This window comes from Marmota marmota, unplaced genomic scaffold (genome assembly GCF_001458135.2).
Source record: "Marmota marmota marmota unplaced genomic scaffold, marMar, whole genome shotgun sequence".
Lineage (NCBI taxonomy): Eukaryota > Metazoa > Chordata > Mammalia > Rodentia > Sciuridae > Marmota > Marmota marmota.
This window is the reverse complement of record NW_025999982.1, coordinates 11748252-11815537: the sequence shown is the minus strand read 5'-3', so window position 1 is coordinate 11815537 and position 67286 is coordinate 11748252. Positions and strand designations below refer to the sequence as shown.

At 41.8% G+C, this 67286-nt stretch overlaps 2 protein-coding genes across 2 annotated transcripts in view; one reads left to right on the top strand and one right to left on the bottom strand.

Annotated features, from left to right (window-relative positions):
* Window positions 1-7271: 7271 nt before the first annotated feature.
* Window positions 7272-31849, bottom strand: Spats1 (spermatogenesis associated serine rich 1). Its single transcript, XM_048805742.1, has 7 exons — window positions 30892-31849; window positions 25996-26128; window positions 17701-17825; window positions 15542-15703; window positions 10308-10428; window positions 9583-9645; window positions 7272-7372 (listed from the first exon to the last, which is right to left on the bottom strand). Exons 1-7 carry the CDS (start codon window positions 30950-30952, stop codon window positions 7345-7347), a joined length of 693 nt encoding a protein of 230 aa, XP_048661699.1. The 5' UTR covers window positions 30953-31849; the 3' UTR covers window positions 7272-7344.
* A 28879-nt stretch (window positions 31850-60728) lies between these two features.
* Window positions 60729-67286, top strand: part of Aars2 (alanyl-tRNA synthetase 2, mitochondrial) — an 11658-nt gene continuing 5100 nt past the window's right edge. The window contains exons 1-9 of the mRNA XM_015487813.2: window positions 60729-60988; window positions 61976-62167; window positions 62749-62894; window positions 63091-63258; window positions 63928-64072; window positions 65952-66097; window positions 66268-66376; window positions 66724-66762; window positions 66863-66974. Coding sequence (XP_015343299.2) covers window positions 60746-60988; window positions 61976-62167; window positions 62749-62894; window positions 63091-63258; window positions 63928-64072; window positions 65952-66097; window positions 66268-66376; window positions 66724-66762; window positions 66863-66974 — 1300 coding nt within the window. The 5' untranslated portion in view covers window positions 60729-60745. The remainder of the gene's footprint in view (window positions 60989-61975; window positions 62168-62748; window positions 62895-63090; window positions 63259-63927; window positions 64073-65951; window positions 66098-66267; window positions 66377-66723; window positions 66763-66862; window positions 66975-67286) is intronic.

Here is a 67286-nt window from a genome sequence, read left to right as displayed (position 1 = left end):
CTAGACAAGGTTTTAGGAAAGGAAAAAGATTAGGAGAACAAGAACAAGGTATAGCAGCACCAATACAAATAGATCAAGGAACAGACAGACATGGATTGGGTTTTCAGGAGGGGTCACTGAGACAATAAAAATTACTTGGAAATCAGAAAGGCCAAATTTGGGGGCCAACAGAGGTGAGGCAAAGAACCTCACCCCCCAACTGGTGCAAAGGCCTATCCACAAGTATGGCTGTATGCTGGACTGGTAGTCAATGACAGGTAAGATCCAATTGCAATGGTACCAACCTAAGACAGGAGGCTGACGCCTTGAGGTCAGCTCATCTGATGACAGGTAAGGACCATATGTAGTATTGGACAACCTAAGACAGGCACAGTCCCTAAGCCATATGCTTGGTATTTAATTAAACAGAAGGGGGGAGATGCTGAGAGCCAGAGCCGAGTTGGAATGGCCCCTGGCATTTTGCCAGAAGTAATGCTTGAGAGGCGAGCCATTAAGATGATGATAATTAAGTTAAGCTGTCTATAATTGCTGTGACTGGATGATGCTGGATTGAAACAGGCTGTGTAGTCAATTGTATATAGACCCCTGCTGTCCGCCTCAGGTGCCCACTACTTTGGAGTTCTCGCAGGGATTCCTGGGGAGTTCGCGTTGGTTGGTGAAGTTCTGGTGGAGGGAGTTCCAGTTGGTGTGTGGTGTCCCTGGTAGGGTCGCATGGATGGCGTTTGGGGGAGTTAAGAAATAAAGTTTGTTCCTGCTTGAGTGGCTCGTGATTTGTGCCCAGCCAGACTGCGGCATGCCAGCTATTGGGGTGCCATGGAATAAGGCCTGGCAACTGAGATGTGCCCCAGAGACAACATCAAACCCAATGGAAATGGTCAATTTCTAGGGGTGACTTTTAGTCCTGAGCTCTAGGCCTCCAGTCATTTAATAGTTTGAGGTGTGTGTGTGTGTGTGTGTCTGTTGTTAGGGTCTGTAAACAAGTCAAGATGGCGCCTGGCATTTTGCCAGAGGGAGTGGTTTGTGAAGTAACGCCAGAGAGCCATTAAGTGTGGAGATTCCCTATTGGTTGACTGCTGTATCTAGTTTATGTTAATTAAGATAAGCTGTGTGTAATGTATATATACCCCTCCTGTCCTACAATAAATGGCTCCCACTCCTGCTGTATCAATGTACACAAGTTACTCGTCACCTCCCGGTTATTTTGCTGCAGCCGGACTGCAGCAGTCTGTGTGTGTTATCATAGTTTCTCAAGTTTAGAATAATACCTACGAACTTAGAGACCTCTGAAAACTAGAGCCTACTACAAACCTTCTGAAACTGAGAAACTGTTGTGACTCCATTTTTGAGAAACCTGCCTACCTTAGAGCAAAGCCTGTCCAAGGAAGGGGGCGTGACCCTTGTCCTTGGAAAAACCCACAGAGCACTCCTAAACACTACCCACCCTGCTGAGTTGTTTGTCTGCAAAGAACAGGAGAAATCTCAGGCGCCAGGCATCCCTGACTCAGTTAGGCTAGGTGAGGACCCATAGCAACCCCCAGCAACCACCAATCAGAATGAGACAGGGAAAATACCTGGATGCCAGATGACCCCCCAGTAGTTTATGGTGGTAGATAACATGTTGGGAAACCATGTTGTTTAGCACGTACACTCCTCACGGATTAAAACACTCCTGGCGGATTAAACCAATCCGTTCAAACGAATTTCCCTCTTGTACTAACCAATCACCCCATCCAACTTGTTCCCGCTAGTGAATGTGCTAATAATCAATGTTAAGAGTTGTTGTTTGACTTTCCCGAAGTGTGAAATGATTTGCTGTGTAATGTTGTGATGCATAGAGTATCCCAAAAAAACCTATAAATCCTCACTGAACAAAGGACCAGGACTTACTCCTTGGGACCACTGCATCGGAAATGGTTGTGAGTCCAGGCTCAAGCTTGCAATAACAACTCTTGTGTGATTGCACCGGATTTGGCTCCTGGAGGTCTATTTGGGTCCCACAAATCTGGCATTACAAAACTATATTGCGGTCATATTCCTTAACACCTTTACTCTGTAGGACTCCTTCCTTCCAAAAGAGCAGAGTACTATCTGAGAGCAACTTCCGTGCCACCTAGAAAATCCCATCAGGATGTTCCTGCAGAATCTTTTGTGTTGCTCCATACTGTGTCCTCTGTTATCTGCCCACACCGGATGTTAAAGTTGACTTTTTTATATATTCTTTTTTATGTTCTAGTTAACATGTTGGCAACCCCCTTTTTTGTTTCCTAAGTTATGGTTATATTTTCTTTTCTGGACTTTGTTGTGGGGAGAGACCCAGGGGCCAGAGAATTAGCGCAGATGTGTGCTAATCTCATCCCAAGGAGCAGTCAGCACAGTCACAGGCGGTAGGCCCCGTATTCTTTGCTAACTAGTCTAATGGTACCTGTGAAGGTAGCATGAATGTGCTGGGTTCTGAACCTGTTTCCATCACTCTTTGTACTTAGCCCAGCTTCAGCATTCTGTATTCTAGAGACAATAAATAGTGAACACTTTGACACACTAAGGGGATAATGAGACCAGATCTGTAGTGCTCACTGACAAACCAATGGGGTCTTCCTAGTGGAAAAGGAGATTGGCCATGAGCATGCCAAGAAGCAGTAGTGTGGCTTTGTCATAGTGTGACTGTTCATGGTAGACTTTTGTTCCCACTGTGGTAGCTTCTCGTACAATTGATGGGAGGTCCTAAGACCCATAACAGTGGTCACAGAGCTCTCACCCTGCTTGGCTGTGTAGGCAGACAATACTAGAACAGGAATGGAGCTCCAGGGCAATATTATTAATGACCTGGTGTACATCCAGCCTTGACATTTCTTGGGCATATACCAAGTGAATATTTGGAAAAATACCAAAGTATTAATAAAATGAGAATAAGTTTTGGCAAAAAAAAAAAAGAGTGAGAGAAAAATAAATAAATAAAATGAGAATAGTTTTACCAAAAAATAATGCTGTGGTCTGAATGTTTATGTTTCCCCTGAAACTTATATGTTGAAATCTAACCCCCAACATGATGCTATAAGGAAGTGAGGCCATTGGGAAGGAATGCAATCAATGCCTTTATAAATGAGACCCCAGAGGCTGGGTATGGTGGTGCAGACCTATAATCCCAAGGACTTGAGAGCCTGAGGCAGAAGGATCCTACATTTGAGGCCAGCCTTAAAAACGTATTGAGACCCTAAAACAAAAATAGAGACTGGGACTGATGTAATTCTGCAATCTGTATATGGGGTAAAAATGGGAGTTCATAACCCACTTGAATCAAAGTGTGAAATATGATATATCAAGAAATTTGTAATGTTTTGAACAACCAACAATAAAAAATTAAAAAAAAAAATAGGGACTGGGGTTGTGACTCAGTGGTAGAGCACTTGCCTAGCATGTGTGAGGCACTGGGTTTGATTCTTAGCACCACATATAAACAAATAAAAAATAAAGGTCCATCAGCAACTAAAAAAAAATATTAAAAAAATTATAAAGGGTGGGGAAGCTGGAGATGTAGCTCAGCGATTAAGCACCCAGTATCAAAAGAAAAAAAGAAAGAAAAAACCCAGAAAGCTAACTTGCCCCTTCCAGCATATGGACACAGCAAGTAGATACTGTCTATAAACCAGAAGGCAGGCCCTCACCAGACACCAAATTGCAGTGCCTTGAGCCTGGACTTCCCAGCTTCCATAACCAATCAAAATCCTGTTGTTTATAAGCCACCCAGTTTATTATTATTCTATTATAAAAGTCTGAAGAGACTAAAACACTCAAAAATATCTGCATTTTACCACTGATTTGAGGGCATCCTTAGAAAAACTTAATATAACTAAGTGGAGCCTAAATATTAGTAGTATTGTATCTGTGTTTAATTCCTTGAATCTGATATCTGTATATAGTTATTAGAGAACAACCTTGATCTTAAGAAAAACATGTTGAAGTATGCAGGTCTATAAGTGTAAAAGGTTATGATAACTGTCACTCACTCTTTTTTAAAATTTTTTAGTTATGGATGGACATATACCTTTATTTATTTTTTATGCAGTACTGAGGATCAAACCCAGTACCTTACATGTGCAGGGCACACACTCTATCACTGATCCACAATCCCACCCCCTATCACTTTTAAATATAAGTTCAGCAAAATAATAAGAGTAATGAGCGAGAAAGAGAAAAAATTTGGACAAATGCTAATAATTGTAGGATCCAGGTAAAGGATATGTAGTGTTCATTATATGATTCTTGCAACTTTTCTATAAGTTTGAAAGTTTTTAAAATACAAACAAAACACATCAGAGTCAATAGAGTCAAACATTTGATTGATTTAGAACATTGTCAAAAACAGCAATGAAGAAACTCGCCAGACTATAGTCAGTACATGTTTTGTGGGCCTGTTTCTGCTCAGGATTGTCTTGGTAAGTCCAAAGTACCTGTGGATAGAAGCACAAAGTTAAATGTTGTGTTCCCTTATAAAACTAACAGGGCCCAGGGTAGTGGTGCACNCACCACATAAAAAATAAATAACTAAAATCTATATATAAAAAATGGGCTAACTGAACAGACACTTCTCAGAAGACATACATTCAATCAATAAATGCATGAAAAAATGTTCAAGATCTCTAGTAATTAGAGAAATGAAAATCAAAACTGCTCTTAAGATTTCATCTCAAACCAGTCAGAATGGAAGTTATCAAGAATATAGACAACAGTAAATGTTGGCAAGGATGTAGGGGAAAAGGCACACTCATATATTGCTGGTGGGACTACAAAATGGTACAACCTATCTGGAAAGCAGTATGGAGATTCCTTAGAAAACCTGGAATGGAACCACCATTTGACCCAGCTATCCAACTCCTTGGTCTATACTCAAAGGAATTAAAAACAGCATACTACAGTGACACAGCCACATCAACGTTCATAGCAGCACAATTCACAATAGCTAAACTTTGGAACCAACCTGAATGCCCTTTAATAGATGAATGGATAAAGAAACTGTGATATATATACACAATGAAATATTACTCAGCATTAAAAGAGAATAAAATCATTGCATTTTCAGATAAACAGATGGAGTTGGAGAATATCATGCTAAGTGAAGTAAGCCAATCTCAAAACCCTAAAGGCTAAATATTTTCTCTGATAAGTGGATGCTGATCCATAACAGGGCAGGAGGCGGGCATGGGAGGAATGGAGGAACTCTGTATAGGACAAAGGGGAGGGAGGAGTAGGAAGGAGGCATGGAGTTAGGAAAGATGGTGGAATGAGACAGACATCATCACCCTAGGTACATGTTTGTTGACAAAAATGGTGTGACTCTACTTTGTGTACAACCAGAGAAATGAAAAAAGTGTGATCCATTTGTGTACTATAAATTGAAATGTATTCTGCTGTCATGTATAACTAATTAGAACAAATAAATTAAATAATATTTTTAAAAAGTTGCCCAGGTTGGCCTTGAACTTATTGATCCTCCTGCCTCAGTCTCCCATGTAGCTAGGATTATAGACTTTGCCTGACAGGAGTTTAGTTATAATATCTGACTATATCTGGTTATAGCTTAAAGTATACTTAAGGCAGAAAGCATTAAATAAAAAATACAGATTTTTTATGATGTTAAAAAACACAATTTCTGGGGATATAGCTCAGTTCGTAGAGTACTTGCCTTGCATGCACAAGGACCTGGGTTCAATCCCCAGTACCACAAAAAAAAAAAAAATTAACACCAAGCTAGAAACACATGAATATACAAACATTTTACCACACCAACTCTCATTCTAAGCTAGGTCAAGTGGAACAAAATGAAATAAGGAAGTATAGGGACTAAACAACACAACCAATAAGACTAAACAACACAACACGTGTATCTAACTTTGCATCTGATTAAATAAAATATAGATTTTTTTCAAGCATAGTTCATGTGGAAACTGTCACATTTACTAATGATACCTGCCCTACGTTGATTGTAAGGTGCATCCTGATTTCAAAGTTGTTAAAGTGTCCAAATATAACACACATCATAATATTTTTTCCTTGGGTCTACAGTAACGGGACCGGCCTTCCTTCTATTCTTTGCTGATAAACTTCACTTACCATCTAGGACCCAGATTAAATATTGCCTCCTCTACAACATATACCCAATTTTCCCCCATACATATGCCCTCTACTCTACACATTGTACCATATGAACTGTTTTATGATTACTTATTTACAGGTCTCTTCCCCCATTGGACAATTATACATGAAACATGCATTATATCTTACTCCTCACTCTGACCTCTCCCTCCATCACCTCACCACTTTTCCATTCCTCTTGTAACCCAAGGGCACAAATGGCACTCTATTGATATCTGTTGAGCTGATTAAATAATTCCCATAGACATATTGCAAATTAAAGTACTATTCAATAACTAATCTCACCTCCCTAATTTGTATTCTAATTCTGGATTTGTCTCTAACTAGCTAGAGACAAAGCAAGGAAGACTGGGGAAAGTCATAGAAGATATTCAGTTATCAGGATTTGTCCTCATCTTGAAGTTAGATTGTTGCATTTACAGATTTAACATTTTTAATTTCTAAGCACAGTGAGGGATTGTTTGTTTGTTTGTGGGGGTTTTGTTTGTTTATTTTTTGGCCCTGGGTATTGAACCTAGGGGCGCTCTACCACTGAACTACATCCCCAGCCCTTCTTAGGTTGTCCTTTCAGACAGGTTCTCACTAAGTTGCCCAGGCTGACCTCAAACTTGGAGTCTTTCTGTCTCAGCATGTGCCACCATACTAGACTCTAGCCAGCATGATATTTAAAGATGTGAATAACTTCTTTCCCTTATGATGGGGTTTGAACCCAAGGGTATCCTACCACTGAACTACACCTCTAGCACTTTTTTTTAAGACAAAGTCTCACTATTTTGCTCAGACTGGCCTTGAACTCCTGAGATCAAGCAATCCTCCTGCTTCAGCCTCCTGAATAGCTGAGGTTATAGGCACCCACCACAAAGCCCAGCTGATGTGAATAATTTTAATGAGAGCAATGCAATTGCACAAAACTGATTTACCAAATAATTTGGGAAAGGGAAAAAACACCTATAAATTTTATTCATAGGTAATAAGGTGGCTTTAACTAGAAAACTGAACAAAATGTGTGAAACAATTGCCATCAGACATGAAACAACACAAGATTGTGGTCTTAGAGAAAAGGAAAACAAATGAGAGTCCTATGATCACCCAGCTTTTTCAAGGAGACATGCATTCCATACCACAGAGCAGAGATGGGCAATCCCAAGCACACCATGATATTCTGTCTAAGTTCAAAGGACCAGAGATCAGAGATCAGAGTTGGAAGCTACAGAGCAGAGTCCTGGAAAAGAAGACACTGTATAGAAAATGAGCTTTGGAAATTTACATGTCAGTCCCTCTGAGTCTTTGCTGAATATTAATGTTTAGGATAGAACTTCACAAAACATAGAGTGATTGTGAACTGAATTATTCTCATGGCTCACAAAGGGGTCAAAGTCATGGAAGTTCCTACCACAAAAGTGAAGACTCGCTAATCAGTGAAGGCATTCAGCAAAGACCCTAATAGGGCTATACCTCAGTAGCGGTGTTACAGTATCTTTAGACTAAATTCTACTTTAGACATACCCTAACAAATTTAAAAATAAAACTAAGGCCGGAGCTGGAGCTCTCATTGTAGTGTTTGCATAGAACATACAAGGATCTAGGTTTAATTCCTGCCCTCCCACAAAAAAAAAAAAAACAAAACAGGAAGAACAAAAAGGAAAAACCCATGGATCATACAATACAAATAATAATAAAAAATAAAAGTAAAAAGATCATAAAACTGCAAGCGATTTAATTTCCTGCTAGATTAAATCCAGTCATTCAACAATGTGAAATTACGATGTCCAGTATCCCAACAAAAATCACTAGACATGCCAAGAAGAAAGAAAACATAATCATAACTAGGGGAAAAATCATTCAGTAGAAACAGACTGAGAAATGACAAGCAATCATTGAGTTCAGACAAAAATGTTACAATAGCTATTAAAACTATATTCAATTTTTTAGGGAAAATATGAAAATAGTGAGGAAGGAAATAAAAGATATTTAAAAATCAAATGAAATTTCTAGAGATTAAAAATGCAATAGTCATTAAATGGGAATAGCAGGAAATTAGAGTGCCAAAGAAAATAATGAACTGAGAAAACAACAAATGGTAAATCCATCAACAGAATTTGAAACCAAAGGCTTTCCTATCTCCTGCCATGACTAACAGATTGGCAGATATTTCATTCAGGGTAACTGTCCAGGGAAAGGGCCCAAGTTTCCCAATTCTCTTACTGACCACAGCTCAAAAGAATATGTTGGTCTACAGTGTTTTGTCCTTCTCAAAAATAAAAAATACTTACCTTTGTTTTAAGAAAACCAAGCACATTGCTATTCTATTTATCCATGCAATATGAATTATGCATGGATATGAAAATACGAAAAGCAACATACAAAAATTAAAACAGGGACTGGGGTTGTGGCTCAGCGGTAGAGTGCTTGCTTATTAGCACATGCGAGGCCTGGGTTCAATCCTCAGCACCACATGTTAATAAATAAAATAAATAAAGGTATTGTGTCCAACTACAACTAAAAAAAAATAAATATTAAAAAAAGCTAAAATAGTTGGGTAGGATGATGAGATTTAGGCAATTATTATTTTGAATATTCTAGAATAGTATTTTTTAAAATGTAGAGTACGAGCATAAACCCTAAGTATGTGCTGTAAGTAATAATGCAACATAAGGAAGGTATTAAGGCTCCCAAGTTTGTGGGCTGGGGTTGTGGCTCAATGGTAGAGTGCTCACCTAGCACATGTGTGGCCCTGGGTTCGATCCTCAGCACTACATAAAAATAAATAAAATAAAGGTATTGTGTCCATCTAAAACTAAAAAAATATTTTTTAAAAAAAAGCTCCCAAGTTTGAAATAAAGGGCATATATTCTCCCACTGAGCTCCGGGTTTGTTTCAACCACCCTGAACTCTGGTAGGTCAGACTCTTGGATATTTGCTTACTTTATCCATACTTATATGTTTGTGTTAGCAAAAGAATGAAAAAAAGATAGATCTTTCTCTCTTTTTCAATACTCCTCCTCAGTCAGAAACCTACTTAGGTAAATAAATGAGGTTCAGAGGGGAGCTGAATAAATGTATAAAGGCAGAGGAATGATGGTCCCCTCAGATACAGGAGTGCTCTGCTACTTTCTCTCTGTTCTGGAAGCAAAGAGCCTGTCTATTTGCTCCATGTAAACTCTCCTATCATGCACACCTAACACAGCAAACGGATGTGATCATTTGCTAATCACATCTCTTGAATATATGCCCATCCCAGTGGCCAGATGCCACAAACACTTGACCTCTATGTGTCCCTTCAAATGCCCTCCTCACAAATTACCCCACCCTACTGCCGAATTCAAAAGGTCCCTAGGTGTTGATTGTTACAGACTCCTCAATAGGAGGAAATAATAAATAACTAATGTTTTCATAAAGATGAGATAACATAAAATTTGGTGAGAAACTCACTTGGGAACTTGTGGAAGAGGCTCAAGTGGAATAAATGTATCAAATTTCTTTTCATAAGGCACTCTGAAAAACAGAAAAAGCAACCATAAAATTGATATGGCTTTCAACAGCATAGAGATTAATAAATTATTATGTTCAAAAATGTCTTGTTTTCCTGTTTTAATTTTCAAATACAACCTTCAAAAACTCTAAAGGTTATAACTTTTATATTTTTATTATCTCTAATCAAAATTATTATATCTCACATGGTTAATTTTTAACTTTTATTTTAAATGCGATGCTGCAACTGTTTTAATGTAGTGATTCTCTTGTTCTTCTAAATCACTAGGGCCTAAGTTTACTTCCAAGTTTAAATCAACCAAGTAGTCAGTAACCAACAATCTAATTTCGTATAAAAATTCAAAAACCTAGAAATAGGGAAAAAAAATGACAACCACTTTTTTTCAGTCAAGACCTTGCATACAATTGTAGACACATCTTGAAGTATCACACTGTACTCCATAAACATGTGCAATTACTATGTGTAAGTTGAATTTTTAAATTCTTTTCATCTTGTGTATTTTGTAATTTCACATTGTGCATATACACTAATTAACTAAAGATAAAAATTTCACCAGATTATGTCTTGCTGAGATACACCCCTTTAAAAATATAATTTATATGTAGAAGATAGACATAAATCCTTTAAAGTCAACAAAGTAACTCTGGAATTAACACGCACTCACAATGAAAAGTTCACTGGTGGCAGAGTGGATCCTACTTTGTGGAAGCCTTTACTCTGTTCTGGGAACATATACGGATTGTCCCCTGGAGTGAACTCTGGAATTCCATTCCTAGAATCAATACCTGCAGAGAACATTTGAAAACAACATCACACAAAGGAGTAGAGATGACCCCCAAGTTAGCTCTCTAAGTAGCAACATGACAATGGAAACAGACTGTCTTCGTGTTTTATTATGAGTTACATAGAGGCTTCCTGAAGTCCTATTTGTGATTATCTTGCCTTGAGGAGATGAAGATAAAAGTGTGAGCCTAGGTTTGGAACATTTTCTAAATGGTGTTGTTAAGATTTCCTCACCTTGGGAAAAAAGAACAAGCTTGGGTTCAGATGCAATGTTTTGGTTCAAAATATACAGTAAATGAGAGGTATCTTTGCGACGATTCAAAAGGTGTCTAACGTTAACATCTTTTCATTAGTGCACCTGAGCCTTACTGCACTTTGAATCCCTGAGTCTTAGAAAGTCCAAGAAGCAGTTGTCCTTGGGGTTCTGCCCTCTGACTGGGTCTCAGGAGGAAAACTCAGCTCATGAGTGTCCTGATCAAGTTAGGGTGGCTCTGCATCAGGAGGTGCCTTCCTGGTGAAGAGCTGTGAAGAAGAGGTCTGCTGCTGTTGGGTGTGCCCTGTTCTCTGGGCCCATGATACCCTGACATCCAGCTCAGCTTCTTTTAGTGCCCAAGAACAAGAAAGCAACCACATGCACAGGAGAGCAGGCAGAGCAGTGCCAGAAGGTCACTAAACCCACATGCCCCACACTATGTGTATCTCCTAAGAGAACAAGGCTGGACAGAGGAAACCAGCCAGCCCTGGGCTCAGAGCAGCAATGCCTGGCTGGAGGCATGACAATGACCCTCTTTGCCACATTTACAATGATCAGGCCTCCTTTCTTCTCTCTTTCTCTCTTGAAAGGTTTGTTTTGATACTACTTAATTCAACTGTATCTACAAAATGCAAGCCAGAGGGACAGCTGGGACAGATTTTTGATAAGCTGTTTGCAGACTACACTGTCTCTAGCTAATTCAGAAAGTTATCTGCACAATAGGTGGGAGTTCTAGAGTTAATGAGGAATTTGAATTTTTGCCTGTCTCTTTCAAAAGACTTTTCAATAGCCAAGAATGTGTCTAGACTGTACCCATGCACCAGCTCTACCCATGCCTTGAATGTCCACTGAGGATTCAAAGCAGGGAGAGTAGAGGGACTGTATCTTTTGAATCCCTAACTAGGGCAGTGACAGATGAGAGTCAGGTGAGAGGTCCTGAAACGAGTTTGGACTTCAGAATCAGTCACTCCTGAGAGCAAATTCAATTCGCCATTTCTAGTTCTGTGCCCTTGAGGCATTTAATCTCCCTAAGCCTCCTTTGCAAACTGTTTATTTCAAAAGGGTACTTTACAGTGTTATCATGTAACAGATGAAAATGCTCAGAGCACATAACTGGTGTTCAAGAAATGGTAGCAATTATTTATTATTTGAAGTCAGAACTAGACTCATACTTTCCCATCTCAACTAATTTTTAACTGGGAACTACAATAGCCACATAGCCAAGAAGAAACCTCACCCTAGGAAATCTTTTCTAGGTGGGAGACAAGACATACAAATAGGAGATAACTCTAGAAAGCAGTAAGTGCCATATACTACAGAACAGAGCCTCTAAAATCTTAGCACACCTAAGAATGACCCAGAGAGCTTATTAAAAACACAAATTACTGGGCTGGGGTTGCAGCTCAGCAGTAGAGCACTCGCCTTGAAAGTGCAAGACCCTGGGTTCGATCCTCAGCACCACATAAAAATACATAAGTGAAATAAAGGTATAAGTGAACTACAACTAAAAAATTTAAAAAATGCAGATTACTGATTCCAACACAAGAAACTGTGTTTCAGAAGATCTGGAGAGGTTTCCAAAACTAGGATTTTTAAATGTATTTTATTTTATTTTTAATATTGTCTATTTATTTTGCAAACTCTCTAGCTGATTATGGTGCAAGTGGTCTGAAGACAACATGTAGAAATGAACTATTGTAAAAGATATCACAGGATAATATTAGCAAGTGGAAAAAGGAAAGGCTACTGGATTCATAGCAAACTTTACAAGAAAATAAAGCCATTTTAATGATTAAGCTTCTAAGATTTCAGGATTTCAGAGATTTCAGGGATTGACTGTTACTGCAGCAGAAAACATCCTACTCTGACTTGTATAATATACTTTCCTGTAGGAAGAGCTATCCAATAGAAAAAAAAAACATTTACTTTCAGGCCTATTTCCCTACAATGTATATCTATAACCATTTTGTTCTTTTTTCTGTGGCAACAATTAGGCCTTTAGGGAACTCCACCACTAGTCTGATCATAACTGATGAACTAGAGACAACCATTATTTAAATATATTTTGACTTATTTTTCTCTATAATAAATGTGATGCACTGCAGTTCAAAATGGAAACTGGCTGGCAGTTCCATCATGCTCCTTCATTTCTTGCTTGTCTGAGAAATAATAAGGGTAGAGAGAATTCTACAAAGGAAGTAGTGACCAGTGTCAAGCTTAACAGTATCAAATGCTGCAAGGAGATCAAGAAGAGAAGAAATGGGAAAAGATCATTGAATTTAATATGAAGAGAAGTCATTGTGCAGCCAGGTGTGGTGGTACAGGCATGTAATCCGAGCTACTCTGGAGGCTGAAGCAGGAGGACCACAAGTTCAAGTTTACTCTGAGAACCTGTCTCAAAATAAACTAAAAGCACTGGGGATGTAGCTTAGTTAAGGAGTGCTTACCTAGTAACATACATGAGGTGCTGGGTTCAATCCCCAGTACCAAAAAATAAAAATAAAAAAAAAAGAAGTCATTATACAAATCACCTAAGTATCATATTAAAACAAATCAAGCCTGTAGCTCCAATAACCAGTGTATAGAAAAATACACAGAGACGCAGAAAATATTAAACAGTACTAAGGGGGAAATATTAATTAGTACTAAGGAAAATATTAAACAGTACTGTTTAATAAAATAATCAGCAAACTCCTAATTATGGACAAGTTTGTTTCTTCACCAAATAAACTGCACATAAAAAGTGGAAAAGAATCTATATATTAAAAGAGATTTTAAAGACATCCAACTAATTTCAATGTGTGGGCCTCATTTGAATCCTGATTCAAACAAATTAATTTTTTTAAATTATGAGATTTACGAGACAATTGGATATTTCCACACTGAATATTTGATGAAGTTAGGAAATGACTGTTAATTTCTTAAAGATATGATATCACGTTATGGTATTGTGGTTATATTAATAGAAACAATCTTTTTCTATATGATATATTTACAGATGAAATTATATTGTCTGTAATTTGCTTTAAAATAATCACTAAAGAGTAAAGCAAGTAGATTGGGGAGGGAAGAGGAGTGGGAAAAGGAAGGTACTAGAGAATGAGATTGATCAAATTATGTTATGTGCCTATACAAATATGTCATAATGAATTGCACTATTATGTATAATCATAATGTACCAATAAAAATTACACCTGTAAAAAATTAATTAAATAAAATAATCCCTAAGAGGAGGGTAAAGATGAAAAAATTAGCCTCGTATTGACAATAATTGACATTAAGGGGGTGAGGGCATCAGGTTTCAACATGATATTTCTCTACTTTAGCATATTTGAATATTTATAGAATATTTTTTTCTTTTTAATAAATGTGAAATTGGCATTACCTCTGGAGTGGGAGAGAGATGTGCAATATTCTAGAAGAGGCATATCAGAGGCTTCAAATATAAAAACAATATTCTATTTCTTTAATGGTGTGGGAAGTACAGGTATTAAGGATATGCACATATCCAAGCATATCCAAGGATAGTGCCCACTTTGGAGGTAGTTGGGAAGTGATGTGTTAGGGTTAAGATTTGGATCATATTGATAATCCCATTTCCTTTTTGATATATACATGCATAGCAGGAGTTGAGCAGGGTTCCAGGCTCCTCCACAACTCCTATATCTGTGACCACTCTTCTAGCTCATCTAGCATGGATTTTCATGTGTTCTCTGACCAAATAAATAAAAGCCTTGATTTCCAAAACTATTTGTCTCTGCTATGAGCTTTAAAATCTATTTTAAATTTCAAAAATGAAAACGTTTGACTTCTTTCTGTTTGTACTCCTGCTACAATAAACTTATTCATCCCCCAAACTTTGGCTGCCTCCTCCTACGCAGGTATTTCTATTAAAAAGAGAGGCCACAAGTGGCCCATTGGTCCTTTGCAAACTCTTAGGGCCTTTCAGTAAGTCCATTAAGAGTATGGGGGGGCTGGGGTTGTGGCTTAGCGGTAGAGCACTCACCTAGCACATGAGAGGCCCTGGGTTCGATCCTCAGCACCACATAAAAATAAATAAATAAAATAAATATTCTGTGCCCAACTACAACTAAAAAATATTTTTTTAAAAAAAGAGTAAGCTGGAACCCGGCACAGTGGCACATGCCTGTAAACCCAGTGGCTTGGGAGGCTGAGGCAGGAAGATCCTGATTTCAGCAAAAGCGAGGCACTAAGTAACTCAGTGAGACCCTGTCTCTAAATAAAATACAAAATAGGGCCATGGCTGTCGCTTAGTGGCCAAGTGCTCCTGAGTTCAATTCCTAGTTCCTCCCCCCAAAAAACCAAAGAGTAAGGCAGGGACAGAGAACTCACCAAATTACAAGCCAAGGAGATTGTGTGTGTGGGGTGTGTGTGTGTGTGTGTGTGTGTACGCGTGCATAACTTTTTTCATATTAATTTATTTTAATTAAATAGTTACAAGACTACAACATGTACTTCAGGCTAAGGTTTATGGGATATTTTCCTTGTGGAAAACATAAAACATTTTGAACGCATGTGACAGGCAGCATCTAATGGAATCGGACTTCAATGAGGTTTCTATTAATAACTATCTGAGAGAACTTATCTGATGACTTAAATGTCACATTAGCATTTTATGAAATTCAGAGCAAAACAAAAATGTGGATCAGCATATGTCATGAGTTCATTGCCAAAACATGTCACCTGCCAACTGTCCTCTCTGTTTTTCTACCTTCCTGTGTACTAGGGTGACATAGTGACCCTGCAGGGCTGCCCCAGCCTGCCAAAGGCAGGCCTGCAAAACCATGAGCCAAGAGCTTTCTCAGGCATTGCAGAGTCAAGGTCCAGAAGGAAAACATTACCATATTTCTTTCTCCCGAGGCACTGATCCACCATCCTCTCTGACACAGACCTCTTATTGCGAAGGAAGATCCCATTGAAGAAGCACTGCTTTCCAACATGGTAGGTGTGGATATTGCTGCTAAACCTCGGATAAAAGGTCCACTCAGGACGCTGCCCATCTTCTGCAAGATATCAGAAATCCTTCCATTAACACTGCTCCCAGCCTCGGAATGCAACTAGATGACAAAAAGTGGTGACAACTCCCTGGACACTTTCCAGCTGTACAACCTTGACCAGTATGTATAATTCCTTGTTCCCCATCAGGGACAGTGTCAACTTTTTGTGGGATGAGGCACAAAAGGGAGAGAAAGCTACCTAAAAGGCCTAATAATTATTTCCTTTTTGACCTCTCCTTCAAAAATAAAGCCAAATTTATGCAGGGAAATCATGTATGGGTTCGAAAGTTAAGAGGCAGTTTTAAACCTTTACTCTGATAACTGTGTAGAATAAAACCAGAAAGCCCATTGACCAGGAAAAGACTAGGCCAACCATGGCATGGCATGCTAGCTGGGTGGAACTTGATATTGACAGCAACAATGGCCAATGAAGTCACCACAGTGACTCCCCTAATGTCTGCATGTGGTAGCATCAAATACAAAAGCTGCTGTAAGACCTCAGGCTAGTTACTTCATCTCTCAGTGCCTAATTTGGCACTTTCCTTGTAACATTGCAAACAGTTATTTTAAACAATAAAAGATTCCCGAGAAGCTCTAGGGTTGCTTGAAAACCCTTAGGCTCTGGGATGATCATGAAAGGGCACAGGCCAAGTTTGGGTTCTAATCCCATTGCTCTACTTCCTGACTATGTGTACTTATATGGGTGATCAAATCTCCCCATGCTACAATTCCCTTCTCTGTAAAATGAGTAGGTCTATAATAGCCACAAAGATCTAAATGTACCAGCACAAAAGACATGCATGATTTATTCACTATAGAGTGAAAATAGTCTGTATACTGCAACTCATTTATTTTATATGTGTGCATGCATGCATCACTTATGATTTGAGAAACGTGTCATTAGATGTGTCATTAAATGTTTCATTGTAAGCCAGGTGCGGTTGTAATCCCACTGGCTCAGAAAGCTAAGGCAGGAGGATTGAGAGTTCAAAGCCAGCATCAGTGAAAGCAAGTTGCTAAGCAACTCAGTGAGACCCTGTCTCTAAATAAAATACAAAAAAAAAATAGAGCTGGGGATGTGGCTCAGTGGCAGAGTGTCCTGAGTTCAACCCCTGATTCCAAAAAAAAAAAAAAAAAGTGTAATTGTAGAACACCATAGCATATGCTTACACAAAACTGGATGGTACAGGTCACTGGCTCAATGAGGGCTCTTGATGCATTCAAAAGACATGGTAGAGGGGGAGGGAAGAATAGAAGTTCATTGGATTAGACAAAGGGGAAAGAAGGGACGGGAGGGTGATGGGAATGGAAGGACAGTAGAATGAATCTGACATATGTTCGTGTATGAATACCTGACCAGTGAAACTCCATATCATGTACAAGGATCCCACAAGAATGGGATCCTAATTAGAACAAGTTATACTCCATGTATGTATAATATATTAAAATACATGCTACTGTCATGTATACCTAAAAAGAACAAATAATAAAATTTAACAATGAATGAGAAAAAAAAGAGACATGGTAAATATGAGATATACTAGGCTTTTTTAGCAGTAGAATGAGCACATTCTAACATAATGGTAAAACTATAGTGTGGTATACATACTAAATATATGCAGTGCATGACTGTTTATGTATATGTGTACTAAATACTATGTATACTAAATACATAGACATACATATGCATTACAAAATTCTAGAAAAATATGTATAGATCTTCAGAGCTATGGGGAAGAATTGGGATATTGTTGGAGAATATTGGGGAAGGGTTCTTTTTTACATGCTATATACTTTTATATTATTTTAATATTTTGCAGCAGTCCTTTATGATTTTTACATAAAGGCATTTCAGTTTTGAAAAACATATGACCATAGCTCCCCAGCAGAGCTGTTGTGAGAATTAGAAAGTGGGCCCTCTGTGCCTGTGGCCAACAGTATGGCAGACTCCTGAATAACCATGGGCACAGAGGCACGTGGAGGAAGGTCTAGGATCTACTCACTTGTCTGTAACTTAAGCAGGCTGAATTCCTCGGGGTGTTTATTCTTTTGGACTTCAGGCAATGATTTTTCAGAGGACTGATCCAAATATGAGGAGGAAGATTTTTGACCCAAATCTGTAGCAATGCTGGAAAGAAATCGAGGAATCAGAGTACTCTGTGTGCTTAAACTGGTAGTCAGAATCTGATCTCACAAGTCTCACACTAGAATGACACTAGTTCTCACTTGTAGAATTGGGCCCACTCATCTATAAAAGTCCCTGAGTATATTATTGATTTATTCACAATTCAAAGGAGCTGAAACATATTCAAAAGATGGCTGCTTTAAAACAATTTCATGGTTTCTCAAAAAGTTAAACAGAATCACTATGTTACCCAGCAATTCCACTCCTAGGTATACATCCAAAAGAATTGAAAACAGAAACTCAGATATTTACATATGCATGTCCATTACAGAATTATTCATAGTATCCCCAAATTGAAAACAACCCAAAAGTCCATCCATAGATGAATGGATAAATAAAAGTTGGTATGTATATACATATACATATACATATGTAATATATATACATATACATATGTAATATATATACACATATACATATGTAATATATATATATATGTTATTGGACCATAAAAGAGAATGAAGTTCTGTTAAATGCTACAATATGGAAACATTGAAAACATTATATTAAGTAAAATATTGTGTGATTCTACTTGTATGAAGACAGAAAGTAGATTAGAGATTGCCAGGGAGACTGGAGAGAGGGGAGAATGGTAAGTTATTGCTTAATGGGTACCAAGTTTCTGTTTGGGATGATGAAAATGTTTGAAAACCAACAGTTGTGATGGTTATACAACATTACAAGTGTAGGGCTGGAGTTGTAGCTCAGTGGTAGAGCACTTGCCTATCACGTGTGAGGCACTGGGTTTGATCCTCAGCACCACATAAAAATAAATAAATAAAATAAAGGTATTATGTCCATCTACAACTAAAAAAATTTTTTTAATTAAAAAATTAAAAGTATAATTAATGCTACCTACTGTACACTTAAAACTGGATAAAGCAGTATTTGCTATATTTATTTTACCAATTAAAAAAATATACGTTACAACATAGATGAAACTTGAAGGCATTAGGTTAAGTGAAAGAAGACAGACCGACACCAAAGACCATATGTCAACTATTTCATTTATGTGAGATGTACAGAATAAAAAAATCTACAAAGACAAAAATGTAGATTAGTGATTGTCTAGGGCTGGGGTGATAAAAGAGTTAGTTGGGTAGTTATCACTAACAGGTACAACCTTCCTTTGGGGATAATAAAAATGTCCTAAAATCAATTGTAGTGATTATTGTGCAACTCAGCAAATATATCAAAACCTTGGGGTTGTATACTTCAAATGAGTGAATTGTATGGTGTGATGGTTAATTTTAGATGTCAATTTGACTAACTTAAAGAACATCTAGAGAACTGTTTATGAGGATGTTTCCAGAGAAAATTGGCAATAAGTCAGTGGAATGAAAGGGGAGAATCCACCCTCAATATGAGTGGGCATCATCCAGTCTGCTGAGGTCCTTACAGAACAAAAATAAAAGGGCACAGGAGAGAGGATTCCCTCTTTCTCTTTCCTGGAACTAGGGTGCTCTTCTCCTGACCCTTGATATTGGAACTTCAGGCTCAGGTTGGGGATGTAGCTCATTGGTAGAAAGTTTGCCAAGCATTCACAAAGCCTTGGGCTCAATCCCTAATACCATTCACACACACACACACACACACCTCTAAAAATAGAAATCCAGGCTGGTTGGCCTTTGGGGACTCCAAGACAAGTGTCCACCCCTTCCCCCACCTCCTCAGGTTCTCAGGTCCTCAGCCTCAGGCTGATGGTCTTCAGCCTCAGTTCCCTGATTCTGAAGGCTTCAGACTTGAACTGAGCTATGCTACTGTCATCCAAGGGTCTCTAGCTTGCAGATCGCCTGTCAGAAGACTTAGTAGCCTCCATAATTATGTGAGCCAACTTCTCTAATGTATATGAAGGAATGTATATGTATATGAAAGAACACACATCATACGCACGCATGCGCGCATGCACACAAACACACACGCAGTCTATTGGTTCCATCCTTTTGGAGAAACCTAATTGATAGTATATACATTTTATTTCAGTAAGTCTATTACCCCCCAGAAAAAGTTTGTACAATAAAACCATTAAATGTAAGCAAAAAAAATCAATAAGTATATAGAGAAGAGGAAGAAATAATCAAAATACATCTAGGCTGAAATGGTTATAGTAATAGCAATATGTTTAGCACTAAACCTTCTAGCAGTTAAAAATACCACAACAAACTATCATGAGTGTCAGCAGAAAAGGCCACTATTTCTGGATTAAGTGGTTTAGCATTTGGTAGATGATCTTAGACAATGTTTTCAGATATATTATCAGTTATCAATTCATAGGATTTTTTTTCATAAAATTGCATCACTCACATTTGAATAGTTTCAAAGAAACTTCATATGGTTTGTCTCATTTGCTCCCTCCTAATAATCCTGTGGTCTGAGAAGGATCAATATAATCTTTTCTATTTACAAAGGAAATGGACTATCAGTTGACTTTCTATGATAAACACCCCTAGATTGGGTCAGAGCTAGATCTTGCCGCAGTCTGGCTGGGCAAAATAACCTGGGGGCGAGTGACAAGGAACTTGTGAAGGTTGATACAGCGGGAGCCGCTTTATTGCAGGAGCCGCTTTATTGCAGGACAGCAGAGGTATATATACTTAACTAATTACACACAGCTTATCTTAATTAACATAAACTAGATATAGCAGTCAACCAATAAGGAATCATCATCTTAATGATTACACACAGCTTAACTTAATTGGCATAATCTAGACACAGCAGTCATTAAGGAATCTCTATCATCTTAACGGCTCGATGGCGTTACTTCTCAAACCACTCCTCTTGGCAAAGTGCCAGGCGCCATCTTGACTTGTCTGTGGCTCTCAACAAGATCTGCAGCCCAGATCTCCTGATTCCAGACTATGCTGCCTAAATATACTAAATAACCCTAGTTCAATAACTCAGCGTACTCCCCAATCCCAAATATATGACAATTTTTACCTTGCTGTAAAATACCTGAATATAAGGGTGGAAAGAAAAAGTTTTGTGAATGAACTACATAGAAAATGTTGCAAGGATAAAGGAAACTTTCCCAAAGAACTTTGGAAGTATGTATCTATTTATCCAACAAACATTTACCTGAGTCAATTCTATGACAGGTGCTATTCTAGACATTGGAGATCAAAGATGATTCAACACAGGTCCTGCATGTAAGGAGCTTAGGGCTGGGGAGAAGAGATGGACACAAAACACAGGTGACCATGGAAGAGTGGGCAAATGAAGTGGTAGAGACTCTCCAGGAAATTAAGGGAGCCCACACCTAATCCAGTTAGATTTGAGGGGTCAGAGCAGACATCTGGAAAGGGATGAGCTGAGACTCAAAAGATGGGTATAAGTTTGCCACATATATCAGTCAAGACTCATAGCTGGGACCGATTGAAATCCAACTCAAACCATGGTAATTTAAGCAATTCTGGGGGTGTACAGGTTTCCCTGAAAAGGATAGAGCTGGAATCAGGGATCAATATCTCCTGAACTCCTGATTATTGTGACATTTTGGCTTCATTCTCACCAACTTCAGATAAACTTTTTCACAAGGACAAAAAAGCAGTCAACACTCTCCAATTCAAATTCTCAGTCTTCCAACCAAGTTTTATCCCCATGTCCAGTGTGAAAAAAATAAAAAAACTCAGGGAAGGACTCTGATTGGTCCCGCATGAGTCATGTGCCCTCCCTTAGTTCAATCACAACCAATGAGTTAAGTCTCACAAGACGGCAGGTTCTATCTAGAATACTCATTAAAACTAGGGAGGGAGGGAGGGGAAACAGCACAGAGGAGGCCATAGGGAAGGAAGTAGTGGAAACTGAGCAGCACCTACAATATGTGAACACAAGCAAAGCGTATTGGGAGAAACCACTGCAGGCAAAGGACACAATATTAGCAAAGGGAAGGAACAGCAGGGAAATGAAGAAGTTTGAAGTGGATTTATCAGGACTGTTGGAGATAAGCCTGGATAAGAGAAGGAAGGTAAATCTGGAGAATCTGCGTTCTATGTGAGGGAACTTAGATATTTCTTTATGGCTCCATCTTTTTTTCTTTCTTTCTTTTTTGGAACTGGTGATTGAACCTTGAACTCAATGGTGCTCTACCACTGAGCTATACCCCCACCTTTTTTTCAGTTTTTATTTTGAGACAGGCTCTCACTAAGTTGCCCAGGCTGGCCTCAAACTTGCAATCCTCCTGCCTCGGCCTCCAGAAAAGCTGAGATTATAAGCATGTGTCATCATGTCTAGATCTTTTTGAATTAAAAAAAAAAAAAACAGAGATTTCTTGTCTCATAGTCCTGGAGTCCAGAGGTCTAAAATCAAGATATTAACAGGGAAGCTTCGGAAGACTTCAAGGGAGAATCTATTCCATGCTTCTCTCTCTCCTAGCTTCTGGTGGCTACAAGCAATCCTTAGTGTTCCTTGGCTCCAATCTTTGTTTCTGTCTTCAAGTCTTCTTCATCCTTGTAACTCGCAACTAACAAAAGGGATAAGATGTCACTTTTAGGTTACAAAAGACTAGCCTTGTTTGTGTTTAGTTTGCTGGCTGAAGAGAGACAGCTTCCATGTTGTGAGATGCCCTAGGGAGAAGCAAGTAGAAGCAAGCAACTAAGGGAAGTCTCTGCAAAAGCTCCAGTGAGGAACCAAAGCTCTCAGACCCAAAGGCCTGCCAGGAACTGAACACTGCCACCAACCATGTGAGTTAACTTGTAGTGGGTCCTGCCTACGTCAAGCCTTCGGATGAGCTCACAGCCCCAGTCAGCACCCCAGATTGACTGCAAATCTCATGCAAGAGACCTTGAGCTCAGAGTCTCTTGAGCAAGAGACTCCATCCAAATCCCACTCTGATTCCTGACCCACAGGAGATGTGAGGTTACAAATGGTTGTTTTATGGCACTAAGTTTTGGGAGATTCATTGTGCAGCAATAGATAACTAGTATGGAGGGTATCACCATGGTCCAGACAAGAGATGATCAGAGGCTGGGTAATACAGATGGAGCAAAAGAGATGGATTCCAAGATAGTTCAAGGCTATATCCCACTTGTATGAATGGCAGGAGACCACTGTGACCCTTGGGTCTAACTATACCTTTGGGACTAGAGCAACACTGAGACAGCCATCTGAGGGTACACAGGAGAGGACCTGGTTTAGGGAAGGTGATGTCAAGGTACAAAGAGTTTAAGAAGTCTGTGGAACAGCTATGTGGACATATCTAACAAGTAGTTGAATGTATCAATCTGAAGCTGGGGGCTAGATCTAGGCTAGAGTTGTAGAGCCAAGCATACATACTTTGACTGAATTAGATTCTGTTTAACCCAGGCATCATGAGAGAAGCAGCACCAATCACCCAGTTCCACTCTGTGGGATTTAAACCTGACAATCTAAGGTTTCTTTCCTTCCAAATAGATGGACTCGCTGCTGCTGGTAGTGACGCTCGCCTATTACGAGAACCTAAAGAGGGAAAGCTCAAGAATCATGCAAGTCTCTCCCATGTCTGTGATGGGGGCAGCAAGGCCCTTTGAGTAGATTTTATTATGGAAAGAATCACTGAGTGACTTTATTGCACTTCTAGGAGTTTACCTTTAAAACATAACCAGAGAGGGGCAAAAGGACATACAGGGATACATACACATGATAGCTTTATTCACAATAAACAACCCCTTTTAAACTGCAGGGCAAGGCTGGGGATGTAGTTTAGGGGTATAGCACCTGTCTAGCATGTGCAAGGCCCTAGGTTCAATCCCCAGCTCTGCAAAAACAAAACAAAACAAAAACTACAAGGCACTGATTGAACTGTGGTCTATCCATCTGACAATTCAGCATGTGTCACTGAAAACCATGTTTTTGAAAAACACTCAAAGATGTAAGATATTTTTCTCCATATATTGTTCAATTAAGAAGCAGGTTCCACAAGATGTCCTTCAGTGGGAGAATGGACACACAAGCCATGGTACATTCAAACAATGGAATATCACTCAGCACAAAAAAGAAATGAACCATCAAGAAAAGACATGGAGAAACTTTAAATGCAGATCACTGAGCAAACGAAGTCACTCTGAAAAGACCATGTGATTCCAATGATATGATATTCTGGAAAAGGAAAAATCACGGAGACAAGAATTAGGGGAGTGAAGAGGGATGAATACACAGAGGCCATAGGATTTTTAGGAAAGTGAGAAACACTCTGAACAAATCCCATCAATATGTACAACTATAATGCACCAATAAAAAAAATTGTGGGAAAAGGACTGGGGTTGTGGCTCAGCAGTAGAGCACTCCCCTAGTGGGTGGGAGGCGCTGGGTTTGATCCTCAGCACCACATAAAAATAAATAAACAAAATAAAGGTATTGTGTCTATCTACAACTAAAGAATTTTTTTTAATTGTGGGGCAAAAAAAGAAAAGAAAAAACACTCTGTATGGAATTACAAAGGTGGATACAAGTCACTGCATATTTGTCCAGCTCCATAGGATTCACGACATCAAGAGTGAGCTTAATATAAACCATGGACTTGGGGTGCTTCTGATGTGTCCATGGAGGTTCATCACTAGTAACATTTGTACTCCTGGAGCAGGATGCTGATCATGGGGGCAGGGGGTGAAGCAAGGGGTGAGGGAGCAAGGGTACGTGGGAACTCTCTCTACCTTCTCCCTTCAATTTCCCTGTGAACTTAAAAGTCCTCCAATTGGAGTAAAATTTTAAATGGATTTTTTTTCTTTAGTTGTAGTTGGACACAATACCTTTATTTTATTTATTTATTTTTATGTGGTGCTGAGGATCAAACCTGGGCCTTGCATATGCTAGGTGAGCGCTCTACCATTGAGCCACAACCCCAGCCCAAATGAATCTTTTTTAAAAGCAGGTTTTACGAAAGGGTAGTATATGCTCTTAATTGTATAAAATAAATATATATTTGCATGCATAAGAAAAAAATTCTCTTACACATATAAAAAACTAATATCAGGAGAGGGGGTGTAGCTCAGTAGTAGAGAACTTAGCTAGCATATTTAAGGTTCAATCCTACACACACACATACAAAAAAAAAACTAGTATCAAAATGTTCAAATTTATTCTCTCAGGTGTGTAATTATTGTAATGTCCATTTTTAATAGTGTTTTATACTTTTAAAATTTCTATAATAAACTTTCATTATAACAAACATCTTAGAAAAGAGTTTTCAAAATGTATTACTGTAAAAAAAAAAAAAATACAGAGAAGAGCATCTAAAGCTGGGCACAGTGACAAATGCCTGTAATTCCAACTGCTCCACAGGCGGAGGCAGGAAAATCATGAGTTCAAAGCCAACCTCAGCAAAAGAAAGACTCTAAGCAACTCACTGAGACCCTGTCTCTAAATGAAACACAAAATAGGGCTGGGGATGTGCTCAGTGGTCGAGTGTCCCTGAGTTTAATCCCCACTAACCCCCCTCAAAAAAGTATCTAAAACATAAATACAGTCTTACATTTATAAAACCAACATCTCAAAGAACAGATGGAACACTGCCAGCTCCCTCCCCCCAACCACATTCCTTCCCAGGAGAGGTGACTACACCCTGACTGTCACTCTTAGGATAGTAATTTCTTTCCTTTTTTTTTTTTTTTTTTCTTTTTTCTTTTTTTCAGGTTTTACCACCTATGTATTCTCCAAAAAATACACTTTAGGGGCTGGAGTAGTAGCTCAGAGGTAGAGCATTTGCATCGTACATGTGAGGCACTGGGTTCGATTCCCAGCACCACATATAAACAAGCAAATAAATAAAGGCCTACCAACAACTAAAAAAATATTTTAAAAAATACACTTTAATTTCACCTACTTTTTGAATTTTATAATAACAAGCACTTACACAGCACTTACTGTGTGCCAGGGAGTCTCCCAATCACTTTTCATGTATAATCTCATTTAATCCTCAAAACAATCCTAGGAAGTATTATCCCCATTTACAAATGAAGCTTAGAGAGGTAAAGTATTTTACTCAAGTTCACTTAGATACTAAGTTGCAGAGCTGGGACTTGAACCCAGACCATTTAGCTCCAGAATCCACACCTGTGCCAAGCACTACCTGTCAGATCATCAGCTTCTTGATCAGAGTTTAATCCCAACAGTGGCATCTCTCCATGAGGCCCTTACTTACTCCAGGTGAGCACTCACTCTGGCGAGGCACGGAGGCTCACTGACACACAGTCCTGTTTCAACAGTGGATGAGGGGGTGACCCTTCTGCCAGAAGATGTGGTGTTAGGTTCTAAGAAATTATTGCATTTAGTACCTGCAAAAGAGATATTGCCATTTAATCACTTACTGCCATTCATCTATTTCATTGAAATGCCTGCCACTCTATCTGATTCCCTAGATTATAAATAGTTTTCTTTTTAAACAGCTAACATTATTGAGCATTTACTACGTATAGGGAATTATGTTAACACCTAACACACTTTTTCCCATTTATCTCCCACAACAGTTCATAGGCTGGGATTGTAGCTAGTGATAGAATGCTTGCCTAGCATGTGTGAGGCACTGGGTTCAATCCTCAGCATGACATAAAAATAAATAAAATAAAGGTATTATGTCCATCTACAACTGAAAATGTTAAAAAAAAAAAAAAGCTCATAGATGTAGGTGTTACTTTTCTCCCTCCCCTCCACGTTTTACAATGATAAAATAGGCTCAGAAAGTTAACAACTTGTCTATGATCACATAGAATACAAACATCTAGGCACAGATTTGATCAAAGTATTTGTGATACCATAGTCAAAGCTAGATCAATCATGAAAAAGATATTGCATTTCTTTGTGCATAACTTCATAGAGCACAAAAGGTCTATAGACACACTATAACCTCTGGTTAAAAGAAATACGAGACTTCTCAGAGAAGTACATTTTTAAATTAACTGCTATTTTGCCTACATGGGATCATGCTTCACATGCATACGGGCTGGGGATGTGGTTCAGTGGTTAAGCACCCCTGGGTCCAACCCCTGGTACCCCCAAAAAAGAAAAAAAAACAGATTCCCAAATCCTATTAAGTTAGAATTTTAGACCTATAAAATTAGAATCTTTCTAAGCAAATCTGTATTTGGGACAAGTTCCCCTCCCACAAGAGCTCTTTGGCAATGATCTTCCTCTTCTCAAGTTTGACTCCATTACTACACTATACTCCATCCAGCCCCCTTTCCCAATTCCCAAACACACAGAATTTCCCAAATTTGCTGGTTCATAAGAATCAACGCAGGGGCTGGGGATGTGGCTCAAGCGGTAGCACGCTGGCCTGGCATGCGTGCGGCCCGGGTTCGGGTTCGATCCTCAGCACCACATACAAACAAAGATGTTGTGTCCGCCGAAAACTAAAATAAATAAATAAATATTTTTAAAAAAAAAAAAAGAATCAACGCCGGACACTCGTTCAACATGCAGATTCCAGACCTACAAGAGACCACCTGGGAATGAGTGTTTTTAAGAACCACCTCAGACGATTTGTAGGACCAGCCGACTGAGGGAAATGCTGTTCTGGAATGTGCCCCAGAGCCTAGAGCAGCCCCAGGTACACTGAAGTCAAGCCGTGTGAATTGCTGGGATAAAATCAAGCCCAGTGGAGGGGACAGGAAAAGAGCAGCACTGTAAGGAGGAAGGGACGGTCCCCAGCTGTCAAAGGAGGAACTACCCAGACAATAAAAAGCCACAAAAAAAGTGTCAACAAATACAATCTAGACCATGCTCTGACCACAATGCAATGCAACTGGAAATCAATAATAAAAAGACAGCCAAAAACCATCCATAAGTCTGGAAACTCAAACCGCAACTCTAAATAATTCATACAAAAGAACAAATCATAATGGAAATCATGGGATGCTTAATCATCAATGGACATAAATACTATCTATCAAAACTTGTGGAATTCAACAAAAACAGTAATTACAAATTGGAGCCTTAAGTGCATATACTACATTTCACTGGATCTAAGATACCATCAGTTTGAACAACATTTTTATTTTATGAACCACAAGGAATAAAAGCTGTCAATTAAAAACACAGTACTTTTATCGCTTTGAAGTTTTATTTTACCCTTATTAAAGCATTCCTTTAGACTTAGATACAAATTTAAATCTTATGATTCATATGTATAAGAGAGAAAATAAAAGAAAATAAATTGGCAAAGGCATTCTTATCCCTCATTCACATCAAAAGTCTGACTCCTACATCAACTCAATTCACATTTCCCACCTAATTTTGACCTCAGCACAACCCTTCTTAAATGAGAGCTGGGATTTTCTCCCAGCTATGGACAAGCCTTCTTCATGCTTCAATGCTCATATAGCAAAGACTACACAACTGCTCTGCACCTGCTGCTAGGCCCGCAGTGCTGGTAAGATCAGTCCCAACTTCAGAGATGCAAACTGTGAAAAATGTCTGTCTTTAGACAGTACAGGGAGATTATAATGTTCAAAAACAAAGTTTCCAAAACTAATGAGATAAACTTTCAACTTAAGAAATAAGGAAGCTGGGCACGGTGGCAGCTGATCCCAGCAACTCAGAAGGTTGAGGCAGGAGGATCGCAAGTTCAAAGCCAGCCTCAGAAACTTAGCAAGACCATGTTTCTAAATTTAAAAAGGGGCTGGGGATGTGGCTCAATGGTTAAGCACCCCTGGCTTCAATCCCTAGTATAAAAAAAGAAAGAAAGAAAGAGTAACCCCTACAAGTGATAAGGAAGGAAATCATAAAATAAGAACAGAAATTAATAAAATTAGTAAGATTATCAGAACTAGAACATGAAAAAATGAATGAGGTGGACAAACAGAGTTCAAGGACAAAATTTAAAACACAAGTAAACAGTATCAGAAATGAAAAGGAGCCCATAATTACAAATAAAATGAACAGATAAAAAAATTTGAGTCCCATAAGCATCAAATAACTCTTTCAAAGTTTCAATAATAAGGAGCACAATTTATAAAATGTAGTTTAGTGTTATATCCATCACCTTCCATAACCAGAGCACTTTCACACACTTGTCAGCTCAGACAACTTTCACAATACCTCTGTCAGGCCGGGAAACAAATAATACATCAAGCCCTGTTAGTTTAACATGGACACCCTTTTAAGCAAACACTCAGCTTCCCACTCCTGCTTCTCTGCTCAACAAGCAAGCTAAGGGTCTGGGGCAGTGGCTTGTAACCCTTTTATGATGCCAGGACACCCTCCCACGCACTCTCTGCTGGAAAGATGCACATAGCTCAGTGTATCTGTGACTGATTTGTGGGTCTCCTCCTTTCCTCCAACCCATGAACTCTCGTGTTAAGCTGAGGTCCAATGTGGTCTCCTAAGCAAGGGAAAAAGAAACTATGGTTCTTTGGATAATGTGGTCTGCTGATACTTGGGCCTAGTGTCCTTCTGGTACCCCTAACTCCGAAGCATGGTGCCTCCCTCGCTCCACCCTTTATAAACAGCACCTTCTTCCTTTACCCCAAACTAAATTTGGAAACTGAGGAAGCTCTGGAGCTTGAAGTTCAAATCCCAGAACCCTTTTCTCCTTGCTGTCCCTGCCACCAGGCTCAGTTTATAGCTGGGGATGGGTCACCATACCTCCCTCCTCTCTCCTTACTACAAAGGAGAATCCAAAGATCACACCTGGGATCCAGGAGAACAAAGACCAATCTAAAGTCTGATGGGGCAAAGGTGGTCCATTCTCTAGCCCCTTTTGGCAACACACAGGGCACTTACTCTGTCAGGTGAATGACAACCTGAGCAAGGGCTCACCCTGAGTTTTCTGAGGGACTGTCGCTTCTCTGCTCCATGACGCTGTACTGTACAAGCAAATGTGCCTCCACGCATGCTCCTCAGCCTGAAGAACCTATTATGGAGGGACCAGCCATTATTTAATTTAAACCCCTCCTTAGAGTGTTCATAATTTCTATCTGATCTGTCTAAACCAATAAACAGTTCCACAAATCTTCTAATATCCAGCAAAGGAAAAAAAAAAATGGAAGGGCACAGACTCTGGAGACTGGCAGACTCGGGTCAAATCCCAAATCCCATTTATCAACCAAAGCACTTCCTCTGCTCATTTGTGATCTACTTCCTGAGCTGTAATAAGATCCAACAAGGTAATTTAGGAGAATGGTGCACTCTGCCTAATCAGATCTTGGATTAACACAGACTTAAACTACTAGTCGAGCAACTCTTTTTTAAATGCCTCCAAGCTAGATGTTATAGTTTGGATCTTGAATGTACCCCAAAGGCCCATGTTCTAAAGGCCTGGTCCCCAGAACATGGCACTATTGGAAAGTGGTGGACCTTTAAACAGATGGTGCCCTGTGGGAGGTCTTAGGTCATTAGGGCATATCCTTGAAGAAGACAATGGTACTCCAGCCCCCTTTCTCTCTTTTTTTTCACATCCTGGAGAGGTGGTGAGTAGTTTTTCTCTACCATATGCTCCCATTATGATGTGTCACCACAGGTCCAAAGAAACATGGACTAAAACCTGCAAATCTGTAGGCCAAAATAAACCTTTTCTCTTCATAATTTGATCATCTCAGGTATTTGTTACAGTAACAGAAAGCTGACTAACACACTAGCCTTCTAATAGTGCCTGCTGGATATGGCAACAAATCCACACCCAGCCCTCCTGATTTCTTAGAACTCAACTGTATTTCCTCTCCACCTTGGTCAAGCAGGAGTCAGCTTTCTCTGGAACCTTCTCTAGCTCTCTGCTGTAGGTCGATCTTGAGATGGAGGGAAGATGGCAGCTCTGCAGACCATTTCCAGTGTGCATGGGCTCATCTATACACGTGGTTATTTTAAATATTAACAGTGACCCAGAGACAAAGACAAGACTTTCATATGAAAGGTTATCAGCCAAAACAAACGTACTCCACAAGCCACTGAAATTCAAGAGCACAGGGTTGGGCTCTAAATCAGAACCTCCCTCCTTGCAGCCCAGGGGCGTTTCTGGGTTCGGACGCCCCAGGGCTCCAGAAAGATCTCGCCCCCCAGCCCCGCAGGGATCGCTGTCCCGCCCACCGAGGGGCTCCCTCTGCACCTGTGGGTCTTGGTACTCCATTTTCTAGGAGAGCCCCAGGTCTACCCTCGGAGGCCTCCATGGAGAATGCGGCCGAGATCAACGCACCAACTGGCGGCCGAACTGCCGAATGCCGGGACTAGAGGCGAGGGCAAGAGGGACGCCGCCGCCGCCGCCGCTTCCGCCGCCGCCGCCTGCACCTGCCGCCGGCACAGGCGCGTTCCCTGGGTTGCCCGGACACCGCGCCGCTTCCTGCAGACCGGCTGCCGGGGCTCCTCTCCCGCTTGCATTCTGGCTTTCTGGCCTCGGCCCCGGATGGGGTCTTCTGAGAGGTGCAGCACGAGGTCCCACGCATGGTGGGGCGACCGAGTCAAAGAACCCCAAAAAGCTGCTTAGTTGTTTTTAATATTTTTTTTAAGGGTCGTGGTTCTTTTCCAGGCAATTTTCATAATTAGAACTGTAGCCTCTGGTGGCAGTGAAGGATGGCCCTCCACAAGGCTTGCAGATGCCCCCTGATAATTGGCATTGATTTAACAGGATTCACCGACCACTTAGAGCGCCTTTTCTGGGCCAGGCGCCCTGGTGGATGTTATCTTCCTTAGGCAGCCAGCTGCATTTTTCAAAATAGAAAACTGACTTTGAGCAAAGGCTTGCTCAAGGTCACTCAGAAAACTGAGATTCATTTCCAAGTTTCTTCATCCCAGATCTACTCCCCTCTTTCTCTCCTGTCAGCTGAAATTTATCTTCCAAATCCTTCCTTTCCAGTATCTAATAAATCTTGCATAGAAAGCTCTTTTCAAATTGAGTTTAGTCCCTAAATTTATATTTAGAACTAGTTTCTCCCTTGGTGAAGTGGGGGGAAATTTCAGACTGTGTTTTATTTTTCATGATTTTTTTCTTTATTTTTACTGGTTATAAAGGAAATAATTGGTCATTGTAGAAATCTTAGAAAATGCAGAAAGGTATTGTTGACACTCATAATCCCACAATCCAGAGATAGACCACTTTTTTTTTAACCTTTGTTTTATTTATTTATTTATTTATTTTTATGTGGTGCTGTGGATCAAACCCAGGGCCTCGAACACGCTAGGCAAGTGCTCTACCCCGCTGAGCCACAACCCCAGTCCCTCAACCACTTTTTCTGGATGTCTATTGCTGGATAACAAATTTCCACCAAGTTCTGTCACTTTAACAACAATGATCATTATTATCTGTGGATTCTGGGAGTCGACTAGACTATGCTGTTCAGAGTTGGGGTCTCTGCTGTTGCAGTTACAGGATGACTGGAACTTCCTCATTCCTATGTCTGCTGATGGTGGCTGTTAGCTGGGGCTTCATCTGGGTCTTTTGCCAGATCACCTAGGTATGAGTTTTGCATGTGCTTCCTCCTGGTATGGGTCTTCTCAAGAAGACCAGGCAGAAGCTGTATTGCCTCCATCACAGAGTCAGGTAGACCTCACCCCTCCCTGGAGGAATCAAGGTTACATTATATGAACAGCCTAACGGATGGGGGATCTTGTGGCCATATTAGAAAATGCAATCCAACACACCATCACATATGTTTAAGGGCTATTTCTTCCTTGTCCTTTTCCAGTGCATATGTAATTAACATACGTAGGCTGAAATGATATATCCAATTGTGTATAAAGCTTCCTAAAAATCTAACATATCTGGGGCACTTGCCTTTATTAAAGTTTAAAAACACATTTTGTTTAATTATCCCATGGTAGAAGAGTTAGCAACTTTTTAATAGAAATGTGAGCTGGGCAACAGCATAGTTATTAATGGCCTTATCCAAGATGCTGCAATAATAGGAAAACAGATTTTTGTCTATTTTGTTCACTGTTCTATGCTAAGCACATAGTACAGTGCCTGGCATATAGAGGCCCTCTATAACCATTTGCTTAATGGTTGGATCGATGGATGGATGAGTAAAATGGTCTGAGCTGAGCCCCTCTGTCTCCTGTTTGCATGCTCCTGGAAGGAAAGAGACCAGGTCCCTAACCTACACCACCAGGTTCCTAGACATCAATACCTATCTGTTGGTCCTTTGATTGTAAGACAGGTAAATTTCAGAGGAGAAGCTCTCTTGTCCCCAGTGAGTCCTATAAACCATGACTCATAAACCTTCTGTTACTCTGCAACTTAAATCTCCTAGGCTGATTTGCCTTCATCCCTTGGATAAGTTTTAGATGCTTACTGCCTGGGCCTGCTCGGGTGGCCACCCCACAAAGTTTGGCAGAGGACAGAAGCCATTAAAGGAGTCCTTTAGGTCATGGGTCTGCCTCTGCTTAGCTTGGCCTCCTGTTCATTCCGCACCACCAGGATTCAGCAGCAGATATAGGGGTAGGAGATGTTGGGTGTGTTCAGAAACCTGAAGCTCCCTGAGGAACCCCAGAAAACCCCCAAATAGCCAGGAGGGCAATCACCATCTCGCTAGAAGAGGGTCTTCCCCAGGGTTCCCTTGCTAATCCCTGACTGTGTGCCCCAAACAAAACCCAGCCTGGAGCTCACTGCAGAACCTGTATGCAGAGAGGGAGTTCTGATGTAGGGAGCAGAGTCAGGGTCTTGAGGTGAACTCTATCTTCTCTCTGGCTTTAGGCTCTCCTTCCAGCTCCATAGTCCAGGAACCTGGTGTGTCACCAGCCTGGTTCTCCTGGGTCTAAATGAGCCCAGGAAACTTGGGACTCTAGACCATCAACTAGCACTAGGGTTTAAATAGGACGTATCACGTTGAACCCAAAGAAATTGCTGTTCAGGAACATAGTTCCATTTCCGCAATTTCATGTGGTTCAATTTGAGGGTAAAAGGTGGACGTTTGTAGCAGGTTCCATAGCGAGGTCAGCAGAAGATGGACGTTAGCCTCCACTCCCCATCTGTGCCCTAGAAGACTCCCACTTTGGGTTCAGTGACTTGGAGCTTGGATCTGAGAAGGGAGACAGACAGCAAGGCTGGGAGCGGGAGGAGGGCAGGCAGGGAGGGCGGTGAGCTGCTTGCACTAGATAGAGAGGCCTGTTCAGTTCTCCCCACCTCCTCTGCTCCTACAATCCCGACTCTTGAGAAGAGAATTAAATGTCCAGGGATGAGAAGCCAGGCAGCAGAGGGGGCAAGATATCACATAAACTTGACCCTATTCCTTTTGGGTCTTGGCAGAACAAGAAATGCCTACAGTAGAAACTTGAGCTTGCAGAGGATGGTGTTATTTCTTGACTGAGGAATCAGAGATATTGTTTAAAAAAAAAAATTCTGTGTTTGGAGAGTTCCAAAAGCTCAAGCCAAATTGGGAGTGGGAGGGTCTAACCACTGCAAAAGCCCATGCAGGGATGCCCCTTTTCCCCAATGTCAGAAAAGGTCACCCAACCACAAACCTCAGTACTTAGCTGTCCCACCAGCACACGCCAGATGGCAGTGCAAACCCAGACATGAGGAGGAAGTTGCCATCTGAGACTCCTCCGCAGCCCTTATGTTAAGGCGGTGCTGGAGACCTCCGTGTTGGATGGATTACTGGCACAGTCTACAAAACCTTCAGGCACAGGAAGTCTGGCAAAGATGGGGTGGGGGCATGAGCCGCCTAACACGGCCAGCTCCTTGATCTTTAAAGCATCACCCTCAATTCAGGTTAGGAAACTATCAGACACCATCTTTGTTCCAGTCATAGTGCCAAGTGCAGGGGACTCAAAGTGAGTAAAACACTGTCCCTTCCCCCAGCTGATAGATATGCCAATTTCTAAGCATTCTTTTTTGGGGGGGGCGGGGTACAGGTGTTGAACCCAGGGGCGCTTAACTACTGAGCCACATCCTCAGCCCTTTTTTGTATTTTATTTAGAGACAGGGTCTCGCTGAATTGAGTAGTTGCTAAAGCTGGCTTTGAACTTACGATCCTCCTGCCTCAGTGCCCCACCCTACCCCCAGCCTCCTGAGCCACCACTCCTGGCCTTCATCATTCACTTAATCCTGAGCATTGTGAAGCACTATCACAATCCTCCCCATTAACAAATGAGAAATACGGGAAGGCATGGGACGGAGTAACTAGTCCAGTTAGTAACTGGCAGAGCTAGACCTTAAACACAGCCTCTCCAGCTTCCAAGCTGGGAGTCTTGCTGCTGTTCCAGAGTTCTCAGCAAGGAGAGGGTCCATTGTTATCTCAGTACCAGTCAGTCAGGAGAGCCCTGCAAGGGTGCCTGTCCCCAGAAGCATAAACATCCCTTTAGAATTGGATTTCAAAGTAGCATAAGATTTTTTAAAAATTAAGATTTTTTAAAATTATTTAACATTTGCAATATATAAAACAGACTTGTAGAGTCAGGATCCCAGCTTAGGTGAGTGGAACACCTGTGCTGTATGGAATAGGAAAGGAGAAGAAGGGGCTGATGGGCAATTCCTTGAATGTCAGGTTTATCCCAACAGAGAATGGGAAGTCACAGCCAATCCCTCATCTACGAATGACAAAAGTGGTGTGGGCTGCCTGTCCTCACGTCCTCCCTGAGATCTTCCAGGTCCACTCCCCACTGTCTCCCATCCCACCCCTGCTCTCTGCCTGAGAGGCTGACCTGTAAAGACTGCATCCCCCAGTTCCCATGGGAGGCAGGAGGCAATCTTCTCTGGAGTCAGATAAGTGGGCCCTGCAGGCCTAGAGGTAGCAGTGAGTCCTTGCTGTCCCAACCCTGGGGTCCTGCTGCATCCCTTGCTGCTTTTAAACCCCACCCACACCTTTATGGCTGGTCTTTTACTGCACTCGGCAACCTCCATCTCCTTCTGACTGGAACCCTAGAGCTCTCAGGAGTCTGGTCTGGGAGGGGAAGGCTGCTGTCTGACGAGGCTGAGCCTGGCATTGGATATGAGAAGTCAACCACAGAGAGGAGGCAAGGACAACACTAAGCCTTGTAGCCTGAGGTCACCAGGGTAATGGTACAGGAGTTTCTGGGTGAGCTGGGAAGAGGAAAGAGGGGCAGTGAGGGAGATGGTGAAGTTGGTTTCAGGCAGGCTGAGAGAGGGAGAGGTTGGATACTAAAGGAAGTTGAATGGACTTTTTCCTGTAGCCTGGAATTGGTACCTGAGGCTCCAAGTCGGGGACAAAGAAAATTAAGTAATCCATTTGTGTGTGTGTGTGTGTGAGCGCCCCACTGGGATTAAACCCAAGGAAGATCTATTACTGAGATACATTCCCAGCCCTTTTTATTTTTCATTTTGCAACAGAGTCTCACTAAGTTGTCCAGGCTGGCCTCAAACTTATGACCCTCCTGCCTCAGCTTCCTGAGTGGTTGGGATTAAAGGTGTACACTACTGTGCTCAGGGAGTGATCCATATTCTAAAGAGAACAATTACAAATTCAGGGCAGACTCTCCCAGGGCTTATTAAAAAGTTGCCAAATTGCTAAACATTATAGAATGTTTGTTACTTTTCCAGGAAAAAAAATGAGTAATTAAATGTTATTAAGGCCTTCAAACAAGCCAACACTGTGACAATCAGCATTAAGACATATTAGGGACAAGTGCAGAATTAGAACCTGACTCCCTGGGTGCTGATCTTGCCCCGCCTATGTGTAAGCTGTGTGCCTCAGGCAAGTTTCTCAACTTCTCTGACCCTCAGGTGCCTCATGTGCAAAGAGGGAAAAGTGTAGCACCTACCTCACAAGGTTGTGGAGAGGATTCATGAATAAATATATGTCAATCACTTAAAAGACATGTGCATGGTAAGAAATTTCTGTCGGTAAAATCATTTCCTTCTGTGGTTGCTATAATAATGAAGTACATACAAATTTGATGCAAGAGGAACAGAAGAGCCTTTAGCCTATGCTCTTGAAGAAGGTTCAGGAGAGAAAATGATAGATGCCAGTTTCCTTTGTGCCAGTTGCTGAAGAGCAGCAGGCCTCTGAAGGAAGGAAGAAGGCAGTCCATTCCCTAGCCTTGCTCACCTGCTGCTCCAGAAAGAGGGCTGCGAGATCCCCCCGTAAGTCCCCACTCAGGCTTTGATCAAGACCAGGAACAGACTAAGAGCCTCCGGAAGGGCTGCCTTTAGGGAGAAGACAAGGAAGATTCCCTCCTGGGACAGAGGGGCTTTTCCACACAAACCCTAAGAAAAATGCCAAAATCGGGCTGGGGATGTGGCTCAAGTGGTAGCGCGCTCGTCTGGCATGCGTGCGGCCCGGGTTCGATCCTCAGCACCACATACCAACAAAGATGTTGTGTCTGCCGATAACTAAAAAAATAAATAAATATTTAAAAAAAAAAAAAAAAAGAAAAGAAAAATGCCAAAATGGCTAGGCAGGAAGCTCATGGCTGGGAAAGTATGAGACAGAACCAGAGCAAATGTCTCCAGTGGGAAAATAAATGCAAGTTAGTGTGACAGGACTGATCTGGCTAAAAATGCCCACTGATTAGTGTCATGAATAAAGGTCACAACCACAGGTAAAGCAGAAGGTCACCAAGCCACAGTGGAAGAGCCAACTATAAAATACGTCCACAGCCCTGGCTGGTGGTAGGATGGGACATCCTGCTGAGCTCTGCCATCTGCTCCTTCAGGTCCACCTCTGCCCTTTTCTCCTCAGCAAGCATAAGAATAGGCAGATTTTCCCAAGAAAAAGAGGAAAGGGAAAGCCAAAGCCAGCGTGATGGCTGATGTGGGCTGAGGGAAAAAGGTGGGAAGAATGGGTGCTTCTCAGGATCTTGCCAACGAGAGTCCAGACGTGGCGTTCCAGTCCATTTGATGAGACTCCTACTTTTGATAAATGTCTAGGCTCGGTAAAACATTACTAGGTAGCAATTCTCATTACAAAATGGCAGCATAGCTGTTCATATTAACTCATGGAGGGTTTCCCTCTGGGCCACACACCTAGGTCTCCACTCATTTACTCCTTCTAGTAGTCCTTTGGGGTAGGTCCTGTTATTACCCCTTTGCCTCTAAACCTCAATTCCAAGGGGCTAAATTAACTTCCCCCAAGGCCCACAGGACCTTACAGAGCCCAGCTTGTGCTAGATAGCCCAAAAACTCTGTCTTGGAGGACTAGCTCCGGGGACTAAGGACTATTTAAAGTTAGAGAACATCCCAGAAGGTGGTGCTAATACCCACTCAACAGAGTCTGATCCTGAGATCTCACATGCTTCACCTTCCTATTGTTCCACTCCCACACTGTGACCATGAGCCCAGGTAGCCCCCATAACTGGAAGTCTGGACCCTAATAAGAATCAAACTTTTACTCTCTGGAGACCTCCTGGACATTGTCAACACAGAACAAAGACCAGAAAGGCTGTGTGCTCACTAATGGCACAGAGGGTGTGTGTGTGTGTGTGTGTGTGTGCGCGCGCGCACGTGTGCACATGTGTGAGGTGGTGTTCCTCTTCCCACTGCCCATCCAGCCCCTGGTGGAGCTGCTGCTGTCGTAATACTTTCCCATTACCTCCATCTTTTTCTTGGAGGCCCTTCTCTACCTGCTCTCTGCTCAGATGTCGTCCCCACTTCCTTCTTGCCTCACATGTCAGCCATCTGCTTCGTTTACCCTTTACCCCCTGGTTTCTGCCATTTTGTGTGTGCTTCTTGGCTATTGGCACAATAACATCATGTAACAAACCACCCCAAATCTTAGCAGCCTCCAACAAGAAGCATGTCTTTTCTTCTCGCTCTTGGGTCTGGAGGTCAGCTGTCCTCAATCAACTTCAGGCTGAAGATCCGCTAACCTGACTCCTGGTGCAGCTCTGGTTCCGGTTTACTCCCTGGAATTTGTCTAATTCTCCTGGGACCAGCAGCTCCAGGAGGCACAGTGTCAAATGGCACATGCACCAGAGGGTCAAGAAAAACACACCAGGCCTCTTGCAAGGCATGTCATGGTCACTTCCACCCACATACTATTGTCCAAAGCAAGTCACAAGGGAAGATCTCAAGTCAGTGAGGCGAGAACATATTCACACCCATCCACACAAGTGGGAAAAAATACAAACTTACAGGGTATGGAGTGCCTGGCACAGTTCTAATAGGGAAGTTGAGAGCAATGATTTCATCTCATGAATTTCATGTCCTCAACAGTTCCTCCAAGATATCCATGAAGTGGTTAGTCCTTGTTATTTCACAACCGGAGAGGAGGCCTCTTCCTCTTCAGTCTTCTCCAGCTCTGGAGATGAACTTGTGGCCGTGTTCATGACCACCAGCCTGCTTGCTGTTATGGGGCTTTGGAGAGAGAAAGGCCCCGGCTTCAGGACTGCCCTTTGCCTCCAGAGCAATGTCTTCGGATTCTCATGCTCTGGAATCAGGTTTGGACATGTTCTCCCAACACACTTCAATCTTTTCCAATGTTTATTCTCTTTTTCATGATCCAGAAAGACTCTAAACCAGATGTGCCTTTCTCCCAATGGATGTTCCAGATGTTTCTTGCTCAGCTAAACAGGATTCAGATTGAGGGAAAGAATAAGAACAGAAAAAAAGGATAACTGCATACTTGACACTTAAAAAAAAACAGGCACTCTTTGGGGTATAAAATTTACATAATTAAGAAGTCTCTGAAAGTAGATGAAGAAAAAAAATTCAGAACTCATCACTAGCAGAGGCCGCATCCTTCAAACACAGCTTTGATTTCTGAGCAATGGTGTTCATACCGCCACTGATCATAAGCCAAATCCACTTAAGTGGAAGGAATCCACTTATTACTGTGACCTGCAAAAGAAGTTAACTATTAAGTTGGTAGCTTCTATTGCCCGCACCAGAGACTGTGGTCTGACACTGAAATATTAGCTGCATGGTAGTTTCTCCCAGCAATGACAGGAAATGAGCGAAACATCCGTAGGAACAGTCTTTACGGCATCATAGCTAGCTAAGCATGGTCGTCACACAGCTGAACACTAACCAACTTATAGCATATATAAAGAAACAGGAAGCACATGATGTACAGTGCTTAGGGTCAGCCAATCAGTCCACTTCATATCAAAAGTTTATGACCAACAAATAAAGAAATAACTAAAAAAAAAAGTCTATGACCAACTGGGGGTGGTGGTACACACCTGTAATCCCAGAGACTTGGGAGGCTGAGTCAAGAGGATCCTAAGTTTGAGGCCAGCCCCAGCAACTTAATGAGGACATAAGTTCGTATTAACTCACAGAGTTGAACCTGAGTTGCACCCTGTCTTAAAACAAACAAACAAAGGGTTGGGTATGTTGCTCAGTGGTTAAGCACCCTTGAGTTCCATCCACAATATTAAAAAAAAAAAAAAAGTTTAAGACCAGATGTGAGGTACCCGAAATGGTCAAATTCATAAAGCTCAATCCACTTAAGTGGAAGGAATCCACTTATTCCTGTGACCAGCAAAGGGAATTAACTGTGAAGTTAGCAGCTCCTACTGCCCACACTGGAGATCCTGGTCTGACACTGAAACATCAGCGACATAGAAAGTCTGTGAATTTGATGGACGATGGTGACTGCCAGGGGCTGGGGGTTGGGGAATGGGAGATTAGTGTTGAAAGGGTGCAGAGCTTCCATCTAGAAATTAACAGTGGAGATGGCTGAATGTACAGTTAAAAACGGTTAAAACAGTAACTATTGTGTTGTATATATTTTACAATTAAATAAACAATGTTCTTTTTTCAAATTCCTGACCACTGGGAAATCCATCCAGCTGTTCACCTACTTGCACTTTCCTACATCTGTGTTATACTTTAATGACAAGCGTTAAAGTGGCAGAAAAATAAGAACTAGAAATAAGTGCTGTGAAGAAAATTAAACAGGGTAAGGAGATGGAGGATGGAGGGAGACACGGGGCTCAGGATACAGTGCTCCATAGACTACGTTCCAGGTTGAATTCTCTCTCCTAAGAACATCAGTTTTGGACCTCCCACCTTTATATATATATATATATATATATATATATATACCTTTATTTTATTCATTTATTTATATGTGGTGCTGAGGATCAAACCCAGTGCCTCACACATGCTAAGCAAGTGCTCTACCACTGAGCCACAACCTCAGCCCCTCTCCCACCTTTTTGTGCAGGGAAAAATTAGATTAAAATTCAGGTACCGAGGCTAGGGATGTGGCTCAAGTGGTGCTCGCCTAGCATATGTAAGGCACTGGGTTCCATTCTCAGCACCACATAAAAATAAAATAAGATGCTGTGTCCACCTAAAACTAAAAAAAATAAATATTAAAAAAACTCAGGTGCTTAGTACAGTCTATCAAACATTTGCAGCTCAATATATTTATCTATTATGCCAAAGAGGACAATGTTAACTCATTCAAGGTAAATAGAGGACTTCTCATTTATCATTAAAATTTCATTTCAGCAAAATTCGAGGTCTTTGCTGGGCACAGTAGTGCATGCCTGTAATCACAGTGTCTTGGGAGGCTGAGATAGGAGAAGTGTGAGTTCAAAGCCAGCCTCAGCAACAGCAAAATGCTAAGCAACTCAGAGAGACCCTGTCTCTAAATACAATACAAAATAGGGCTGGGGATGTGGCTCAGTGGTCAAGTTCAATCCCCATTACTAAAAACAAAAAAAAATTTTTTTCAAGGGCTTTCATTTTGGTATTTTATTTAGTCTATTTTAGTATCTTTTTAATATCAGTCACAAAGTTTTGTATGAAAACAAGCATTATAAATAAACCTTGGTTAAAAGTCAAATGAAGGGCTGGAGCCATGGCTCAGTGGTAGAGCGCTCGCCTAGCATGTGTGAGGCACTGGGTTCGATCCTTAGTACACACATAATAATAAATAAAGATATTGTGCCCACCTATAACTAAAAAATAAATATTTTTTAAAAAGTCAAATGAATATGTCCATATATATGTATATATACATAGATGTTTACTATACACATACCCGTACACATATATATATATACATATGTGTGTATGTGTGCATATATATTTCTTTATATGAAAGAGAGCAATTTTCCCTATAAATTATGGGCAATTATTTTTAAAAGCCCATTACCAGGCTGGGGTTATAGCTCAGTGGTAGACTGCTTGCCTAGGATGTGTGAGGCAGTGGGTTCAATCCTCAGCATCACATAAAAATAAATAAACAAAAATAACACTATTTAAATGATCCAGCAAAATGCACAGCACAGAGTAGATACTGAATAAAACTGAAAAAAAAAAATCCCATGACTGTATGCTGCTGGATTTGGGCTTTTGACTTAGGACTCAACCAAAATCAAACCCAGGTCTTATTACTGGAAACTGGAGAGGTATGGAAAAGTTTGGGGTGAGACCCCCAGAAATCCAATCTCAAACCACATTTCAGGGAAAGCATTCTCACGGCTGACCCTACTCTACCTTTTCTTGCTTCTCCCCTGCATTCTCTCCCCTCTACCCAATTGCCATCCTCTGGACCCTTCCTGTGTCACTGCTGTCTGAAGAGAAAGAAAACTTCAAGTGTCTTCCAGGCATCAATATTTCTGCCAGACTGCTCCAAAGTAATTAATTACTGACTTTTTTCTTAGCCTCCCAAGTGCCATCTAATGCCTTCGATTTGTCGTTCCCTATGGTCCCCTGCTCAGGGAAGGGTGGCATTGTCATTCACCGAGCTGATGGCTAGGGTCTTTAATCTGCTCAAGCTTTCTGACACCATGCGGGAGTGTGGCCCGCAGCTCTGGGCACTTCTTACAAATGAAGACCCTTCCGATTCCTGGGCAGCAGATTGAGGTAACATCTGCTGATCCACATTCAAGACAGCACATCAGCCATCCTAAAGTCTGCTGGAACCTGTCCCACAGTGGGAAGGGCTTCAAAGAAGAAGGAAAGGGCAAAGGGGAAACCGAGGACGTCAGGTTCAGTGGTCACATTTCTCCAGGCAAAGAAGCCTAACTGGGCCTTTCAGTTCCAATTCTCACCCTCCTGGGCTTACCACTCTGCTTGGGTGTCTTTCTCAACAGTCTTGCTGGAAGCCCCAGGTTGGGGCCACACTATGTGTTCCACCTCCATTGCTTGCTGCTGTTGTTGTTGTTTTGTGGTGATGGGGATCAATTCCAGGGCGTTGCACATGCTAGGCCAGTGCTCTACCACTGAACTGCACACCCAGACCCCACTGGTCCTCTTTGATGTGCCCCTGCTTGTCTGTGTCCTCCACAATACACAGGGATCCAGCTTGACCTGCTTTACGGCCATTTGCTTCCCCCTGAGTCCCCCTGGCCTGTTTCCCTACACTATTGTTTCCAGCACACCACAGGTCATCAAAGCCATTAGAGTGCTACACGGAACTTTATGACTGGACCCTGATGGCGTCAATGCCAGGAATGTGCCTTACTTTGATGTAAGTTTCATAGAAACCAAGGACATTCCACCTTGGATGAAAGTCACTTTTTTTGACCACTTTATCAGAGCCTCCCTCTAACCCAAATTGCAGGGATATAACTGTATCCCGAATTCTATGAATTCTGTTTTTTTACACCAAATTTTCCTAAATACCCACTGACCGAGAGTTCCCTAAAGGTCAGGCCTCTATTGGCCTTGCTGGGCACTCAGTAACCATTCCATAAACATTTGTGGAAATGAATTGAATTTACATTCTTTGCTTATTACACCAACCAAATAAAATATACTCCTCTTTGTACCATCATTAAATAATTTTCTAAATAACCAATGTTTCTTCTATTAAGCCTCAAAGCTGAATATGTTATTGAATTTGTTCTAAAACACTTTGAATATTTCCTAGACTTCTTAACAAAATTCAGCAAACATAATGTAACTTTTCTCTCATGACCTGGAGTATATTCACTGGCTTGTGAGTTTGGCTGCTCTTATAGAGACTTAAAATGATTTAAACAAGAGTCTTTTTCTCTCCCATGTGTCACATTCCACAACTAAAACACTCAGGGTCACTCCAGGTGAACTGGGCTGCGTGAAATAATCACACAGAGACAGAGAAATACCTTTTTCTTTGGGTCCTGCGATGGCTTCTGTGACCTTAGAGGTCCATGAAAAGAGACACAGGAACACATGCTAAACCCTTTTTTAGGGGAGAAGCCATTCAAATGAGGTAAGGGGTAGGATTACAAAGGAACAAGTGATTGTAGCTCAACCCCTCTGGGTGCCATCTACTCCTAGGGCCACGCCTTATTATCTGAGAGAGGGAAAAGCCCAAGTCACAAGTCTTGGCTACAGTGATCTTTCAGATCCCCGTGGTGCATCAGGGCTTACAGGTGCGTGCATTTGGAGTGGCTCCCCACACCCACGTAGCAATGCAGGAGAAGGTAGCCCATGGCTTACGTGGTGACTCCACAGGATCAGGAATTCAAATTCATTTCATCCTCTTACTCTGCCATCGCCAGGTATGACCCTTCTCATCACCTGACCCCTAGGCCATGTCACAGCTATAAAGAAGGATGGACAGGAGAGCAGAACCTGTGTGACCTGCCACACTTCACTTCTGGTTCCTAGTCCAGGGACAGCACTTAAACACCTGGCCATGCCTAACGGCAAGAGACTCAATAGCCATTGTGTACATCAAATTCTCTTGATGTGCTGGATGGGCTTATTTCTAGTGATCCTATTTCCTACCCTGCCAAGAGCTGGAAAACAAAGGCCCAAGGTTTTTAGAATTATGTGTCTTAGGTCATAGCAGTAAAAAAGCTGACTAAAACAGTCTGTTAGCCAGCTCTTCATTATTGTCACAAATACTCAATATAATCAATCTATCAAGAGAAAGATTTATTGAGGTCAAGGGTTTTAGCAAAGGATGCTACTGGGCCTGTGGTAAGGCAGCTCATCATGTAGAGAAAAACTGTACCCTTCATGAGCAGGAAATGAAAGGGACAAGAAGAAGGCTTGGGTCCCACTATTCCTTTCAAAGACATAACCCCCAGTGACCCGAAGATCTCCCTCTAGATCTCACCTCTTAAAGCCTTCTCCCCTTCCAGTAGCATCAACCTATGGATTCAGCCTTTAACATATGGGCCTTAAGGAGACTTTCTAAAGATTCTCTGTTCAAACTATTGCAGTAAGTATACACTACACACACAACTGCTTTATTGCTTTTCTGATTTATTTTGCGAGTGGGAAAATTCTTAGGTATCTACTATGCACACAATTACCAGTTGCGATGTTAACTATGACATGCACTATCCCTAGCCAGTTTGGTAATACTCAAAGTTTGATGTAAGTTTCATAAAAACCAAGGACATTCTCAAACTTTGAGTAATAACTTTGACCTTGGGTAAATAGAAATCCTTCTATCAAGTCTAGATTTCTAGGTTTTATGTTATTTTTAGTTTTGTAGTACAGTTGCAGTCTTTATTTCAAACCTATAAAACAATTTAAAAATGAATTATGTGTATAAAACACACACTTATTCACACATACACACACACACACACACACACACACACACCATCAATTGGGGGTTGATAGCAAAGGCTCTGGAGCCAGGCTGCCTGGGTTCAAATGTCTGTTCTGCCACTTAGTATTTACATGATATTAAGCAAGTAGCTCAACCTCTCCTGGTTTCTTCATCTGTAAAATGAGAATAATAATAACCTATGTCATTGGGTTGTTGTGAGAACTAAATACTTTATCATATATGGAGCATGTTATTTGGGGCTGGGGGGCATAACTCAATGGCAGAGCACCTGCCTAGCATGTGTGAGGCCCTGGATTTTATCCCCAGCACTGAATTTAAAAAAAAAAAAGTATGCTATCTAAAACAATAATGCCCAATAAAGGATAGCAATTATTATTAAATAAAGTAAGTTGTTCCTTCTACAGGTTCTGAATGAGTTTGGGAGAGAACCTCTTTGAACAGAGCCCCTTGGGCTTTATGATGGCTCTTTCCACTGCTCAGAGGCTTTTTTCTCTCGCACTCATGTTCTGGGCTATGCCCCAGGTGGCTTAAAGCCCCTGGAAGCTGAAGGGCCAGGGAATTGGAGTGCTGTTGTAAATTAGAGTCAACTTGAATCTTGATGCGTTTTATCTCACTCACATCCTGCATGCATTTTTAATAGCATCTCAAAAGACAGAGCAGTAAACTGATGGCAGATGAAAATTGCACTCATGTTCGGATTCCTAATTCTGTGTTTACATTTTCATTCTCCAGACATCCTTACAGACAGACAGAGGCCCCATTTCAAAAGGGATAATGGAACTGTGTTCTCATTTATTAAGTACTTTTTGCGGAAGGGCTTTCTAGATCAAAGCCAGAGCACCTCTCTCCACTCCTAACAACTCAATAACGAGAAGGAAGGAAACCGCAGGGAAGTAAGACACTCTGGTAAGGAAGCCCATCTGACTCCCACAGCCGTCCCATGGCGACCACCTTTGCAGAGTGTGCTCTGAAAGACAGTGCTCTCTGCACCCCAAAACAACCCATTTAGGAAGGGGTCTGCCTGACTATCTTTGTGAAAGGAGAAGGATTTGATAATAAACTTCTTCATAGAATAAACAAATACTGTTTCATATTGCTCTATATTCTTTCTGTTCATAATCTTATCTAATTTTGAACAGAAAATCCATATACCTAGAGTTGGGGTTATGGCTCAGCGGTAGAACACTTGCCTAGCACATGTGAGGCACTGGGTTCCAACCTCAGCACCACATAAAAATAATAAATGAAATAAAGATCCAGCAACAAATTAAAAAAATAAATATTATATTTTTTAAAAACCCTACTATCCATTTAAAAAAAGAAGAACTCTACTACTGAGTGACATTCCCAATCCTCAAAAACGTATTCTTCCTGTCTAAATAAATGTTATACCTTTTGACTAACATCTCCCTGTTTCCCCCAACACATGCAGCCTAGAAGTTTGGATCCTTTTCTCTACTGTCTAAAATGAATACCTCTAAATTCATCCTATTTTTATGAACTTCAAAGTAGATTGCGGATATCAGAATACCACTTCAGCTTGTATTTCGCCAACTAGATTTAGTATTCATGTAGGATTTTTTCCATGAAATATTTTGACATGAAATTTGACAAATGCACCCAATACCTCCATTAGTCAAGGTAGGCATGTTTTAAAGTTTTCTATCTGCCCATCAGATAAATAATGCTTAGGGGTTATATCTGAGATGAGAGAAAATCCCATCAGATTCAACACTAGTGATGTTGGAGATTAGTTTTAGCTCAAACCAAAAAGGTATTGAAGAATAAATTATACAGGAAATAAAAACACTTTTCAAGGTATCAAAAATGGTTTCATATACCAGCTGAGATGGGTAAGTGGAAGGCAGGAAAAACTCATAGGAAAAGATCCAAACTGAACCCATAGATAGTGTGAGCACCTGGCTGTCTGCCACCATAGTCACCTCTTCCATTTTCTGAGCTCTCCCAACCATGAGCTATTTATCTCCCCTTTATTCCTGTTACAGGTGGCTTACAAAGGTGTGATTAAGAAATCATGAAAAATACTCATGAGGGCTGGGGCTGTGGTTCAGTGGTAGAGCGCTTGCCTAGCACATGTGAGGCACTGGGTTCGATCCTCAGCACTGCATGAAACTAAATAACTAAAATGAAAGTATTGTGTCTACTTACAACTAAAAACATTTTTTTAAAAATACTCATGAGGGGCTGGGATTGTGGCTCAATGGTATAGCACTCGCCTAGCATGGGCGGGACCCAGGTTTGATCCTCAGCACCACATAAAAATAAAGGCATTGTGTTGTGTTCATCTACACCTAAAAAAGTAAATATTAAAAAAAATACTCATGAGATAATTGACTTAAGAAGTCTCAACCTAACCCATTGTGTCACATGGAGAAATAATTCACTAACTAGATTTAGTATGGCACAAGCAGCATGGCATCTGGAGGACTGGAGTTCAGAAAGGGGACCAAGGGTCAAGAATGTGAAACTGTGTCTCCAGCCCCATCCGGAGAGAGTGTACCAATGATTCATCTAAGAGGGACATTCCAGTGGAACTATCAGGCACCAATCTGGCCACATTCAATGATGTTGGCCACTGAGACATCCTCCCACTCACTCCCTGTGCTGTGATGCTCTGCTCACCAAACTGAAAATACTTGCTTCCCATGCCCACAGGAGAGAGAAGGCAATGGCCATCTCATGGCAATTTACTTTGAAATGCATCCGAACAGGATGGATTGATAGGTAGACAGGTGTACGGCAAGGTGACCAGGCAAATAGAGGAAAATATAAACACTTGCAGAGTCTAAGTGATGGAGATGGGCATGCCCCAAGCATCTGAGCCAATTGGCAGTTCCATGTCACATTGCTGTGGTTTGTGCAGTGATTTCCTGTGACTTGGGCTAGCAGGATTTGGGCATACACCGGTGTTAGAACAGGACATAAGAAAAGACCACTGACTCCAATTAAAATCAAATTAGAGCAAGCTTATTATTTCGACAGGCCGGGCTGCCTCTCCCACCCAAAACCATGGGAACAAGACAGCAGCCGCAGCTTTCCTGCAGCCCAGCTTTATAGCCCAGAAAGTTACACAAAGGGGGGTTACAGATAACAGAACTCTGACAAGCATAACACAAATGGTAGTTTACATTTTTGCTGGCCCCGACATCAGAATTTATGAAGGTCATTAGAGCCTCAGAGAGGGTCATTATCTGGCCAGGGAAGGCCAAGATTTGTGAGGCCTCACTAAAGTTTTAGAGAGGGCTGCTATCTGGTCAGAGAGCCAGGCATGGGTGAGTTCAAGGCACAGGCAGGCATTCCAAGCAGGTTCAGAATTTGCAGTAATTTATAGTAAAGCCAAAATTATCTTTTCATGGCTTTGTGGCAAGATGGCTCCCAATTTTAAGAAAAGATCAGGTTGGGTCTATCAACAGGGCCACTTAGACAGTTAAGTTTCTGAATTTACAATCCTGGGAACCAAACTCTAAGATGTAGTACTATCATGGCATTTGGAGATCCTGCCCAGGTGGCCCACTGACCTTTCCTAGTTTACCTCTCTATCTTGACTACAGTTTCAAGTGCTTAAAACAGTGGTGTATGAAATCCCCTCTCCTGTCTGTGCCAGGTGGACATTCAAGGGTAGATTCCCTCTAGCTGTCATCCCACTTCCTCACTGTGCTTTCAGGGGTCCCTAGGTCCTTTTGTTCTTTCCCCCTCCCCACCCCAACACACCTATCTCCAGGGTCCTAATTCCAAATCAGTTGTTTCTACACCATTTCCTGCCGCAGTCTGGCTGGGCACAATCAGGAGCCACTTGTCAAAAGAAACTAACTTTATTTTTAGAACCACACACGCCAAACAAAACAGCCTCTCAGGAAAAACCCTCAGAGCCTCAACTGCCACCACCGGCTTTCCACAAGCCTCTCTCTCCCACACAAGCTTCTCCCCACCTCCCCCAATCCTCCTGCTCTTGAGGCCGATTGGCTGGGTCACGTGGGCGGAGCCAAAAAAGTCCCCCAGTGAGCAGCTCCGTGGTCTGAAAGGGCAGGGAAACAGCCCAATGAGCATCACCGCAGAGGAGCCAATCAGCTAGATGTTGCTGGGGCCGAGGAGCCAATCAGCTAGATGTTGCTGGGGCCGCTGTGAAGTTTGCTGGCAGCTGGAAGTTTGCTGGGGCCCCTTTGGCTGTGGCTCTCAACAATTTCCCCAATGGCTTCTACATTGCTGGAGGGGTCTTCTCAGCCCTTTGGGTCCCCCAGTCACTAAAAGAATCTGTCTTTCATAGCTAAGCTTTAAGACAAAGAAAATCCTTCCAAAATTATTTATTATGAATATGTTCAGACATAAAAAGAAATTGGAAGAATCCTACAGTAAGTATGCATAGACACACAACCTAGACACTACAATTATCCACGTATTTTTATATTTGTCTTGCTGCCTTGTCACATATCCATCCACCCATCATCAGTCTGACCTATTCTGTTGCATTTTAGAGTAAACTGCGAATAAAAACACTTTACCCCTAAACACTTCAGCAATCCTTTCATCAACTAGATACGACATTTGTTTGGGGTGTTATGGTGATGGTTGTTCTAAAATTTACATACTGCAAAAACCACTTCACATTTATTAGGATAGCTAATATCAAGGGCAAAAATAGGCAATAACAACTGATAGCATCAGAAATTGGAACCCTTGTGCACTGTCAGTGGGAATGCAAAATGGTAGAACCACTGTGGAGTACAGCATGGCAGTTCCTCAAAAAATTAAAACTAGTGGGGCTGGGGATATAATTCAGTTGGTAGAGTGCTTGCCTAGCATGCTCAATGTCCTGGGTTCAATCCCCAGCACCACCAAAAAGAAAAAGAAAAAAATTAAAAATAGGAGTACCAGAGGATCATCCATTATATTTTAGGATATATACCCCAAAGAATTTTTAAAGGGTGTTGAAGAGATAGCTGTATTTCCATGATCACAGCAGCATCGTTTGCAATAGCTAAAACATGGATGCAACCCTCAAACTCACTGATGGATAAATAGTAAGCAAAACACAGCAAAATGGAATATTATTTAGCCTTAAGGAAAAAGGAATCTGGACTGGGACTTGGCTCATTGGTAGAGCGCTTGCCTTGCATGTGTGAGGCACTGGGTTAGATTCTCAGCACCACATATAAGTAAATGAATAAAATAAAGGTCCACCTACAACTAAAAATATATATATTGAAAAAAATAAGAAGGAAACTTCAACATGGTCTACAACATGGAAGGCGGCTCTCTCACCACTGTGCTACAACAGGGATGAACCTTGAGGACTAAGTGTAATAACCAGTCACAAAAAGACAAATACTGTATAATTCCACTTACACAAGGCATTGAGTCAAAATCATAGAGACAGAAAGTAGAACAGTGGTTGCCAGGAGCTGGAGGCGGGAAGAAAGGGGAGTAACTGATGAATGCAGAGCTTCAGTTTAGCTGATGAAAAAGTTCTGAAGGTGAATGTTGGTAATGATTGCCCTGCAGTATGAATGTGCTTTCTACCACTCAACTGTACACTTAAAATGGTAAATATACCAGTAAAATGGTATATATACCAGTAGTTTGTTCTACATCATTGAGTTGTAGTTCATTGTAGGAATATCTCACACCTCATTTATCCATTCTCCTATTGATGGACACCTGTCCTGTTTCGAGTTCTTGACTATTACAAGTAAAGTTGCTATGAACATCCACATATAAGTCCTTTTGAAAACAAATATTTTCATTTATTTTGGTTAAATGCCTAGAAGAGAAATGGCTGGGTGGCAGAACAACGTAATTCTACATAGGATTTGGTTTAGTTCTACCGTTTTGCTCTTTGTTTTCTGTTTATCTTACATGGTTTTGTTCCTGTTTCTCCTTTCCTGTCTTTTTAAAAATTTACTAAATAGCTTTTATAGTTTAAATTCTCTACTCTTTTTTTATATAAATTTTGCTTTTGTAGCTGTAGTTGGACAGCATGCCTTTATTTCATTTGTTTATTTTTATGTGGTGCTAAGGATTGAACCCAGCGCCTCATGCATGCTAGGCAAGTGCTCTGCCACAGAGCCACAGCCACAGCCCCTGTCTGCTGTCTTTTTAACGATATTTTGTCATATTTTTCATCAAGGTTAGATTTATATAACACAAAATTAACCATCTTAAAGTATACATTTCAGCCAGGCATGGTAGTGCATGCCTGTAATTCCAGGGACTCAGGAAGCCAAAACAGGAGGATCACAAGTTTGAGGCCAGCCTGAGCAATTTAGCAAGATCCTGTCTCAAAATAAAATAAAAAGGAGATGCAGCTCAGTGGTCGAGTGCCCCTGAGTTTAATCTCCAGTGCCACATACACACACACACACACAAATAATAATAATAATACATAAATAAATAAAACTAAATAATAAAGTGTACATTCAGTAATATTTTTTACTCACAATGTTCTGCAACCACCACCTCTATCTAGTCTTAAAACCTTTTCATTGCCTGAGCCCAAGAATTCAAGGTCAGCCTGGGCAATGTAGCAAGATTCCAAAATAAAACTCCATATCCATCAGGCAGCACTCCCCATTCTCTCCCTCAGCACCTGGCAACCACCAATCTGCTGCCTCTGTGCGTTTGCCTATTCTAAACACTTCATATAAATGGAATCATGAATATGTGCCTTTTTCTGTCTGTTTTTTTTTCATGTTTCCAAGGTTCATCCATATGACAGCACATATCAGTGCTGCATTTGTTTTTAAGATTCACAAATTCTGTTGAATGTATATACATACCTTGTTTATCCATTATCCACTCCTGGGCATGTGGGCAGCTTTACAATGAAGAGTGTCATTTTCTGCATCATTATTATTATTTTTGGGGGATATTAGGGATTGAACTCAGGGGCACTCACACATCCCCAGCCCTATTTTGTATTTTATTTGGTGACAATGTCTCACTGAGTTGCTTAGCACCTCGCTTTTGCTGAGGCTGGCTTTGAACTCGCAATCCTCCTGCCTCAGCCCCGCCAAGCCACTAGGATTACGGGTATGTGCCACCGCACCCGGTTCACTGCATTATTTTTGAGCAGTTGTCCAGAGCAATAATTTTCAAGTGTTTAGTTTCAGGTCATACTCCTAAAAAGTACTGAAGACTCCCATGAGCTTCTATGTGGGTTATATCTACTAGAAATTAAGCTGAAAAGCTTAAACTATTTCTTTTTAATTAACTAAAATAAAATGATAAAGCCATTTCATGTTAACCAAAATAATGCGTTTTTATAAAAAATAACTAGATTTTCCCCCCAAAAAATTAGCTCTTTTGCATTTTTGCAAATCTTTTTAATGTCTAGCTTAATAAAAGACACATGGATTCTCATATCTGCTTGTGCAATCTGTTGCCATATGTTTTTTGGTTGACATATGTGAAGAAAATTCAGCCTCACACAGATATGCAGTTGGAAAAGGGAGGACTTTGCAGACCTCCTGAATGGGTTTCAAGGACTGCCCCCACAAAGTCCTTGTACCATACTCTAAGAGCTTCTGCTTAACATTGACACTTGTACAGAAGTGCACTGTGGGGATTTGGTCTGTAGACCACAGATAGAGAGTGGCCCCATAAAATTCTAATGGAGTCAAGAAATTCCCATTGTATAGTGATGTCGAAGTTAGTAGTGATGTTGATGTCAACAAATCTACTGGGTTGCCTGTCATATATACTTGTATTATGAACAGTAATACTACTGGCTTATATATTTTACTATACTATACTTTGATCATTAGAATGTACTCCTGTTACTTATTTTATTTTACATTTACTATAAAACAGTATGCCATGTTATATTAGCAGCAGTCTCATAAATCCCCGACCCGCTTTGCATTTTTTATAGTGAACAGCTACATATGTCATCTTGCATATATTCAAGTATATCTGAAGGAGACATTCCTAAAAGTGTAATTGCTGGCTCAGAGAATATGCATTTCACTTTTTTTTCCCTCAGCACTGGGAACTGAACCCAGGGGTACTCTACCACTGAGCTACATTTCCAGCCCTGTTTATTTTATCTTAATTTTGAAACAGGGTCTTGCTAAATTGTTTAGGTTGGCCTAGAACTTTCCATCCTTCTGACTCAGCCTTCTTGAGTCAGGGATTACAGATGTGCACTACTTTACCTTGCTATCATCTCCCTTGGCTGTATCCTGAGGCCACATCAAGGAACCAACCCTACAGTCTAGGTTTGTGTAAGGACATTTTAAACAATGACAAAATCTCCTAACAATGCATTTGTCAAATGTATCCTCATTAAGCAACATGTGACTATATCCCCTTAAGTCTTTGGAATCTACCTCAAGTTAATACACCACTTCACATAAAATGTAAGAACTTTGCAAACATCATAGTTTCATTCACCACCCCCATTCTTCCTGTTGTCACTATACATATTACATAACATAAAGGGGAAGAAGGAGAAACAGAACAAGTGTAAGATTTTTATGATTCACACAGTTAAGTATATTTTAAATAAGTTGATGGATAAAGGATAGCCTTTCTATTTATTCACATTTTCTCCTTTCTGGTGTTTTTCATTCCTTCCTAAAGATTCAGCTTGCTATTTGATAGGGATTTGGTTGATGGTTTGGGGTTTGAGTTCTGTTTTTTGATTCCGGGGGTTTAACCCAGGAACACTTAATCACTGAGCCACAATCCCCAGCCCTTTTTCATTTTGAGACAGAGTCTCACTAAATTGCTCAGAGCCTTGCTAAGTTGCTGAGGCCGGCCTCAAACTTGTGATCCTCCTGCCTCAGCCTCGTGAGTCGATAGGATTATTGGTGTGTGCCACCACACTCAGTTTATCTGACAGTATTTCCTATCAGTAGGAAGAACTCCCTTATGGTATTGTCTCTTGGCTATAACTCTTTTAATTTTTTTTTATTTTTCCTGTTCACTTTTGTTTGTTTGTTTTTTTAACTCTTAATTTTTATCTGAGTTTTTAAATCTAGTCATCCATGAAAGAGGTATCTGCTGGTTATAGATTCAGTGTTGACAGGTTATTTTCTTTCACCCCTTTAAAGAAACCTTTTTACTGTCTTCTGATCTCTAATGTTCCTGATGTCTAGCTCACTTAAAGATGAATTCTTCCTATTGCTAAAATAGCAATTATCTCTTTAACATAATTTTTTCCGGCAGTGTTGGAAATTGAACCTAGGGCCTTGTGCATGCTATAAAAGCACTCTACCAGTGAACCCTATACCCAGCCCATAATTTTTAAATGTTATAGGGTAACAGTCTCTTATCTCTTCTTTCCACCTTAAAAAAAAATAGTAGCCTGTTTTCTCAGGCACTCCTACAGGAGTCTCCTCTTCCAGGTCCCCAAGAAATAGATCAGAACCTGACCCTCCTCCCTTCTCCTTCATCTTACTTTCTCTAGGAGACCTTACCTCCTCCAGGGCCATGGATATGCTCATAACTCTGGAATCTATAGCTGCAGCCTGATCTTGCCTCTATCTGTTCTGGGTTTTTATATCCAACATCAGGTGGCATCTTCCCCTAGATGTATAGTTTCAAACTTAACATGGTCAAAGCCAACTCAGTTTCCCTTCCATAGTCCTGCTCCTTCCCCAGGCTTTCCAGTCTCCGTGAACAGCATCTGGTGTTGAACAGCATCTGGGAGTAGAAACTTGGGTCAGCAATGACCCAAGCCAGGAACTTAGTCTTTTCCTCTTTCCCTGCATCCACTACAGTACTACCTCCCATTTCTCATGTCTGCTCTGTCTATCACCTCTCTCCTGGACATCAGCAACATCCTAATGGGCTTCCTGTTTTCCCCCACCCCCACAGTCATTCTCCCTCAGTGGAGTGATCTTTCAATGGCATAAATAAGATCATATTGTTCCCCTATTTAAAATCCTCTAAGGAAGCAATTTATCTAGAAATACATTAGTTTCCCCTTATCAATAGGGGATTTGTTCCAAGATCCCCAGTGAATGCCCAAGACCATAGATCATACTGAACCCTATATACACTATATGTTTTCCTATACAGTACATTCCTACCTATGACAAACTTTCACGTTTTCACTTAAAGGAAACATTTTGTGGTTTCTCATTGGCATATCAGCATTGTCAGCATCACTAGTCTTGCAATTTGGTGCCATTATTAAATAAAATAAAAAGGGATGGGGATGTAACTCAGTGGTAGAGTGTTTGCTTAGCATGTATGAGACCCTGGGTTCAATTCCCAGCACTGAAAAAAAAAAAGGTTATTCAAACACAAACACTGCAATCACAACAATCAATCTAACCACCAAGATGGTTTCTAAGTGGTTAATGGGAAGGTAGAATATAGAGTGTGGATACACTGGACAAAGGGATGAGTCATGTCCTGCACAGGATGGAATAGTTTAGCAAGAGATTGCATCATGCTACTCAGGAAGGCATGCAAGTTAAAACATACAAAGTGTTTATTTCTGGAATTTTCCATTTAATATTTTTGGACCATGGTTAACCACAATTAATAAAACCACAGAAAGTGAAACTAATAGTAAAGTTAAATACTGTATATATTCTCTACAAAAATCTAGGAACAATGATTAACATATAGCAAAAAGCATCCCAGATACCTAGATTATAGTTTTGAAATACTATTAGAGTATATTTTGAAATACTATTCCAAGCCTAGGAATACACAAAATAAGCAAGAAATATCTTGCCATGACAAAAAGCAAGGAAATCTACCAGACTATTAGAATCATATCAAAAAGACTCAGCAGCCAAATCAAAGAAGTCTCCACTGACCAATAATGGGACAATTTAAGCTTAACAGAGCTAGTAATTGCAATGGATTAAAACCATCAAACATATTGAAACCCACATGTTCTAAATGATGTTGGAAATATAATAGCTCACTTTTGAAAGGTAATAGGAAACAAATTTATTATCTCGAACACTAGTAAGTAAAGGGGGAAAATCAAACATTCAGTCTTTTCTACATTAACTGTTCCCCTAGTTAACAAATAATAGCTCAGGGAAAGCATCTCTTCATAAAATATTCCAACTAATAAAAAAAATATGAAAGAAATAGACTACCACCATATTGAAACCTCTAGTGAATTCAAAGATACAGGCATTATGCTATCAGTGGCTGATAAGCCTACAGAAAGGCAGACAACCAAACATTAAAGTACCTTCTGGAGAAAGAGCATCTAAAGTTTTCTAAAAAGGCCCAAACTTGTGTCCTACAAATCTCTAGATCCAGGTGCTAATTTGCATGAAATAGCGAAAACAAAGAACATGTAGAATGTGAGCTGAATGTTGAATAAACAGACAACAAAAGCTCAGACTGGGAAACTGTACAGATCGAGCCTCCCTTTAAAGAAAAGAAGAAGATGCAGTAGGAATCTACAGCATAAAAGACTTAAAACACATATCAACTTTTTTGGGGGAAGAATAAATGGGCAAGATCATAACACCTAAGGATATGCACTTGGGTGACAAAATTATAAAGAAATGCAAAGCGGTGGTTACTATGAAAGTCACCTTTGGGAGGAGGAAGGTGATTGGGGTTGGGGCAGAAGCAATGGAGGGCCCCTTGGATAGCTGCCAAGTTCTAGTTCATGACCTGGGTGGTGGATACAAAATTGTTGGGGGCGGGGAAGGAGTACCATTGCGTGCTAAGGATCAAACCCACATCTAGAGTTCGTCTAATCTTCCCATGCTCCCCTCCCAAACCCACTACGAATCAGCCTCCTTATATCAGAGAAAACATTCAGCATTTGGTTTTGGGGGGGCAAAGGGGAGAGAGGGGAAGGGAGGGGACAAGGGGTGTAAAAAAGATGGTGGAATGAGATGGACATCATTACCCTAAGTACATGTATGAAAACACGAATAGTGTGAATATACTTTGTGAACAAGCAGAGACATGAGAAATCATGCTCTATATGTGTACTATAAATTGAAATGCATTCTGCTGTCATGCATAACAAATTAGAATAAAAAATAAAATTAAAAAAAAAACTATAAAAAAAAAACCCACAACCTAGAGCACGATAAGCAAGCCCTGAGCTACATTCACAGCCAAGATGTATGCTTTTCTAACAATTAAGTTATACATTTGTTTCAGTTGGTTTTCTACATGTTTTATTATGACTTATAAATGAGTTTTTAAAACCCATCTCTAATGGAGAGATCAGCAAACATTTTTAAATATTTTAGGTTTTGCAAGTCAAAAGAAGCAAAAGAGTGGATACTATGTAAGTACTTATATAACTATTTAAAATACAATTGTTTTTAAATAGTTTTAAATTATTTTTAAATGCGTAAGGATAAACTCAAAGCATTCCGACCCTCGAAGATCCAAAAGCCTTGAATGCAGGATCTCTGCTGTCTAGCACCCGCCAGTCAAGAGCTCCCAGCACTAAGTTGTCTGGGGAGAGTGACCCTCTGCTCCCCTGCTAGACAGCAACATCGTCTGCGTTTCTAAGCAACTGGCGGAGAGGAGCGAGCACGCACGCGCAGGAGCTCCAGCCTCCACCACCCGCTCAAAGAGAGCGCCACTCCCAAAAGGAGAGAACCTAGGGGTCCCTGAGCCTTAGAAATCCAGAACTGGCAAAGGTACCCTTCCTAAAGCCGAAATCCAGATTCTCCCCTTAAGCCCTCTACTACATCCTTGTCACTCAAGGTATGATCTAGTAGACCAACAGCAGCAGACCTGGGAACATTCGAGAAATACAAGAACCTGCTAGAATCAGACAGGAACCTTTCTTACCTCCCAGATCAGAACCCCACCCCAGACCTCAGTGTCTGCATTTTTAACAAGATCCTAGGAGATCCGCATGTGTCTTAACGTTTGACAGGTGTTGTTTCACAGTCCAACATAAGGCAATGCTATAATAAACGCATCAAACCAGGAACACCTTTTATAGGTTAAACTTTTAACCTAGACACTAAAGGACCGCCTTTATGATTTATAAAAAAGAAGGTTCCGAAGCTGGGTTCCCTATACTCAGCATGGGTGAAAAGTATCCTCTGTCCATCAGTCCAGGACAGAATATACCACTGAACTCTAATTTCTGCTTTCAAAGCCAAAGGACAGTTTCTACTCCCAGAATGAATGTACCGCTTCTTTAAACAGGTGAAAATGGGGGGGGGGGGCTCAAAATATGAGTGCTTTGCACCTGGCAAGATAAGTAGGTCAAATGGCAACATAAGAGAAATCTCAAGACTGAGGGAAGACACAGCACACTGTCTTTAACAATAATAGAGGCAGCACCCAACATGGTGCTCACAAAATGCAGCTGAAGAGCCCTCAGAAAACAGACCTCATTTGAAACTGCAAAAATGAAATTCCTGCAAACACTAAGACAGTGGCTCTGTACTCCCAAGAAATGTTCCCACATTGCTAACTTCCTGTCTGATGAGTTCTCTCCCCCTCCATCTGTCTTGGGAAGCTGCAGACCTTGAGTTTTACTTCCTCATCAGATGATGGTGGCAAGTCAGAATAGACACATTCCAGTGCTAACAGAATCACTTTGTTTCACCAAGAAATCCTAAACAGAAGTGATTCACCAAAGAACACCACATTTATAGAAAAGAAAATTATCATATTTTTTTAAAGGCCAGGACAAAATTAAAAGAAACAATTAAACAGAAAGCAATTTAAAAATAATTTTTATTTTATTCCTTTTAAATATTTATTTTTTTTAGTTGCAGTTGGACATCATTTGTTTTATTTATTTACTTTTATGAGGTGCTGAGGATTGAACCCAGGGCCTCGAACATACAAGGCGAGCACTCTACCACTGAGCCATAACCTCAGCCCCTAAAAATAATTTTTTAAATACATGATACATATTATAACATAGTTGAACCTTAAAAACATCATGCTAAGTGAAAACAGTTAGTTACAAAAGAGCACATATATGATTCCACTTATATAAAATGTCCAGAATTTGAAAATCCTATATATATATATGGAGATTGGTGGTTAATGGCCAAAGAATGCCAGCTTTGTTTTGGAAGTAATGAAAATGTTCTAAAAGTGATTTGCAGTAATGTTGCACAATTCTGTGAACATACTAAAAGTTATTTGTGTACTTTAAATGGGTGAATTGTATGGTGTGTATATTTCAATAAAGCTGCTTTTTTTTTTTAATTCATGGTACCACACAAGATACAGGCAAGTCTAAAACATGGAGTTCCTACTATAACACAAAGACTCTCCGAGCACGATCTGGAAAAAAGTAGAGGCCCTGCTATATTTATCCAGGGAAACACTCCCATCTCAGTTTGGGAAAGAATTTCACAGTTTTTTCAAGGTCATCAGTCTCAAAGAAATCCCCAGCTGGTTTTAGGTTCCTGTTCCAGAAATGCTGGAAAAACCAAAACAGGCAAAGCACTTAACAAAACAGCACCTTTAACCTACGTGGGCTACATGAGAAACAGAATCATGGTCTAGACATGATGGGCTCTGTCAGAAAACAAAGTTGAGGATTCTCTATTGCTATAGAAACTCAAGTCCAAAATAGACTACACAGGAAATGGTTTCAAAAGGCCCCAAAAAACAACTCACAAAGAATGGTGGCCAAAAGAACCCCTTCCTCTATAGCCAAGGCCTTCTTTGTCAGCTCTGCTGACCCTAATGGGCCTTAACCTTGACCCAGTCTCTGTTTAATTTCCCAAACCTAGGGCAGAGGTCATCATGAGAAGCCTTGTGAGGAGTCTGGCTGCACCCACAAGGATCTGTGTTGGCCTTACAGTCACAGCTGTTACCATGGAGAGAAAGACACAAGGGGAGTTGGGAAAGATGTCTCTTGCCCTGAAGCAAAATATACAAAACTCCAGGGCATCTGGGAGCCTATGGAGATCAATCTCTGCAGCTTTCAGCCAACAGCTTTGTTCTGACCTGGTGACCTGGATTCTCTCTTATCCCCAGGCAAATTAAAAGACCAAATGTTATTAAGCAATTAATAATGAAGCAGATGCTGTTTGCCTTCTGTGTCTCTGACAGAAACCTGCTCCAAAAGCCTTACTTCAGTCTCTAAGGAGAAAATGACTATCTCCAATGCCAAGGGCAAAGGGAATTGGCAAGTGCCTAGATCTGTGCCTGGCACATAGTGATATTCAATGCCCCTTGAATGAATGTTGATATTCCCTTGGCATTCTGTACCTTCTTCCCTAGGCCTGGAAAAATACATAGCACACACACACAAAACTGAATCTACACCTCTTCACTGTAGCCCCATTTATAACCTTGCAAAATCTAAAAGCATAACAACAAATACTGCTAGAATATAGATTTCAGAGGGCTGGACATTTTATTAATTTTGTTACTAAAATACCTAAGCGCCTAAATCAATGACTAACACATAGGAGGCGCGTTCTTGATAAATATTTGTTTTATGCTAAGTGAATCGAGGGCCCACTATGTGCCAGGCGCTGTGCTATTCCAACTTCTGCCAGCGTCCCCCTTCCTTCCCAACCACTTCCACCTCGGCAGAGGCTGCCCTGAGTCCTCCTGTCGCCAGAGGCCGCTGCTGAAAACGCACGGATTCCTTTCAAGTCACTCTTTGATCCCATGAGGCCGCTGCCCAGAGCTACGATGGCGGCGCCGGTGGCAGCTGTAGCCCGCCGGCTGCGGCGGCCCATTCGAAGGTCGCCCGCCTGGCAAGGCCCCAGCCGTCGGCCAGCCTCCACCAAGCCGCCTCCAGCCCAGAGCTCCGCCGTGAGGGACGCCTTCCTGAGCTTCTTCCGGGATCGCCACGGCCACCGCTTGGTACCCTCTGCCTCCGTGCGGCCCCGCGGCGACCCGAGTCTGCTGTTCGTCAACGCGGGCATGAACCAGGTGGGGGCGGGGCCGTACTCATCAGGGGCGGAGTTCGTGAGTTTTCCCGGAGAAAGGCGCCGCGGGATTGGGCAAAAGAAGTGGGGGGTGGGGCGCACGGCTTTGTGAGAGAGGGGGCGGGGCGAAGTTGGATGACGCGTTGGAGGCGGAGCTTACGCCTAGATAGAGATTGGGGAGGACTTGACTGGTCAGGGACGGGGTTTTTAGTCTCAGAATGGCAGGTGTGAAGTCCAGCGGAGTTATGAATAAAGATAACTTGACCGTTAATGTTTATTGAGCACCAGCTGTGTTCTAGGTACTGTTTTCTACGCTTTGATTTTGAGCAACACTTACTCTCTCTAGACTTCGTTGTTCTCATCTATAATTTGAAGATCGGATGGGAGGTTTACTTTAAAAGCCTACTAAATGCTGATAGTTTTTTTTTTTTTTTTTTTTTTTTTTATTGTGGGTTGTTCAAAACATNGTATTGAGGATTGAACCCAGGGGTGCTTTATCCCTAAGCCACATCCCCAACTCCCCCCCCCACCTTTTTTTTTTTTTAATTTTGAGACAGGGCATCCTTAAGTTGCTTAGGGCCTTACTAAATTTCTGAGGCTGGTCTTGAACCTGTGATCCTCCTGCCTCCAGCTTCCAAGTTGCTGGGGTTACAGGCATGTGCCACAGCACCTGGCCTGTGATCAGTTTTGTTCCCTTAAGTTACTGAGTCTGTTTGAAGACGCTGAGATAAAGGTGTCACCTTTCAGTGCATTGTCTCCAGCCACCGGTACATTTATCGTTCTTAATTATTTTACTAGTAGAGAGTCCCTAGCTGTGCTTCACACACACCAGAGATGGCTGTCACAGGCTCCCAGGTTGTCTTCCTAGGCCAAGACCAAACTGCACTCTCAAGGTCACAATTGGCCTTCAGTCTGAAAAGCTTTTGCTATGTCCACTCCCCACTTTTCCCTTCTAAGGAGATATCTGCCTTCTCCCTTCACATGCTTCTAGTTCAAGCCCATCTTCCTGGGCACTGTGGATCCTCGAAGTGAGATGGCAGGCTACCGGCGTGTGGCCAACAGCCAGAAATGTGTGCGAGCTGGAGGACGCCATAATGATCTGGCAGATGTGGGTCGAGACCTTTCCCATCATACCTTCTTTGAGATGCTTGGCAATTGGGCCTTCAGGGGTGAATATTTTAAGGTGAGTCTCTAGGAAGTTCTGGAGTTAAGAAAGGATCAGAGTTAAGAAAAGATCAGACCTGATCCAGAAAGAGGCCAAGGTGAACTCTACCTTCCCTCCCTGTCTTCTTAGGCAGGGCCTCATACTAGATGTAGAGGAAAAGTGCTGGATGAACAGGTATAATGGGACTACACTTCATTTCCCTAATTGGATTGTTTCCCTGCCCTCCAGGGACTGTACCTCTCATCTAGTGGATGTGTTTACATTATCTTATGAATAAGTGGCCAGACAGCAATGCTAAGGTGCTAACTGGAATTAAAAGTCACCCCAGACTAGGGTGGGTAGAGGATTTCATGAAAAAGTGGGATTCATTCTAGAACTTGAAAGAAGGTAGGCAGATGAACAGGGAAGCTTTCTGGACAGGAAAAAAAAATAAACTTCAGAGTCAGAAATGGTCTTGGTTTATTCCAGAAACAAGATAGGCAACGGAAATGGTTTTGTCTTCACCTAAGATCTGAACTCATGTGGCTTGGTTGGCACGTACTTAGGGCCTCCTCTCACCCACCTTCCCCCTTTCCCCCCCTTCCTGGTTTCTGCTGCAGGAAGAGGCTTGCAGCATGGCCTGGGAACTTCTGACTCAAGTCTACGGGATTCCTGAGGATAGGCTTTGGGTCTCCTACTTTGGTGGAGATCCCAAAATAGGACTGGACCCAGACCTGGAGAGCAGGGACATCTGGCTCAGCTTAGGGTAAGTCAGTCCCCTCTTTGTATTCATTCATGGAGGGAAGGTAAACTGGAAAACAGACTGCCAGCATAGGTCCTTAGTCTCAGGGTCAGCCCTGTTCCTCTTCTTGCTGAACTGGGACTTGGAGGAGGGAATCTCATGACAAAAGTGTCCTAGCTTCTGAATGTATCTCCCACCACTTACTTGGCTTTCTCCCCAGGGTGCCTGCCAACCGTGTACTTTCCTTTGGACCACAGGAGAACTTCTGGGGGATGGGGGACACTGGCCCTTGTGGGCCCTGTACTGAGATCCACTATGACCTGGCTGGTGGGGTGGGAGCCCCTCAGCTGGTGGAACTTTGGAATCTGGTATTCATGCAGCACAACAGGTAATGGGGCGCTGAAGCTGGAGAATTCTTGGCTAGGGGTTAAAAAGGTGGCAGTCAGGGGCTGGGGTTGTGGCTCAGCGATAGAGTGCTTGCCTAGCATGTGTAAGGCACTAGGTTCGATTCTCATCGCCACATATAAATAAATGAATAAAACAAAGGCTCATCAACATCTAAAAAAAATATTTTTAAATAAAGGTGGCAGTCTGAAGACTCATCCACTTTTTATAAAAACACATACTTAAAAGGCACTTAATATGTATCAGACATATTTTAAAATACTTTTCAGATAATGACTAATTCAATCCTAGTCTTTGTCCATGCCAATTTAAATTAGTCTCTTTTCTATTAGGATGCAATGGAGTTGAACTTAATGCTCTTCAGGATTTTCTTCTAGCCTTGACATGTCTTTCTAAGGGCAAAAAATTCTTTCCTACTGGGTGATGTATGGATCTAGGCAAAGGCCCAGACAAGGGTGAGGGTAGAGTTAGTACTGTATAAGAAAGGACAGGACTCAAGGCCATTGTCATGTCCCACTGGGTGGGGATGGGTGGTGGAACCATCCTGTTCCTCCCAGTGTTGGGCCCTCTTGGACTTCTCCTTACTCCACTTGGGCATGTGCCTTGCACCTGTATCCTGATTAACCTCATCTTGTATACCTTCCCTGGTTAGAGAGGCCGACGGAAGCCTACAGCCCCTGCCCCATCGACACGTGGACACAGGAATGGGCCTAGAAAGGCTGGTGGCCGTGCTGCAAGGCAGGTGCTCCACCTATGACACTGACCTCTTCTCCCCGCTTCTCAATGCCATTCACCAGGTGAGCCTACCTCTGTCCTTCCAGAAGCTCTCTAACCTGCTTGTCTTTGGCACTCAGCCTCAGTGGCTTGTCATCTTTGTCGAGAATTCAGAGTATTTCCAATACGTGGGGACAGTGACCAGCCAAGAATCCCAGAGTTTCAAACATGAGGCTGGGATTCACTGTTCCTTGATGTTGCTTCTAACTCCTTCCTTCCTTCAAAAACTGTGAGTTGAGGCCTACTTTGTGTTCAGTCCTTTGTGCTTGGTACAGAGGAAATAGCCGTAAACAGGCAGGAGATCACAGAGATTACTCGCTAGTATGAAACACAATAAATGAGTATATGAACAAATAAGATTATAGGTTACAAATTGTAAACAAGTGATAAACATGGCTGAGAGTAACTGAGGGGAGTACCAAGGAATACTACACGGGGTATGTGGAGAAGGCTCACCAGAGATGACCTTTGATCTGAAACCTAAAAGAGGAGTCAGCAACAGGAAGTTTATTTCAGGCTGAGGGTACAATTGGTACCAAATCCCTGAGGCAGGAAAAGTCTTGACATGTACCAGGGATCAAAGACAGCCAGCCTGCTAAAGTAGAATCACAGGATATATAACTGGCCACATGTCAGTTAGCTTTTGCTATATAATAAACTACCCAAATGTTCCATGACTTATAACCGCCATTGAGCTCATGAGTCTGAAGCAGGCTGTTTGTTGGTTAGCTGGGTCATTCTTTTGGTCTTGTGTGAGGTCACCATACATCTGTGCTCAACTATGAGGCAGCTCTGTTTTGGGGTTTGGCTGACTTCCAGTTAGAGTGAGTGGGCTGTATGTCCATCATCATCCAGCTGGCTAGCTCAGGCTTGTTCACATCACAGTTCAGCAAGGTTCCGGGAAGGAAAGCAGAAGTGTAGGCTTGGGATGGTGTCCTTTTCACTACATTCCATTGACCAGAGCAAGTCACAAGGCCAGCCTCAGATGCAATGGAGAAATTGATTCTGTCCTTCCATGGGAAGCAGCTGTAGTTTCATCACAAAGTGCTGTGTGCTCGGGAAAGGACTGTTTTAGCAAACAACCCATCACAGAGAAAAAAGCAGGAGTCAAATCCTGTGAGGCCTTGAAGTCCAAAGTGAGGCTTTTATTCCACCTGTGGTGAAAAGGACTGGGGTGTGGGGTGACAGGTCCCAGATAACGCTTCTGAAGGGCCACTCTTGTTGCTGTGTGGAACACGGACTAAAGGATGATAAGAGTAACGGCCAAGAAATAGTTAGGAGGCCATTAGCAGGCCAGTCAAGACACCATGGGGCACTACAAAAGTGGCAGCAGCGGAAATAGAAAAAGCAGATTGATTGGGGAGTTCTCACGTAGGTAGAAGAAAAGGACCCACTGAGGGATCAGATGGGGAGGGGCAGGGTTAATGACTTGCCAGCAGTGAGTGACAGGGCTGTTTACTGTTTTGAGGAAGCCTGGGGAAGGGGTGGAATCCAGCGAGCACTCCCCTGTGTTGATTGTCAGGCCTGCTTCAGAGGTCAGATCTGCACCTGATGAGTTCTGTGGCCTGTGTCCCTTAGCTCCTCTGAGCCTCAGTTTCCTCTCTTTAAAGATAATAATACCTCTTGATCAGGGCTATTTGTAGGATGACATAATTTTTCAAGGAGGCACCCAGTTCTGAGAGTAGAAATTCAGTAAGTAATCACAGTCATGATCATTGTTAATGCTGATGTAAGCCCCATGTAGACAGGACTAGCTCTCATTCACCTGGGTAGCTTCTTCAGAAGCCCATTCTGGAAGTGGGTGACTGTAGGGCTGAGGGCTGATGCTGTGGAATCAATGAAGAACATCCACCTGGGCAGATCAGGCAGGGCCAACAGCATGTTTCCTCTCCTGTTTTCCAGAGCTGTGGGGCACCCCCTTACTCAGGCCGGGTAGGAGCAGCAGACGAGGGACGCATAGACACAGCGTATCGCGTGGTGGCTGACCACATCCGCACACTCAGTGTCTGCATTGCCGATGGCGTCTCCCCAGGAATGTCAGGTGCCCCGTGAGTCTGGAAGGGCTCCACAGAGTGGCAGGAGCTGCTGGAGGCTACAGGGCAAGGAGGGAAGGACATAGAACAGTGGGTCAGGTGGAGAGCACAAGACAAATGGGGGAGAGGGCTTACTGTGATCAGAGGCTGCTGGGGGCTCATATCTGGGCTCTGAACCCCCCTAGGTTGGTTCTTCGTCAGATTCTTCGGCGAGCTGTGCGCTTCTCCACGGAGGTCTTACGAGCACCACCTGGCTTCCTGGGCAGCTTGGTGCCAGTGGTGGTGGAGACACTGGTAAGGCCTCCCTAGGCCCTGAAAGACCCTACGACTGAGCCCAGCTAGTACCCCTGGCCTGGGTCCCCAGGGTTCCTCATCCTAAGTGTCCAGCCCAGCATCCTCTCTGCCAGAGTTGCTTACAAGAGGCAAGGAGGCTGCCTGAGGGTCCTGGCCCAGGTCACTGAGCCTTTGACCTTAGGGTTCCCTTCTGCCTCTATCCCTAACCCACAGGACAACCAGTGGCCTATATGGGTCCCTTCCCCTGTCCCTCAGAGGGCTTGAGCCTCTAGGGCAGGTGTCCTCAGGGAGGCCTGAGGTGGGCTGGCTGCCCATCAGGCCTCCTCAGCCCTCTTTACCTTCCCTAGGGGAACACTTATCCTGAACTGCAGAAGAACTCAGCGCAGGTACTAGATTTGGGTGGGGAGGGAGGGACTGATGGGAGATTTATGGAGAGAGGTCCCCCTACAACGAGACCCAGCTCCACTCCTGCCCTGCCCTGTTCAGATAACCAACCTAGTGTCAGAGGACGAGGCAACTTTCCTGGCCTCCCTGCAGCGGGGCCGGCAGATCATTGACCGAGCTCTGAGGCGCCTGGGGCCTTCTGATTTGTTCCCTGGTGAGTAGGGAGGGGAAGGAGCTCTGGGCCAGTCCTGTGGCTCCTGTCCACATCCTGCCTCCCTGTGCCTCCTCTCCTGTCCCCACAGCAGTCAACTCACCCCGCATCTCCCTACCCTGCATTGCCCAGCCAGCCCTGCCTCATGTCCCTATGATCCAAGGAGGCTGCATGCTTAGGCCGAGCCTCCCCACTCCTCTAAATATCCCAGCTCCAGCTTTGGAAATGAAGCTTGAAGGTGACCCCTCACCGGGGAGTCCCTTGTACGGGGAGGGGGCACTTGTGCTGGGCACATGGTTGTCTCTATGTGCTTAG

Coding starts and splice junctions, on each gene's coding strand:
- Spats1 (XM_048805742.1), bottom strand. CDS start 30,952: ATGGAGGCCTCCGAGGGTAGACCTGGGGCTCTCCTAGAAAATGGAGTA. Junction 26,129..30,891: donor TGGAGTACCAAGACCCACAG/GTGCAGAGGGAG, acceptor TCTCTTTTGCAG/GTACTAAATGCAATAATTTC. Junction 7,373..9,582: donor CCTCTTCCACAAGTTCCCAA/GTGAGTTTCTCA, acceptor CTTCTTTTCCAG/GACTCTGCTCTGTAGCTTCC.